The 62724-nt window shown below is 33.9% G+C and overlaps 5 protein-coding genes across 5 annotated transcripts; 2 read left to right on the forward strand and 3 right to left on the reverse strand.

The window, feature by feature from the left end:
* The first annotated feature begins 757 nt into the window (after positions 1–757).
* On the forward strand, positions 758–13876 carry LOC145583278 (uncharacterized). The gene is made up of 8 exons (XM_081640489.1): positions 758–926; positions 1883–2029; positions 2455–2560; positions 5030–5212; positions 5644–6096; positions 6316–6402; positions 6485–6559; positions 13416–13876. Exons 2-7 carry the CDS (start codon positions 1982–1984, stop codon positions 6544–6546), a joined length of 939 nt encoding a protein of 312 aa, XP_081496615.1. The 5' UTR covers positions 758–926; positions 1883–1981; the 3' UTR covers positions 6547–6559; positions 13416–13876.
* A 743-nt stretch (positions 13877–14619) lies between these two features.
* LOC145583276 (cystathionine beta-lyase, chloroplastic-like) lies at positions 14620–20739 on the reverse strand. The gene is made up of 13 exons (XM_081640488.1): positions 20544–20739; positions 20265–20418; positions 19883–19995; positions 18990–19060; positions 18772–18863; positions 18413–18500; positions 18224–18335; positions 17944–18040; positions 17752–17833; positions 16603–16720; positions 15503–15610; positions 15270–15372; positions 14620–14904 (listed from the first exon to the last, which is right to left on the reverse strand). The coding sequence occupies exons 1-13, from the start codon at positions 20604–20606 to the stop codon at positions 14729–14731; spliced, it is 1377 nt and encodes a 458-aa protein (XP_081496614.1). The 5' UTR covers positions 20607–20739; the 3' UTR covers positions 14620–14728.
* A 1280-nt stretch (positions 20740–22019) lies between these two features.
* Positions 22020–30743, reverse strand: LOC145582462 (pyruvate kinase 1, cytosolic-like). Its single transcript, XM_081639457.1, has 16 exons — positions 30399–30743; positions 28227–28323; positions 28031–28128; positions 27780–27935; positions 27274–27351; positions 27057–27188; positions 26514–26594; positions 26048–26116; positions 25821–25910; positions 24391–24535; positions 24214–24302; positions 23700–23795; positions 23428–23495; positions 23201–23300; positions 23014–23070; positions 22020–22460 (listed from the first exon to the last, which is right to left on the reverse strand). The coding sequence occupies exons 1-16, from the start codon at positions 30465–30467 to the stop codon at positions 22308–22310; spliced, it is 1578 nt and encodes a 525-aa protein (XP_081495583.1). The 5' UTR covers positions 30468–30743; the 3' UTR covers positions 22020–22307.
* A 3157-nt stretch (positions 30744–33900) lies between these two features.
* On the reverse strand, positions 33901–42907 carry LOC145582463 (condensin-1 complex subunit CAP-D2-like). Its single transcript, XM_081639458.1, has 16 exons — positions 42723–42907; positions 42275–42636; positions 40778–40938; positions 39512–40700; positions 39188–39379; positions 38125–38775; positions 37817–37993; positions 37503–37570; positions 37193–37415; positions 37021–37120; positions 36779–36894; positions 36640–36697; positions 36162–36313; positions 35881–36082; positions 34131–34394; positions 33901–34001 (listed from the first exon to the last, which is right to left on the reverse strand). Exons 1-16 carry the CDS (start codon positions 42853–42855, stop codon positions 33901–33903), a joined length of 4149 nt encoding a protein of 1382 aa, XP_081495584.1. The 5' UTR covers positions 42856–42907.
* Positions 42908–51649: 8742 nt separating this feature from the next.
* Positions 51650–53342, forward strand: LOC145582464 (uncharacterized protein At5g39865-like). Its single transcript, XM_081639459.1, has one exon. The coding sequence runs from the start codon at positions 51758–51760 to the stop codon at positions 53051–53053; it is 1296 nt and encodes a 431-aa protein (XP_081495585.1). The 5' UTR covers positions 51650–51757; the 3' UTR covers positions 53054–53342.
* The last annotated feature ends 9382 nt before the right edge of the window (positions 53343–62724 follow it).

Consider the following 62724-nt stretch of genomic DNA (forward strand, 5'->3'; position numbering starts at 1 on the left):
TATCCATGGATATCTATGCATCAAAGTCTTTATATTGCTTCATTATCATCACATGCAAGAAATCTTCTTCATCAAATGCCGAATCTCAAGATATTAACAGTTGATATAATGTCGTCTATATTCAACTTAGAATATAATAATCAATATCTCTATCCTTTATGAAACGTCACTGAAATCTTCAAATCAAATCCAATTTAGTTCAGTGTATTTGCTTTCTTAATTATAGACCCGAATATCTATTGAAACTAAGTAATTTATACACTATATGTAAAACGAGCTAGACATAAAATATTTCAACTAACTTTGAATTCAGATCATATCAAGTCAAATCCACAACATTTCAATTACCTTCAACAATTAACATGGCGTAAATTTACACGAAAACACCAATGATTTAAGAACGAGACAGGTAGAATCCAGCGAGGGTAAATACGAGCCACAAAAAACCTAGCCAGAAAACTTTAGGGCAACTCATTGAAGATCCCAAGAAAAAAACCAAAACCAACCAAAAAAAATCCCCTTTCACATCATCAATAATTCATTCATTCTATTGAATTTGACTCTCTTCTACCCCCAACTCCAAGCAAAAACAAAGCAAAGACTAGACTCCCAAGTCCCAAGTGTTATGCCCTCTTACCCCAACCCCAAAAATTAAGGGGTTGGGTCCCACACCACAGACATTTGTGGGCCCCACAAAACCACGCACAATAAAATAAGGCCTTCCACACGTTAGCGCAGCCAAAACCATCAACAACAAAAAGGCAAACACATTCTCCCCTCTCTCTCTTCTTTCTCTCTCTTCACCCATCATCATCCATCATCTTAGCATAATCAGCAGAATCTCCCTTTCTTTCTCTACTTTCTCTCTCCTCAAGTTCCTATCATCTTCGTCTCTTTCCTCGCCACTCAACGCTACCTTCTCTCAGGTTTTCCCTCTTTCTCTCTCCTCTTTTTTTTTGGATTTTTGTTGAATTCTTCCTTCTTTAAATTTCGCCGTTTTTTTTCCTGATTATTGATTTTTTTTTTGCATTTGTTTAATTGATCTGGAATTTTGCGTAGTTTCTGAAATTTATACGAATTTATGTCTATTTTGTGTTTGATTAATGATATGATGAAATTGACGATGATGATGGATTTTTGATGATTTGGATATGAAACCCTAGAGTAGAGTATAATTTGTGAAATTGTGTGATTTTTGCGGTTTAAGAGTGATAATTGAAGGGTGATCATGGTGTTTTTGTGTCAGTACAATCGCCACGGGTTGTCGTTGTCGAGTTATGATTATGATTTGGACAATTTTGTTTGTTATACGAGAAAGAAATTAATTAATGAAGTTGTACGGATTAGTAATTATTAATTTTTTTTTTACGCGAAAAAGTTTGATTATGCATTTAATCACCAAGACTTAGAAATTTTCCGTATTAATTTTTCAATCCACACTCGAGCGTATTTGAAACTAAATTTTAGTTTGTAATTGAAATATACATGAAGAATATTTTTAAGGTAAATTTTTGAATGAAAGCTGAAGATTGAATTAAATTGAATTAGGGAAAGTTTTGTGCTAGATTATGCTGAAATTCAGTTTTCTGAGCAATAGATCCCTAATGAATGTTTGTTGTCTGATGTGATTTATGCTCTTACGACTAATGATCGTTTTAAGCTGGTTCCGTTGATTTGTTTCTCAAGCATGTCGGTGCTTTCTATTGTGAAATGCTGCTATGGTGTGTGAAGCTATGTTGCATAAGCTTATTGGCACAAGTCTAGAAATTTTACTGTCGATTTCCTCAGATGAAATTGTTGCTTGAGATAAAGATTTTCTCTTCAGTAATGTCTGATTCCTTTCTGCACTGCTTTTTGTTTTTCTTTTTGTAATGATATTCAGGGAAGTTCTACAGATTTGAGTTTGTTATGTCTGCTTGTTTACAGGAGCTACAACTGTTATGCGAGTGTCTTCTGTCTGGATTTCTCAAGGCCTCTAATCATGTCAGGTGGGGACGTCAGAGGCCCCTCTGGTCAAGAATTACAATGGGTATGAACGGATGCATTATATTAAGGTTTTTGCTTCATGATCTTGTTTGTTATAATGTTGGAATTTGAGGGATATTGTTTTCAAATAAGGCAAGATCTTTGACTCGATGTCTTTAAGAGTCATTAGAATTTTCTATTTTCTATTGTTATATCATCTAATAGTTTTGAATTAACCTGTTTTAGGAAACATATCTGTTTGTATTTTTTTTTGTGCTCTTTTTTTACCATTCATCTCGAATTCTTCATAATTATAACTTTTTTTTTTTTGGAGAGGGTTTTAAACTTCCTGGCTGGGTAGCTCTGAAATTAATCATTTTCTCTTTTTCACTCTCCAACACCCCCCAGGATGTTATGTTGATTACGATCTCCTTATTGAATGCTATAGTGATAGCAATATCTAGGGTTGACCCATTTTCACAATGGCAGGTAAAAAATCTTATAGAGCGATGCATTCTACTGTACATGAGTAAGAAAGAAGCTGTGGCCACGATCACGCGTGAAGCAAATGTGATGCCTACTGTTATCGAAATTTGTAAGTTTATGTAATTATAAGACATACCCCGTTCAGCCCTTTCTGTTATATGGTACAAGTAACATGTATGCATGAGAAAGGAGGATCAACATTGCAGGAAGATATAAGTGTGTTTAATAATAGTAGCCATTACTTTTTTAGAGGAGAACATTGGAATTATATGTTGTAAGTATGAAACACTACTTAATATGAGCCCCCATAAATCTGAATAATACTTCAAAGGGGATGCAAAGAGTATATAAATATGCTTTATTTAGCAAAGTTTTAATAATGTTGGTGAAACTCTCATTAACTTGCCATCCAATTACATACAATGCTTCTCTCTCTCGTATTCTAGAGATGTAATGAGTGCACCTTGCCATTTGCTATTTCTGGAAGGTAATACTCCAGAAAATGGGAGAAATTAGTCTCTTTTCTACCCCTATTTTTCACCTGTTGCTGGGTGCTGTACACTCAAATGTAAACTATAAACATCACTAGTGAACAGTAGTTGTGTGATCTTTTGTCATTTTAGAGCCAATACTCAAGAGCCTTTTCAATTCATTTGAATTACATCAATTTTGTGGAAGTGTCTTGTCCCTTTTTCTGCAGAAATAATTTGTGCATAGGAATCTTTGGCCTTTACTAAGGATTAAAGTCGGTTAAAGGAAAACACAAGCTTGGAATTTGTTGGAGCATTCGAAAATAGGTTGTTACAGCTATATAGGTGTTTAAAGGGGATGGGTATCCTGCTTTGAATGTTGCTTCCTTTTTCACATTTCTTTTCATGTAGGACTTAAAGTTTGGAACCAGGGCTCATTTTGCTTTGCAAATGTAAATTTTGAGGTGTATCAATAATTTTTCTTATCCTAGGTCAAGATAGTGTCTCTTAGTTCTATCTTTAAGCTGCTAAGGATTTAAAGTTTGGAATTTGTTGGAGCATTCGAAAATAGGTTGTTACAGCTATATAGGTGTTTAAAGGGGATGGGTATCCTGCTTTGAATGTTGCTTCCTTTTTCACATTTCTTTTCATGTAGGACTTAAAGTTTGGAACCAGGGCTCATTTTGCTTTGCAAATGTAAATTTTGAGGTGTATCAATAATTTTTCTTATCCTAGGTCAAGATAGTGTCTCTTAGTTCTATCTTTAAGCTGCTTGAAGCAAACTTGTTAATGGTATGTAAGTACTGGCAGCGTAGTTTTTTGTCAGTGATTTCAAAAAGTGGGTATAAAATTGTGGAAATTGGGGAGTAGAAATTAGAGATTGGGAATACATTTAATAGTTTGCACTCCCTTGTTTGGTGTGTGGTAAGGAAGTGAGAATAACTTGAGAATTGTTATCTCGTTTGTTTTGGTTTAAGTATCCTTTATTACACTTTGTGATTTTTCTAGCTATATGTGATAATAAAACCGGACTAGGGGAACACAAACAAGATTGTGCTCTTAAAGAACTTTTTGTAAAAAATTCTACCAAAAATAAAAATAGAAGATGAATAAAAAATCCGAAATAATGAAATCTACCTCCCTCATTTATTCATTCACTAGGTGAGCTCCTATACGGTGCAACTGCTAACATATCCATTGGATTTAAGTACTTTAAATTCAAAAAGAGGAATAAATCCATATTACATACACATATAAAACAAAATTAAGTATAACAATATTCTAAGTTTTATTGCTAGCCTACTTACGGAAAAGGATGGTTCTTTGACATAAACATGATTAATTATTACAATAATTTATGCAAACCTTACATAAAGGAAGCTCCAAAAAACTAATACAAATTTTCAATCACATGAAATTAATTAGAGCTCCCAGGCATAACAACACTCTTTTTGTAGAGTATCATCACTTTGCACCCAAGCCAACAGTCCACACCATTGACAGCATTTTGCTTTACACCTAATGTACTCCTGCACAATTAAGATCGTTAAAACACCCACTTATTAGAGTAGCAAAACTTAGAAAGTTACTCTGGTAATTTAATAATACCATCACAGAGCTTCATTTATTGAATAAAGGAATTAGACACTTCATTGACTCAAAAAGGAATAAATTAAATTGAAGAATAAAAGGAATAATTGAATAATACCTTCACATGTCTCTCTCTCTCTCTCTTTTTTATTTTTTCATATTACCACAACCAAATATTAGGTCTCAATAGCCAGAAACAATCCACATTATTTCACAGTTTGTGACTGTACCCAATGTTTAAAACCATGGGTGGCATGGTCTTTTTTATGGTTTTTTCTGATTTTCTAAGCTCTGGCACTTTTACCTGGCCACCTGGGTAACGTAAATAGTTGAATTGAGGCCCATTTATTTTATTTTATTATTTTAATTGTTAATGTTGTGAAATCATAAACGAACACCAACTCTTTGTCATAATAATAGAGATTCCAAATTGCAATCTGGATTCCCTATTCCCACTAAAGATCAGCTGTTTTGTTTTTATGTTTGTTAAATTTACTAGTTATTATATCTTTTTGTAGTATGGAATCGACTTGAAGCAGAGAATCAAGAATTTTTTGAGGCTTATCATATTCGATTGGCATTGAAGGATCAAATACAGCGGTTTAATGAACTGTTGAAGCGGCAGGGGGAGCTGATGGGCAAGATCAAATCTCCTGGAGTTGCTTCTATGCCAGCTACTAATGGAGCGCACATGGCACAATGTAAGACTGATACTAGGGACATTTTTTATCAGGAAAAAAATATGCCTTGTGTTTTACCAGTTTTAAAAAATAAGATCTGGTCTGGTATGAATCTTTTTGGTAAAGTCTTACCTAAATTAAACAAGAATGAGTTTAAGGTGAACAAATCAGAGCCTTATATAACAGATCAGAGCCTTGTATATATATATATATATATATATATATATATACATACACATCAGTTCCTAATTGTTAAATGTTATGTTTAAATTGTTTATACAAAATACACTGCAGTTTCTGTTATAAGTCTTCTATGATTGCAAAGTTTGAGGGTTTGGGTTCCATCACTTAAGTTGTCTCAATGTGTAATTGCTTGATGTGTTTCTTATGCCTTTTTTTTATTTGTAGCCCCACTGAGTATTATATTAATATGTTTGTGCATCTCTTAACAGTCCAACAAAATGCTGGCTGCTATGGTACTGTTGATCAGACTGGACCATCTTTAACACCAGAGAGCTTACAACCTCATATTGCTCCAAGTTTACCCAATTCCTTCACTAATGGTGTATCATCCTTGCAAATTCCTTCACCTTTTCCGTCCAGAACAATTGATTATCAGCCTAACTCACTTCATATTCAGAACTCTAGTTCCTTGAGATTGATGCAAGGTTTGAATGGAGGGATTGTTAAATCAGAAAGTAGCTATCCTTCCAATTCCTCAATTTTTTATGAAGCTGATCCACATCTTGGTGAAGCGCATGGCTCCATGGAAGATCCATCTATTGCAGCTTTTGGTGGTTTGGAAGCAAGCTCACAACCGTTAAATGAGACACTGTTGGGCATCAATGGCTCTTTTGAGCAGCTGGGACCCAAATTCTATGGTCTTACCAGTTTAGTTTATCCTAGTATGTTTTTACTTTGCCTCTCTTATTGATTACTTCAGGATACTTTTGACTTCCTTGACATTCTGTAATTGGTCATAATATTTGCCAATTGTGCTTCATTTGATCACCTTATTGTCTTTATTGTACAACTAGGATGAAGTTAAAAAGTTATGTTGTCTGAAATGATGATCTAGGATTTCATTGTTCCCGTCTAAAGTTTGACTATGTTGTCTTGGACAGATGGATTAGAGAATTACACAAATTCAGCTCTTATGTCTACAGAGACGGAGAACATCCTTGCTGCCCGAGACAGGGGTGAATTAGCAGGTGAGATGCTTTCACTAATGTTCATACTTTGTTAGTTTGTTGATACTTCTGTGGGTCTCTAATATATGCTGTGGGTTAACAGAAGGAAACAAGGTGCCATTGACACAGAACTATCATAATTATGAAGATTTTGGAAGTGAGTGATTTAATTATTTTGGTAAGATGTTCCTTGATTATTGACTTAAATTGCAGCAGTCATTTTTCTGTTGAACGATATGTTTGCATTTTCATATACTTTACTCAGTTATTGTATATTTGCAAAATGGAAAGTGAGTGTGTGTATATAAGGCGAAGCACAGGTCAACCTGGCTTCTATGTTGGTTTTTGATGGTTTATGTCGATAGATCAATTGTATGATTATGTGATCAAATAGAGCATACAAAGTATTATTTTGATAAGGGAGGAATTTTATGAATACATAAATTTAGTACTGGTGGAGGACAAGTTTAAATATAGAATTACAAATTTATTTACAAATTAGCCTATTTCCATTGCATATATGCCCTATAGAATTATAGAATCGTTTTTGAAAACCCAAGCCTTGGCTTTTAAAGATGTTGTCAACAATATCACTTTATTTCTATAATGTATCACAAGAGTTAGCAATTCTTATAAAAGTTTAGTGCTTTGCCCACGATAACTTATTGTCTACTTTTCCTTTGCCCTACAAAACCCCACGAATTGAATCAATCCATCTTTTATAGAAGGGTGGGTCCTTGATATGGTTGTTAAAAGCAAACTTCATAGATTATTTGCCAACATATTTTGAAAGAAGACATGTGAGCAAAGCCTTTGTTTCCACAACATATCACTATTAAATAAGAAATTAGTGCCTAAATTATACTCCCTCCATTTTCTTATAGTTTACTCACTTTTGATTTCCTTTTTTGGATGTTTCTTTTTAATTTACACTTGTATCTTTTTATCTTTGAAATTGGGACACACCACGATTGCTCTCACAAATAATGTTTTTAAGTGTCACATTAACATTTTACTTTTTTCTGTCTCCTAAATTAAATGTAATTCTTGGTTTCTGTGAAAAGAGTTAGTTTTTAATAAAATAAACAAAAAAAAAAAAAAAAAATAAATAAAGGGAGTATATATATCAAAATTTCTAAAGGTAATTCTTAATGGTAAGTTGGTAACACTTAATTATTACTCCCTCCATTTTTAAATAGTTGCTCGATTTCTCCATGCGGGGAGTTTTAGGAGAAATTGAGAAAGTAATAAAATATGGAGGTAGTGGGGTAGGTGGGAGAATAAAAAATTGTAAAAAGCTATGTTACTTGGACTCGGGTAACATGAGTACGTGTCCAAGCGTCCGACTCGGCTATTTTGTGAAAAAATTCCATGATTTTGAACTAAAAGTGAAGTGTCCGCGTGTCATACCAATGTTCGAGTGTCGAGAGTACGACACCGGTACGTGAGGTGAAATGAAGAGTCCGAGTAACATAGGTAAAAAGCAAAAGTAGTGGAGAGAATTGGAGGAGAGAGAACATGAAATTGATAAAATATGATTAATGGTGGGTCCAATAGGTGAAAGAAATTAATTAAATATTGTAAAACCTTTTCAAATAAGGAAATGAAGCAAGTGTTTAAAAATGGCCGGAAAAGGAAAGTGGAGCAAGTATTTAAAAACGGAGGGAGTATTTATATCTTTGGTCAGCTAGAAAAATCTTAAAACTTCACAAATAGCCCTTTATTTTCAATTATAAACTAGGCATTACATTAATGATATTAATGATAAATATGTAAAATAATTAATCAAACATGGTTAATCTATTTATTTAATTTTTTTGAAAATCATCACACCATTGTTGAAACCAACCCTATCCTTTCTATATTTGAACACCATTTTTCTGAAACACCAGCTTAATATAGATAGAAAGCTGTTAGGCATGAGATGGCTATGAGCCTTGGAGTTGCTCTTGGACAACAAGCAACGATTATGGCGGATTACTCTTGAATTTGCTTGAAACTGGAAATTGTATTGTAATGTAAGTAAAAAATAAATAAATAAATGCATTTGGTGTTTAATTTTATGTGAGAGTTAGAGGTGTTAAGGAGTTGAGCCTATACCGATCAAGCTCGACATCTGTGAGCTTAGGCCTAGCTCGAGTTTGATATTTCTAGACGTCTCGTTCCTCATATGTTGTTTCTAGTCTCAAATTTTTATTTTAATCAAGTCCTCTGTTTTTTCCAACCTGCATAAACTATTAATTGGCCTTTAAAATTGTAAAATACAACTTTTTATTACACCCACAATCATAACAATTATATCAAAATTTGCATGTTAGGTTGCTTGCAACCTTGCTGACCTTGTATCATATCAATTCAGCGATTAATTAACATGAATTGTAATTTAATCTTTCCCAAAAATAAAAACATGAAAAACATGCTATTTCGTTGAAGACATTGAGTGGTGGTTAGTTCTAGGAGATACAGGGCCCGTCGACCGGTTTTCCTTTCACAGTAGGAGAGTGAAAGGCTCTGAAGAGATATGAAATAGGAAAAAGGCTAGTTTTATGTAGTTGTATTTTGTTCGTTGTAACTTTGTAAATGTTATCGGTAACAGAATAACGAATAAGGGCCAATTTGGGCAATGTCCAAATAAAACAATGACACCTAAAGCTTAATTTTTAATAGAAATTGTATTTTTGGCAACAAGTTAGCTTATAATAAAATTTTAATAAGAAAAAAATTATTTTGGGCTTGTTACTTATGAGAGGCTAGGCTTATTAACACCTCTTAGTGAGAGACTGAGAGTAGACAATTTTAGTGTATTTTGTTTAAAATTAGGGTTTATATGTTTGAGTGTGAGCGTGTGTTTTCTTTCTCGAAGGGAAGGAACAAAAAACAAGTAGGAGTTTGTTGTTTGATGGATTGAATTCAGATTTAAGATTAGGGGTTATCAATCATTTGTTCTTACATTTTTTCAAAGAGAGAGAGAAGTGGGTTTAATTATCATGAAATATATTGTTAAATAGGTATTAATATAAAGTTTCATAATATCTACATTTCTATAATTTTTACTTATAGTTAATTATATATACTTCCTCCGTTTTTTTAGTTGCTACACTTTTATTTTCACGGTCGCCTAGACAATTTTTTAAGAGGAGAGAGATAGAGAGAAAAATAAGAAGGACCCATGTGTGTAGGAGAGAGATAGAGAGAAAGATACGTCAAAAATGGAAAGTGTTGCAACTAATTTACAATTTCCAAAATAAGAAAGTGTAGCAACTAAAAAGAAACGGAAGAAGTATTTAAAGTCAAAATAGTACATTAGCATGTGTGTTATGTTTGACTATATCGATTTTTCTGGGACGGAGAGACTATCATTATAGTGTGTTATAGTACATTGCAATTTCTGTAATTTTTCGCCAATATATTACATACTCTGTCTCCAAATAAAAATCCCATTTTACCTGAAAAACTTGTCCCTAAATAAGAGTCCCATTCACCTTTATTTATTTTTTACTCATTTATCAACCAAATCCCACCATCTTATTTTTCATATTCACTTTAAATCATTCATACCCTATATTTATTTATTTATTTTTTAAAAAAAATCACCTACCTAAAACTGTCTGTTAAAGGCAATTGAAACTTTATTTGGGGCTGAGGTAGTATTACAAATTTAGATTTAATGGCATACCTTAATTACCCTTGTGTATTTTCAAAGACTTAAGTTCTAGGCTTTGCTATGGTCGTATGACTTCTCTTCTCTCAATGGTTGGGATTGCTCCATGAAATTGATAAGCCGGAGAAAGAGTGGGACATGGTGTGAAAGGAAAGCTAGAACGATGAAGTTGGTAGGGAGTGAATAAATGAAGTTGTAAAAGAGGAGGAAATGGAGGAATTCAGTGAAGAGGAAATTGCGTTAAGAGGTAAAATGATGAGAAATGACCAATAAAGTTGAGTGAAGAAGTAAATGATATCAGTTAAAGAGGAAGTAAGACAGAATTTAGTGGAATGGAAAGTGTAAGTAATGTCGTGTCAGTCTTGAGATGGATTAGGTCGGGTATTTCAGGTTATGTGACCAAATCCAGGTGGCAACATATGTGGTTTAGTGACCAAATCCAGGTACAACTTATGCTTAAAAGTTATCAGGTAGTCTTAAACACTTATTTTATAAGACATCTAATTGGAAAAAAGAGTTAATTAAATTGGTTTTTACGTTCTTAAGCACATGTAAGTTGGCATCTAGATAGCTACTTAATGGAAGATATCATTGTCCAGAACTTACTTTGGCTGTATATACTGTCAGCCAGGTTTGATTAACTGTAATTCAATGGTTATGAACCTTAATGTTGTTGCTGCTGCATGTCATATGTCATATGTAATATGTTGTGTTCTTACACCAATATCCTGGGTGTGCATTGTTCCTGGGATTTATTGTTTGGATGTGAGAAGTGTGAGAAGACTAAGAAATTCATGCACTTTATGGATATTTTAGATCTATGATATCATATGTTTGGATGATGAGTGTAGCCCGTTAGGCTGTTATTGAGTTTTTTTATTTATTTACTTTATTTATTTATTTTATTAAATGAAGAAGTGTTGGGTGATTGTTAGTAGATGTCTTCATGATATCTACTACCATGGCAACCAGACACTTATCGCACTATGCATGGATGAATTTTTGGTGTTTTTGCTTCACCTAATTTCACTTATCTATTTTATTATATTTGAACTTTTTTAGGCTTGAAGTTTACTTATTTTGAAGGCTAGTTAAAACTGAGAAGGCATTTCCTGGTCTTAAACTTATCTAAACTTATTAGCCTTGAACTAACTTATCTAAACTTATATGCACTGAACTTCACCGATCACTTTTTATTGTTTCCCCGAAGAACAAAGCCTGAACACGGTGTTCTGTGAGTATCTCATGAGGGAACCAGCTTTTATGGTTTACTTGGGGGGGAGGGGGGATGTTGATTTTTTATTTTTATTTTTATTTTTTAATTTTTTAATTTTTATAATTATAGTAATCTTCTATACATTACTAAGGACTTTTTGGGGCTGTACTTGGACTAACATATAGGGTGATGTCCATGAATTAAACTAAGGAGGCACGACCTTTGTGATAAATTGGGGCGCAAAATGGCAGTGAATGGTTGCTTACATTATTAAATCATGATGCTGCAACTCAAGTGTAGTGAACCTAAAACCAAGGATTCATGTTGGTAGGCTTGAGAGCCCTATATATTTGCTGGCTGGTCTTTGTTCCCAATTTTGATTAAATTCTGGGCACACCCTACTCAGTGGATGAGCGGCTTCCCAACTGAACTTTGCCATTGTGATGCTACTACATTATGTATGATGGAATAAGGTTTGACCTTTTAGAACTTTTTCGTTTTACTTGAGGTTCACAAAGAAGGCATGAACAAATGAGAGAGCCAAAAATGAGTGTTTCGCTTAGTGTTGTCATGAGATTTTCTTCTTATTTTTCAAGGGCTTAGGTGATCAGTGATTATCTGTCATTTGTCTGTTCATAATGTTATATATTTTCAATTTCTGGGAAGAGCTTATCTTTTTGGCTGCTCCTTTTATTCTTCCTGATTTTACAAAAGAAGAGCAAAGTGAAATACAGGTCAAGCAGGGTCAGTTGTATGACAACTTAGCTTCTGTGAAGGGTAGGCTTTGTTTGTTGTGTACTGCTCTTGTGATTCACTATTGACAGATGGCATGGGAATGCTGCAACCTTAATGGATTAAGCTGATCTTATATAATAAAAGACTGCCAACAATCTTAACATTACCATTTTGTTAATCTTTATAGGATTTGCTTATCTTTGTTTTCAGTACATTTCTCTTTTCTTTTTTTCCCTTTTTTTTTTTTTTTTTTTTTTTGGTGGGGTGGGGTGGGGGGACATGCTTACAATTGTCACTGTAAAATTTTCTGTTGGGGAGAGTGCTGAGAAATCACTGAAGTCGATGGCAAGATTCAGAGGATGTGAGAAAGAATAAATTAACGAATGCAAAACAAATAAATAACACACAGATTTAAGTGGTTTATTGATAGTGTGTTGGCTGCATCCACGAGCAAGCGAGAGGAGCTTTATTGATCTTGAGGTATACCATATTACATATTGATAATGTCAATTATCACCAGGCTAAGCTATGAATAAACCCTAACTAGACTTATATATAGCTATCCCGGATTAGGCGTAAAAAGAATTAAACACGCTAATTGCCTCAAACCGCGTGCAACTTCCAGGCTTGTTGCGTGCGACTGAGCTCTTGCTCGACCTGGTCACATCTACTGCTCGCAACTCCAAATGCTTCCTAACCTAGATTCAAGGCATATTTCAACAAGTAGCAATGGGATATGTAGGGACTAGGGAGTCGGGAAGAAACTAATAGTCAGATGATATGCATGAGATGTGAGCTCTTTGAGAGGGGGGGGGGGGGGGTCATCAAACAAGTGCATCAATACTGGGATGCATTAATACTTGGTGTGTATCCTATAAACCTAATGGATAATGGGAGGATTGTGATAATAGAGATTTATAAGAAGTGAGCAAGGTTGCCGGTTACGAAAGATATTTTGTTGTAATGAAGACATTCCATTGGGTGTTGTACAACTAGTTAAGATGCAAAATTTTCCTTGTGAGTCCTCTCTCTGTTTCGGATTGATCGCTACACTAGGTTTGGCACATAGTTTTAAAAAAAAATATAGGGTGGGGACTGGGGACCAAAGTGAGGATTTTATAATGTAAAGTATAGCTGGTTGGAATATATTTAGTCGGTAGGGAGAGAAATAATATATAAGTAATACTGAGCTCTTACCAATTAAAGAAGAATTGCAATTTAAAAACGGATGAAAAAGAAAATGTTACTAGTTGAAACAATGTGCGAGTTTTTTGTTTTTTGTTTTGTTGTTGGGGGTGGGGGAGAACTGGGGGAAAGGATTTAAGCATACCAAGTAGTTTAGTTGATTTAAGTGCTAAAGATTCTTCTGTGAATAGGATATATACTGCTGTGTATTTAACTTCTTTTTTCTTCTGTGGGCAGGTTAGTTTGTCAGTCAAGGCAACATTTATATGTACATATGATTTAGGGACAGACCGAGTCTTTGCAGAGTTAAATACTTTTTTGCAGAGGTACATAAATTGGTGTGCGTACTCCAACATTTGTTGATGCTTCCATGATGAGAAGGGTGGCAGTTCAAGTCTAGAAGACAAAGTGTTGTGGAGATGTGTAGCAACTTTTGGTTTAGTGTTTGGTTAGTCGTACAAAGTAAAATTTTAGGAAAAGCTTAATGGGCGAGTAATGAACGTCTGATTGTGACTTCTAATCTGGATTTTGTAAGATGAAATTGATAACATAGCCTTTTCTTTTTTTTGTGTTTGATTGAAAACTGGAACTTTATTCACCATGTAGGTCGTGATTTTAGGCTACAGTTCCCTTCATGCTATAATGTTTTATGATTTCAGGGGGAAGAGGAGGCGGTATACAGAATTAGGTTGTTACTCCGTATGTGGATTATGATGTTCTGCAACTACCAGAGTTTTTCATTACCCCTTAATTTCTACAGTTCTCAAATCCTAGAATCAGTTTATATTGATGCAAACTCGGATTCTCTATGTCTAATTTTTGAAGATTCATAAAGCTACAAACAAATTTTTTTTTTTTTTTCCAAAGGATGCATGGACCATGTCATTCGGATAAAAGGCCTCCTTTATTTGGGAAAAATGTAACAATCACAAAAAGGTTTACGGAGTAACTTTTTATATCGACCATACAACATTCACTATAGCTTGTAATATTTCTATTCGTTTTTCTAACTAGCAAGGAAGATATATTATCAGCTCTAAAGTTGATGTGTCTGTAATAATCTTCTTAATCTCCTGCTCTAGTTCACCCACTCTTATGGAGATGTGGATTAAATTAGTTGAATCAGGGAAGATAGCAACATTTTTCCCCTTGAGGTTTTAGCTTTTGAGAGCCAGAAGTTCAGCTGTTGCGTCTGCCTGAAGAGGAGATACAGCAAAGATAGGCTCGCTTCCTGTAAGACCTTGCTCCCATGTTCAAAGGTCTATCTTCCCTGCAAGACCTTGCTCCCATGTTCAAAGACCTCCTACATCCCCTCTCTGTCCATTTGAGCTAATAGGAGGAAGTCACTGTTTTCCTAGTATAAGCAATAATCTAGGGAGGCAGAAATGGCCCAATGGATTTTCACTGCCAGGCCAATTTTAAACTCCCAACAAACTGGGACTGAAAAATTAAAATCTTCGTATTATATTCATAATCAATGGAGAAGTTTATAACTAAATTTAAATATTCACAATTAAGATTTTTTTTTTTAAGAAAAAAAGTTTGTTTTGCTAAACAGGTCCTGTTTTAAAGGCATGATCCAGATCAGCAATTAAATCATTCACATCCTCGATGCCCACTGAAATGCGGACAAGATCTTCAGTTAAACCTCTGGCTTCACGAACTGCAGCTGGTATGGAGGCATGTGACATGAAGCACGGCAAACTTATAAGTGATTTCACACTCCCTGAAAACCAGAAAACATTCAAAGTTAAGGAACCAACATAAATTAGCTTAATCATTTTCATCTCCTCAAGCATTATTTATTCTCTACTAGGTACAAACCATGGCATATAACTCCCACTGATAGAAAACATAAATTTTTTTACACATGCAATTGGATTAAAAAATAAAATAGAAGAAAAAAAAAATAAAAGGCAAAGTGTAGTGTGGGCAAACAAACAAATGATAGATGAGCTAAAATCTATTGTGCATATACATAGTCCTCATTTATGAACATCTCAACCCAAAGATGCTTAAATACACAGAGGTATTCAAGAAGGTTAAAGCACTTTTAGAATACTTGGTGATTGTAAGAGTGAGAGTATTTACCAAAACTGACAGTAATGCTGAAATACTTGGTTGTCTCCACAATATGTTTTGAGAGAGCAACAGAACCAGTAAGGAAACTAAGCACAGATCCTGCACCTTTGGCCTGCAACAAGTATACAATCTTTCTATTTGGAGGCAGAAATATAAATTGCCGGCAAGTATTGTGTTGCCAGAAGGAAATCTTCAAAAGATATGCACATAATATAATTTAAGGAGTAATAAGTAAAAATTACCTGAGAATAATGCAAAGACCGTCCAGGATGATCAGGAAGTCCAGCATAGTTGACCTTCTTAACTCTTGGATGAGAAGATAGAAATTCAGCAATCCTCTGCGCATTATCCTGTCGCAAGTATGAAGTAGTGCATATGAGTGTAACGAGGAAAAATAATTTCTTCAAACCAACAATTCAACAAATATGCTGATCCACAAGAGCGTGAGTTGAAAGTTAACAGTTTTCATCCAAGAAAAGATTGTCACAAGCAAATACTTGCATAGGTAGGTTGTCCATCTTTCAGTCCATACACACATACAAGCTGTAAGAGATCCACAAGCAAGCAAAGATATATGCTATTCTCAATGAAAGATGATCACGAGAAGAACATGTTGATAAATCTTCTCCAACTACAAAAATAGGATATTTAGGTAACGGTGGTTTCACATAAAAGATGATTGGAGAACATAATAAGAAAATGGATCTTATCCAACTACATAATTACTATTGAGTACCAAGCAATTAGAAGGTAAAGCAATCTTGTGTGCTTAGCAAGTTAGCAGTATTTTTCATTCCATCAAACTGAAATCAAGTGTGGAAGTTTATCTTATGTTTTCTTCTATCAAACAGCATTGACGTGACCTATATGTGCAGAGTCTGCAGACTCACCAAGACTCACCAAGACTCTCCAAGGATTGGGACAGATCACTTTGTGTTAAAATCCAACTGTGACACATTGCCCATATCCAACATATTTAAAAATTTATGAACATTACTTTAACAAAATCCATGATGATAGTGAAGTAGAACACATACTAAATTCATATCAAGCCAATTTCACAGCAAACAAACCAGGATACTATGTCTCTATTAATCAGGTAATAAGAAATTAGATATGTAATGGTTCAGCTATCAAGTCCACATCATTTGTGCACATCCACCTCAAATTTCGACCTAGGAGCATCTATCATGATAACAGAATAGCAATGCTCACAAATACACAATGCTGTCAACTGCATATTCATTTTAAAAAAAGATATAGCTTGAAGAATTTTTTTTTAAAAATAAGAGTTAATTGCACATGTAACTTTTCACGCGATAATATAAATATATTGAAGCACCTGTTGCTTTTCAACACGGAGGGCCATGGTCTTGATGCCTCGCAAACAAACCCAACAGTCAAATGGAGCCAATCCAGAGCCTTCAGAATTTTGTAGGAAATACACTTCTTTTGCCAGACTGCTCCAGGAAAAAAAATGACATTTAGCTTAAGCAATTAAATACTGATTACTGAATAACTTATTATAGACAGCTAATTATCCATAAATAAATAAGCATAATGAAGCTACATGGTTTTACAATGTATGTGTCAGAAATCAAGAATTTGAGACATGAATACATAGGCAGAAGTTATGTTACAAACTGTAAAAAGGCACCATTACCCAACTTCATTTTTTACTAATAACCCAGAATGTAGCCCCTTGATAAGAGATGCATCAAAAATATGTTAAGGACAAATTTACTTCTACATGACTACATCCAAGCATCTTCAACAATACTCCCTCGGTTTTTTATTATTTGCATCATTTTGACTTGAGCACTAATCACATACTCTCTTTGACTTAATTTTTTTACTATTTTAAAATGAATAAATGTTATTATGTAATCGTACCTTCATTTTTTTTTGTTGACACGTTTTGACTTTAGCACTATTCACTCACTTCTCTTTGACCGTGTTTTGTACTTTATATATAATGAAAAATATAATCATGTGGGATCTTGTTAGATTCGTCACAATTTATATTTTCAAAATATCAAATTTTTATAATTTTTGTTTATTGGTAATCAAAGATAATAATAGTTGAAGTTGTGCATTGGTAAACGTGACTAAAGAAACATGTCAACTAAAAAGAAACGGAGGAAGTATATCATTAGATTAGTAACAATGTCTATTTTCATAATTTTTTATTTTTACTTTTTACAATATTTACTAATAGACAATAAAAGATATTAATGGTCAAAGTTACGTCTCGGCAAATGTACTAGTCAAAGTGATGCAAATAATAAAAAAAATGAAGTAATAAGATCAAATATGTAAAATGCTCAAATCATTTTACATCATCTCCCAACTAAAATCTTACAGAACTTTTATAGTGACATTGAGTGGGACACGGGGCACATTAATTGCAAAACCAGAAGGAAGTATCTTTAAGGCTTAAAAATTGGATTCAGACAACAGGGATGGTGTATAGGCTCACAGGTTAAATTACCTCTCCCCTTTCACAGCAAGAACGCCAGCCATAATATCACTGTGCCCAGCTATAAATTTAGTAGCTGAATGCATCACAATATCTGCCATCACCAAGCAAAAGTATATAGAAAAAGGTAGTAAAGAAATAGCTCTAAAAATTCTTCCTTATAGACATTATAGGAAAAGTCAACTATCATCACTTAGAGAGTACCTGCACCAAGTTCCAATGGCTGGGATAAAACCGGAGACATGATGCTGTTATCAACCAGTACAAGAGCACCATGTGCATGAGCTAACTCTGAAATTTTCTAAATTGGAGTAAAGAAGAAAAACGTTCAAATGTTTCTCAACAAAATCTGAAATATGCTCATCACAATTCTATTATCACAGTAGTATATAAACCCATCTTTAAGACAAGCATATCTCATCCCCAAACATTTCCATGATTTATAACAAAAGGAAAGAGACACTTCTAAAGCCATGTAACTTACACGAATATCACATATTTGTTGTCGAGGATTGGTTGGACTCTCAAGCCAGACAAGCTTTGTCCAAGGTCCAATTGCTGATGCTACTTCCTCTAAATCAGATGTGTTCACTCGTCTGCAAATCTTTAGACCATCAGAATGTCACATTACATTAATACACTAAACATGATAAGAACAGGAAGAATCACTAACTTCACCACAATTCCTGTTTTTGGAAGAACTTGTGATAGTAATCGATCAGATCCACCATATATATCATCCCCGGCAACAATTTCCTGGCCTAGATCAGAATAGAAAGTAAGAGTGTGGATGCATTAACACAAGTAGAATCAACCTATCACCAGGGGCAGAGTAATGAACAAACTACCAGCAGCACAGGTAATCACAAACAAACATTATTATATCACACAAATGAAGAAAATTAGAGGTCAATACAGTTTGGCTAGTAAATCCTGAGCTTCATAACAATAATAAGTAACAGTGCATACTGTACCAAGATTTCATTGCTGACAAGAAGAATATGAATCTGAAGAGGCAAAAGATAGCAATACCAGTTCCAATAAGACGAGTGACAGCAGCAAGAGCAGCCATTCCACTAGTAAAGCAAAATGCTCGATCAGCCTTATCCAGCTGTGCCAGGAGTCTGTAACATAGAAATAGTAAAAAGTGGGGGAAATGAGTGTAAAATTTCACAAAGATTATGGTTTGTACATGAAAACAATAGATACGAGCCAATGTTCAATGAAATGTTGAACTAGTGAAATATTACCTTTCTAGGACATCACGTGTAGGATTCCCACTCCGTGTATAATCATAAGGACCATTCTCTGTTGCTGATGGCTAGATATGAGAAAATTAAGCATGCAATAATATCAGATTAATGTAGCAGAAACTGATAATGACAATGGAAAAAGAATTCAGTCATCCAAGTCAGAACTTATAGGATAGCTGAGGTAGTTAATTTCATGTAGCAAGGCACAGTATATTGAAACAAATAAAAGCTACATATACATTTAAACTCCGTTTAATACAGTAGAAATGTATAGAAATGTATACATGCCCAAAATCACATACTCCAACCATTAATGCTTAGATTCTAATCCATGCATTTTCAAATTCATACTCTGTGATAAGTACACAATTATCACTGTAGTTGGAGCAAGAGCATCTCCATGGCCAGTGGGGGGCTAAAATAAGAGATTTAAAAAAAAGGGATCCCATTGGATGGGTTAGCAAAATTGAGAACTTTTTCCAACAACTCATTTTGAAAAACTTTCAGTTTTAAAATATAAATAAATAAAAACTCTGCATTGCACTGATGGATAAAAAGTAATTATATTCGAGACTCATTGATGGGTCTCACCAACGGACATACAAGTCTTTAAAGATTAAATAAAATTAGAGACCTTGACATTGGAGATTAATAAGTACGAGTAGTTACAAGTTACAAAAGGTAATGAAACCCGAAATGAGTCACGCCATTGAAGATGATCTAATATCACATTGCTTATCTACATTTGCAGAATATACTCCCATTCATCCAAAATAATTGTCATCTAATCAAAATTATAGATTATTAACATTACATACTTTCTTATACATTGACTACATCACCCTAAGACATCAAAAAGAATGAATTAATGTGAGTAATTCATAGCTTGCCTGCTTAAAAGTGGCTGTCTGATACAATGGTGTGCTCATCGAACCATAAGGATCAAAACTGCTGTCGAAATTCATCAACATTGTCGCAACACTTGGCTCCTTAACCTCCATTTCTACAGTTTATATTCAAATCCCAATTATAAAATCAAATAGATTACTTAATTAATCAAAGAATCAACAATACCAAAAACCACTCGTCGATAGGTGTTATTAATACTCGGAAAATGCTTAATGTTTCTATTTTGAAACTAAAATACTAACCATTGATACAAAAATACAACTTATTTCATGAGACGGTATAACTCGGAACAACATTTAGAGACAAAAGGGAGTACGAAATTAGCTCAAAAAAAGGAGGGAATAAAGTATAAAAGTAACTCACCATTGAAACACTCTGCAACACCATCAACCAAAGCTCCAGTTTTAACATCCATGGATTTATCTTTCATACACTTGAGCTCAAATGTGCGATTTTTGGCGCCGAAAATCGGCGAATTGAATCCGATTCTCACCGGATAAACCCCAAATGCGTATTTCTGAAACAAAAAAATTAAAAAAAAAAAAATCAATACAAAAATCCAATGAAATCAATACAATTAGAATACGAATTAATTTAATTAGGGCAAACAAAATGGAAATTGGGGAAGGAAAAAAGTCATACATGAGAATTAAAATCAGAGGAAATAGAAGGAGATGAAGGTGGGATAGAAAGAGAAGCCGCCATTTTTGAAGGTGAGGAAAAAATTTGTAGGGTTTAAAAGAGGGTTAATGAGCTCAATTAAGTAAAAATGTTGAAGAAAATTACAGTTAAAGTTGAACTGCTAGATTTTTTGAGGAGAGAGAAGGAATGTAAGCGAGAAATGCAGTCGGATTCAAGAACAACGCTGATTCTTTAATAATATCTGGTTACTATTACAGAATCTGAAAGTGGGTATCAACGTCAACTCATCAACATTACCATAAAGATTTTTACTGATGCGCATTCTAAGATTGAAAAAAGAAATGTCTAATTAGACAAAAGAATTAAAAAATTATGTACCATTAAAAAAATTCACAGGTAGATTGATTTAGCCCCTAACATTTTTATGATAGTCGTTTTAAATATTTGCAACACTTCTTTTATTTGCATTTGCAATTTTACGGCATTTACTTTTTATAAATGAGATTCTTGTACCTTATTGTTTATACAATAAAGTACTCCGTAATACAATGTGCTTTGTATTTTTACATCATTAATTCTCTTACTTATTTGTCCATTCATTTTTATGTACTAACCACAAGGCCACAATTAAGGGTTTGTTTTGATTTATTAAATTGAACTGATTGTAGCTGAATTGAACTGAACTGAATAGAGCTGTAATGAATTATTTATGAGAGAAGGAAATTAGGAGTTGAACTGAATAGAGCTGAAATGAATTGTTTATGAGAAAAGGAAATTAGGAGTTGAACTGAACTGAATTGAACTGAACTAATTAAAGCTGAGCTGAACTAAAATTAAGCTGAAGAAAACATACCCTAAAACCACTTGCAAATGCAAGAGTTGCGATTATCTAAAAACGAAAACAATTGTGATCTTGCTTTATTGCTTTCTCAATGACTTTGTGAGGCAATCATGCATCAATTTGCTTCTCTATAACAATGCATAAAAAGTACAGCTCAGAAGTCTGATCAAACTTTCACAAAAATTAACAAAAGCAATCATTCACTCCTATGATTAGCACATTTAAAAATCCCAACACAAGTCTCATTATGCATCTACACCACAAATTGTTTTATTCACATCTTACAAACGAACAAGTTCCAATTTCCTAGTCAACACCATTATTTTTACATGAAGTGCCGAGAATATGATAAAATAAACAATTCACCCCATCAATATACTAGAAAATTGGTAGATATAAGTTTTTAATCCGTAAAAATAATTTAAGAATAGCAAAAATTATTTCATTTCAATAAAATTATAAATAAGCTCCAAAAATATTAGACCAACAACACAGACCTACTAGAACAAACTGCAAAACAAAACAAACAGCAAACAGCAGCTTAAAGCAGCAAAACTATCCTAACATGATCCATTTCACTAATTTTACAAGCATCAAATTTTGTAAACAGAAGTCATAGAGCCATCTCAAGTGTATTGAGTCAAAGATACCAACTCCTTTTTATTGATTGTGAAAAGAGCACGAATATATATAAGCTAATCATTGAAAATTGTGGTAGCTTTACATTTTAAACAAACACGTTCTTTTCCTAACAATCTAAGCTTGATTATTCTTATACTTGAATGTCAAAGCACAAGCTATCAATCTTAAAATTTAAATTCAAATGCTTGGGTTGTAGTGTGTCTAATGAACAACCCAAGCAATCACAAGATGAAAACTGAAATCTAAGAACAGCGCGGCATAAGGTTATAGGCTTGTAGCTATCAGTCATCGAACTCGACAATCTCAACAACTGACGAATCCCCAATCTTCTGAAAGACAACCACTTTGTCCTTGGGTCTCAGTAGTCCCATGGTTTTGCCGTGATGAAAAACGAGCTTCATCACTGATTCTGCATTGACAACCCCTATGTTGGCCTGGAGAAAATAACATACAAAGCATATACCAATGGAAAAAAAATTAGTTAATATGTCTAATTGTCTATAAATCAACTTCGGTCGGACAAAATACTCATCGGAAAAAAAAAATGAGGTCTAACAAAATTGTTATACTGTCAAGAAATTTAGAGATGCATAACAAATAGCTTATGAGAAACAACCTATGAGCAACTATTTAAGTTTTTGAACAATTTAAAGACCAAAATTATCATAATATTCAGAAGAAGAAAAAAAAAAAAAAATCCTTGGATTCAAGTCCTATTTTTTTTACTATTTTATATGCTTCCGCACAATAAGTAGCAAGCTACAGAGTTTAATGCAGAAAAACTAGAAGAAGATTAGAATGTGATGAGATCAAAACTTCAAACTTCGATCTTATCTAGCAACTTCAGTTGCCAATCTATTTCCACAGATTATCTGAGTCCAACATAGAGTATTGATGACATCCTTTTCACAAATATACTACATTTTTTATTTTTGGGAAATGATTTTATACAATTACTTGGAAAGAGATAAGATGAAAATTTCTTACAGCTTCAGCGCTTGCTAGGAGAGGAAAAACTCCACGTACACCAAGCAACTGTCGTGCCTGAATAATAAAAAATACCATTTAGGAATCAGGAAGACAGGCAACAAACTGAAAAATAATAACCCTGATAAAAAGGCCAAAAAAGATACGGAGTAGTCTTGTGTATATGATCTATGAGAAGAAATGCTACCTGCATTGAACCAGTGACACTCCATTTTATAGTATTTGACTTCACAAGAGGAGTGACAATTGCAAAGATAGGAATAGATGGTCTATATTTAGAAATCAACCTATTCAAAGAAGAAAAAAAACGACATTAAATTGAGCTAAAAATGTATCGTCAACAGAAATTTATAACAAAATATAAAAAAAGCAAGCAACTGCAAAACTTTCAATATCATATAAATGAAAATACACCTTGCTGCTGCCCCTGATGAGGTGAACACAGCAATCATAGCTGCATGTACTTTGATAGCAACCCGTACCTATATAATGGGTAGTAGCCTCAATATGTTATTTTTTACCATGATATATTTAGAAAACTTAAGTGACCAATAGATTACTGATCAAGGAGAGAAGGTTGTAACTTCATTACTAACTACTAAGTATATTATATCCATAGCTATTGCATATGCATCTAACATACAACACAAGTGACTTGCAATAAATAGAATGGCCAGAGATAGTACCGCTGAAGAAGCAACAGATTCAGCATGAGACAGAGGTTCTCCAGCATAGTTGACAATACGCTTGAAATTTAATTCTTGGTTGTATACATATTCAGCCTGCACGAAGCAGCATCCCAAGTCAATAGCCATCATCATGGATTAGTCAGTAATTTTTCAGCTTTTTATAACAGTGGACAGAAACAATAGTAAAGCACTGTTCTCTTCACCTTATTTCTGCTAATTATTTATCGCTTAGCTTAAATTAATTATTACTGATTAAAAATTAATTATACTGATTTTCTATTATTTTTTTCTTCTTTAAAGTTACTGATTAAAACTTATTTTTTACTGAACTGAATTTTTTTACTAAATAATATTTAAATAAAGTGAAGAGAATAGAACCTAAGTAAAAATGTTGTACTTAGTAGTCATTATTTGCTTGCTTTTCATAGAGGAGTAGCTCAGTTCCTGCTTTTCGTGGACCCATGAAACAGAAACAATGAAACCTAACAGTTTTAGTTGGTAGAAAACTCACTTCAGAACAAATTTTCCTAACAGTTTTTATAGCTTCAATTGGATACAAGCCACCAAAAGTCTCTCCACCTAACAAAATGCCATCAGCACCTGTAGACAACACCCAGACAACAAAAAAATGAATCTTCTGAAGTAACTATGATCAGGAAATAGCTTTAAACAAGAAGAGTTTACAAACCATCTAACACAGCATTGGCAACATCTGTTGCTTCTGCTCGAGTTGGTCTCAGATTTCCAAACATACTATCCACTACTCTGGTGATAATAAGAGGCTTCCCAGCCATGTTACACCTATATGCAGCAGATTTTTGAAACAAGAAAACCTAGAGAAAAAAACCCAAGCATCAATTAGTATTTATCAAAGTAAACTGAGGAACAAATCCTTTCTATTACGTATGAAATCCACCCCAAAAAATATACAGTTGTACAAAAGTGACAGACACAACTAGGAAACTTAAGATGTACCATCAGCATATACTTAAATTCAACTTATTTGGCTTCCAAGGAAAGGAGAGGGAAACAAAGGAGAAATTAATGCCTGAGGCGATTGATTTTCAAACAAAGGAGAAAGAAAAACAAAGAATGGCAATTTATATACAACAGAATCGCAAGGCTCCCTCCGTCCCTTTTTGCTTGTTTCATTTATTCTAATGGGGTCTCCCAATTTATTTGCCCCATTTTCATTTTAGAAAAAACTCTCTCTACTTTATCTCTTGAGTTGGGTCCCACACTTATCCACCCATATTTTTCGCTCTACTTTTTCACTTACATAAATCTTGTGCAAATCACTACTGGGCAAGTAGACAAGGACGGCGAGAGTATATTGAAAAAACAAGAGATTTGATATTTTTGAGCAATATGTTCAAGAATGAAGGATAAAGGGAAGAATGTAATCACCCAGCAGAGGGGTGGAAAGATTATAAGAAGTAGTGGCATTTTTGTAGCTCGTTAGGCCCTTGAGTATTGTGCAAGGAAGAAGGTTTTCATGAAAGGAGAAGAATTGATCAGTAGAGGATTATTTAGAGAAGTTGTAATTGATGGAGCTTGAGACAGTGCCAACCTCTCAAAAGTTGGCTTGGCTGTTTTGGTGATTCTCACCCTGATTATTGCAATATCTTGCCGATCTCCCCAAATTAATTAGCAATTCCTTTTAATATTATCTTTATCTTTTTATATTCTTCTGTGTTAGAGTGAGTGAGGCTAAAGATCAAATTTATTCTTACCATTCTGATACATATATATGCATGATCAAGCTAATTATGCACTCATTTGTGCAGCTTACAATTCTTTTCAATCACATGTAAAAAGGAAAGTTCTCTATACTAGCTTAGATCGTTTATTCATTCTACCCTTTTCTCTATCCCAGCTAAGCAAACAAATTAGAGTTCTCATGGAAGATTTGACCACTAGGTCATGTTCTGCTCACCCTAACCTAAAAAGTCCAGATAAGTTCCAAATAAGGTTAACTCAAGTTCAATTCACAACAGCATGTTATAATAAGTTTTTATAAGTTCTAATTAGCTCAGATAAGCAAGTTTCAGGGAAAAGGTACACAAGTAAACCAGAACTTATTAAATTTTTTAATAGCACAGAGAAAAATAAGCTGACCTTCTCTGGAGGAAGGTCAACTCCTAAATTTCCCCGAGCAAGGATCACACCATCTGATTCTTTCAGGATCTCATCAAAATGCTTCAATCCCTGTAAAATATTGCACATAAGAATAATAAGTAGGGCTAAACTACTGAAGGATTAAATTTATATATTTAATCACAGACAAGATCGAAACATTATCGATCCTTCTGAATGGTCATTGCATACAGTTCATAGAAGCTCACCTCTACTGTTTCAACTTTAGCATATATTTGGGTCTCTTGAAGATTATGAGCTGCAAGGAATGCTCTGACCTAACAGAGAGACAGGCAGAAGAATATAAGGATGACGAGGACCCATTATATTGTTAACAAGGTGCTTCTAGATTACATCAGCAAAAAGAGGGGGGGGGGGGGGGGGAGATACTAAAAAAACACTTAGATCCTTACTAAATGGGATCTTAAATATAAAAAGTGTATGAGCATATCTCGGCTTATATATTTACTACATCTCCTATATATCACTATTTTTCAGTTTTTAAGACACACCTTTTATTAGTGATCTCTAACAATTAAACGTTTTTTGCTCAAGTAAATTTCTTTATACTCTTCAGCATCTCAAAATTCACCATCACTATGAAAGATGACAATATGAGACACAGGGAGAGTAATCAATAAAACACAGCAGTAGAGAACTGAAAAAGAAACAGACCTCTCGGACATCATCCGCATGGCGGGTATAGTGCAAGGAAATAATATCAACCTTATTGTGAGAGCCCCAAGTGGAAATAATCTGTTATAACAATAATATCCCAATGAATTAAAGCAATAGAAATAGCATAGTTTTAAAAAAAATGTCCACAAGAACTCATGAAGTGAAAGCAACACACAGAGTGACAGAGAGTGACATTCCAGCCAATTTAGTTTCTGACGAAAATAAAAATAGGCATCAAGCTTGATCCTTCAACTTTTCAGAAAGTGTATGCATAATTGACTCAACTTTACATAAAATGCACATTAAATATTGATCCTTGAGGATATGTCGTGTAAATAAGTTTTAGGATGAGATAGGGGCAGAATACAACATGTTACTAGGAGTAAATCCCTTCTTCAATAAAAATCATGCTTCTGTACCTCAACAAAGACAACAATGGTGGAAATGAATCCACATACGAACCTACACATTAATATTGCTAGCTCCGCAACTGGGATAAAGTTGAGCTCGATGTAAGCATTCATGAAAAGAGATGATTACCTGTTTATCGATATCAGTTAGAGTAGATGAATCGGCCTGAACACCCGAAATGTGCAAGTTGAAGTTTAATCCTGTCAATGTTGCACTATTTTTGATTTGACAGATGATGTCTGCACCCTTTGTCTCTGATACCTAGTAAAATAATAAAGATACAGAAGAAAATTACAAGGAATGCATTAGAGAAAGAATCAAAAGAATGCCTGGATGCAGTGTTCACCTCTAGCCATACAGATGAGGTTTCACTTCCCGTGAAGAGATATTGCCCAAGAAAAACAGTATCACCTTTCTTCACTTCCTGCAATCAGAGAAAAATGTTCAGAGATCGTTTAGAAACAGAAGCAGCAGCTATTGTGATAGCCTGATAGGTTTAACACATTCGTTCAGATCCATTTAGTACACAAAAGGCATCCAGTCGACAATATTCATGCAGGCACTGTAATAACCTCATCATTTTCTTAAATTAATCTTTGATACTAAAAAAAAAAATTAAAAAAAAAAAAAGCACCCTTTCAGGGGAAAAATTGTTCTTGAAAAGATATTCCAAAAGAAACAGAAGATGAGAACAGGCTGAACAGCTATATTGAAAACATAGGCAATTATGAAAGAGTAAAAAGCTTACATAGGATACAGGAGAATCTGGTAACTATTTAAATTGTTAATTACAGCAAAGGGAATTGCCTCATGGAAACTTATGCACAGCCGAGGAAATAAAAAATGTCATACCTTTGCAAATCCCACATAGTTGATTGGCAAAACTTCTGATGATGGCTCTTTAGTGGTATCTGGAGTGATCGTCACAAAATTATCAGCTTTCAGCTCAATAGGATTACCAGTTTTATTAGAAACTAGGATTTCAGGACCCACAGTATCTAGCATAACCTACAAGACATTTTTTTAGTGTCATTCCAGTACGAAAATCACTTAGCCAAGTATATCTATCCAGTATCATGAACTACAATTGAAGATTAACTTACAGCACACAGCTTATTAGCTTTTTTAGTACCAGCCCTCAAATTGTCAATGGTCTCTTGGTGGTAATCAGAGTCAAAGCAAGAGAAGTCAAATCGCGCAACTGCAGGTATAGAAAAGAAGATGGTAAGCAGAATTAACTTTACAAATATGCTCAGCTAACATGTTAGAAGCATACAGAAATACCACATCAAACTTTACCTGACATTCCTGCGTTTAGACAAGCCTCAATAGTTTCGACAGAACGTGATTTTGGTCCTAAAGTTACCATAATTTTTGTCAGCGATGGAGAAAAATCCTGCACACAAATTTATTGGAGATCATTAGATAATACATTCCTATTCATTGCTTGAGGTGAGAATAATTGAGAGAGCATCAATCATACAAGAATTAAGAAAAATAACAGAATGATGGAGCATAAACTACTGCATAAAATCTTGTTAGAAGCATATTCACCAATGTTTTATCCTCCTGTTAAGCGATCAACAATCTCACGGAATGATGGAAACTTAACAGTAGAAAAACATTAGAAACAAAAGTAATAATGTCTGCATTTATCCACCTAGGTTTACTTAAGTATACCATATACATTGATCAGCATCATTAACCATTTTTAGGCCTCCCAAATCCCTCAGGCCCGTCCCTCGTTCCCTGTGAGGCTGTGAGAATAGGGTCTGGAGAATGGAGATCAGGAAAAGTTGAAACAGACATCTAGACAATTATACAGGTTAGCTTTTGACCTCGATCAGTTGAATAACTTTTCCATGGAGACCACCAGTTGATTATGTTTTGGCACATTGTGTAAAAAATGGAGCAGGCTATTCCTAACTTATATCAGAATTAAAATTTGATAAACAAGTAAATCCAGACTATCAAAGAACTCTCCTACAAATTCGTAATTCTATTCTTAAAAAAAAAAAAAAAAAAAAAAATGCAGTAGTTACCAATGGAGCAGGCACCATTGTTCCATTCTTCATAAATAATCCAATTAAGCACTTTCCATACAAAATACATCAATCATACAAGATTGACAGGAGAATGAAAGTAAAGTGCAAATCAATATTTTATTAACACCAAAAACAACAACAGTGCAACTACAGAGTAATATCATAATTATTATGTTAGTTGTAAGACTTCTATCAAATTACAGGTCTAAATTAACTTCAACAGTTTGGTTCATCAATTCACCAAAAATGATTTGAAGAGATTACAGCCTCAGCCATTCACCCAAATAATCACATATTCTAAAATTGTAAAAACAGTCACTTTCACTAACACACTATGATTCAATTGCCAAAATTACTACACTCAAACTAAGGGACAAAAGAAATTAAAATTATTACTTATATTTCAATGAGTTTTTTTTTTTTTAACAATAAAAATGCTATTACTCTGATTATTTGCTCACAATAAAATTAATTTATTCTTTATAGGTGCAAATGAAATGAAGCTAACACTTAAAACTGTTAAAAGCTTACAACTTTTCTCTTTTCTCATCTTATGTTAGGGTTGGTGAGTGCACAGCGGAAGTGAAGATATGTTTGATTGAGAAGTATAAATTGAATTGATAATTGGCAAGATAATTAATATAAATGAACACACGATTTTATGTAATGACGAGCACTTTTATTTCACTATTTGAAAATAGGAGAGTACAAGTATTCCTTTAAGGCGTTTATATTACAATAGGACTCTCTCTATATTATTCTCTAAGGAGTATTACAAAGTAGGAATAGTGGATTTGTAAAGAAAGTAAATAGTACAAGGAGGTGTAGTATGTAGGAAGGCTTGTGTATGGTATGGCTTCTTGTGTTGTGTTTTATTCTATGATTGAATGCCCATGACCTATATTTATAGGTGTAGATGGAGCTTGGAAGAAATGGTCGGGATATTCCAGAAATTCCTCCATCATTCTTGTATCCATAACGTTCTAGAAAATTCACGAACCATGTATTATATTCTAGCTAATAGCTTCCAATGTCAATAATGCTCTAAAACATTCAAGTAGGATATTATTCTAGAGATTCCAGAAGCCTCTAGAATATCCACAATACTCCACCAAAATAACGGGCTTATAAAATTTGGGCATACCCAACATCTTACAATATTTACACATTTTCTCTTACTTTTTTTTTTTATATAAATTTATCATCTTTTTATTATATTCACCTACTTTTATCAAATTTTCATAAAAACAAGAATCTACCATAAGTGGGTAGATCAAGAAAATAGAGGGAATAATACAGATTGCAGATATTACACATCTCAACAAAAATACCCAACTCAAGTGCAGCAAATTAACCACATAATTAATTATAAATTTACATTCAATATTTATTCAAGAGTATTAAAAGATGAAATACAAAGTAGTACCGATTTAGTGGGAGTAAGAACAGAGGAGAGACGAACAGGCTCTTCAAGCATCATTTGACCACCCTGCATTTTTTCTGGGTTTTTTTTTTTTTTTTTTTTAATTCTACAGTTTTAAAAATATTCAAGAATTTTTCAAAATCTGGGTTTAAAACAAAACTAAAGTCAAAATTGTTTTGCTAAATCTGGGTTTAATCAAGAATTTTTTTTGTATAATCCGGGTTTAATTAGTTGAAATTGGGTGCTGTACTAAAAAGATTTGACTCACTCGCTAGCAGTGTGCTGCTACTTTAAATATGGAAAGTTGTCTGAAAATGAAGAAAAGGAAGAAAATAATTTCCAAATATCTAAAAATAGTGAGATCCAAATTCCAATAAATTCCAATAAAAACACATTTTTAGTAGGTGGAAAAACCAAAAAAAATTGGAAATTACGAAAATAGACCTCCTAATTTGTAGCGACTCTAGTGAGTGGTTCTACCCTTTTAGCACATGAGCAAAGCTCGTGTAAGGCAAGGGCATAAACGCATAGCATACCCACTTAAACGACAAAACCAACTACATGACCGACATGAATTTATCATTTTCTGATGATATAAGTTTGATTGATTTTACATCTTTGATTTTGATATTCGTTTGAGATAATTTATATAGGACCACAAACGTACATTGTATTGAAATATGATTGAATTTTAAGTAGTTGTGTGTTAAATCGGGTATGTATCGAATAGTTTGGCAACAGTTTAAAGATAAGTGGTATTTTGGTAATTTTCTTTTTTTTTGGTACTCTTCTCTTGTTTATTATTGAACTTGTTCGGTTTATGGTCTTTCTCTTTTGCCGTTTTGTGTGTGTCTATATAGTTGATATTGTTTACCAAACTAACCTTGGTCTAGTAGTGGAAAAAAAAAATCTTACAACTTTGAGATTAGAGGTTCAATCCTCACTGGTGACAATTTAGGGGATATAAGGGCAACAGCATTGGAAAAAACCTCTTAGAGGTTTGTTCACTTGCCACATCATCTTTACACAAACCCCTCACCCAACAAACCTATTATCAACAATAGATAAACCTATTCAAAGGTTCATGTATGGGACTCATTGTCATATGATATGTTTTTTTACCGTTGCATGGATTATCTATAAGAATTGTGAATTGTCTCATCATTTAGCTAAATGGGGCCATGCTTGTACACTTGTCAATTTTTAAAACATTTGGAAAACAAACATGACCGGTTACTATAATCAAAGCTCTACATTTGTAACTTTCATCAACAATGAAAGGTTTGTCCACAAACCTGTAAAAAGGTGAAACAACCCTTTGGAAAAACCGCTTATTACTGATGCCCTAATTTCCTTACCTTCTCCCCACACTTCTAAATTGTCTAGTCCGCTAACCCGAGTCGGGTTTATCCCGTGAGGGGTTTCGGCTTGGACCACTCGATAGGGCCCCTTCATCTTAACTTAAAAAAAATGATGGTGTTTAAATTAAATCCATAGAAAATTAACTAGATGTTGAAATGGGTTGATTCTTAAAAAAAAAAATAAAAATAAAAATAAAAATAAAAAAATTAATATGCTTCATAATCCTTTTATAAGTAGATATATATCATTCCACTATTTAAACAAAACAAAGGAGAATATTAATGTGCTTCATAATCCTTTTTTAAGAATTTGAGTGAAATGAAAGGCCAATCTTGTCATTGAATTAGTAACAACTCAACAAGCAACCGCCTATGCTTATGCAATCAAAGATGAAGCAAGCAACTCAATGGGACACTTGTAGCCAAACAACACTATGTGTACCTTCCAATGTCTTTCTCTCTACTATGTCATTTATTAGTTAACAACTACTTCGGTGAATTCAACAGTTTCAACTAACACTATAAAATGAGATTAATGACATCAAAGAACAACTTGATATTGTACTTTTTGGTTCATATTTATCCTAGTCAACATTTTAGTACAACATTCATCATAATTATATCTCACGTAATCATTATTAAGGTAATTATGATATCTAATTATGGTTTTAGTAATCGAGTTTTTAAAAGGCATTATAATAAGTTTAATGAGTTATAGGCGTATACTTTACCTTTACCATATGTAATATCTAGGGTCAAAATTCATCAAAAACCTTTGTATACACCTGGTTTACACTAATATTAGTATACATCGAGCAATATAAGGGTAACTTTTAACTAATTTTAGGGTAACTTGTTGCCTTTTTTTGGATAACTTTAAACACAATACAATTTTTATATAAATAGATAACAAGAAAAGTTTTATAAAGATAATTTAATTACATTCAATCACTAATAATTGATTTTTAGTCATTTAAAATGTGATTCTTTACTAATAAAGCATAGATAATATTTTTTTGTATTGGATTACTTTTATGCATATTGGGGTAATTTTTATTTATTTCAGGGGTAACTTTTAATCACTTTAAGCTATCTTTGTAATGGATGTATAATAATTATTGTACACCCGATTTTTTTTAAAGTTTGTGAAAACTCATTAAGATATCTCAAGTACTATTATGACATGTAATGTTAGTTAAAACAAATTTATATCTAATTGAGTAATTATAAACTTAAATTCACAGAGATATATAGAAAGGAGATTATTTTATGTATTTTTCATTTCTTTTTCCTTTCTTTTTTTATGGTCTATCATGAATTATGAAGATCATTAGATCTGTGTGCATTTTTTCTAATTTTTTTTTTTTTTTTCAAAAAAATTTTATATACATTTAAGTTTCAAATATTAGATGTGCATCATAATTTAATTTATATCTTCAACAAAAGGTAATGTTACACGAAAACACCCCATATGAACATGTTCAAAATATGAGAATTTACACAAGTAGTATTGATATTTGGATTACATTTCATTGTACATATACATAATACAAAAAATTATTTCCCCCCTTGCATTTTAGTCCCCTATTCCACCCCTTATATTGAATAATGGACTAGTGGAGGAGATCTCCAAGTCTCCAACTTCAATCAACCTAGATTGTTACAATTTACTTGCTAAATGAACTATTTACAACAAAAAAAATACAAGCCAACAGCAGCAGATAGACATATCTATGCAGGGCCTCTTCCTTCTATTAGCCAAAAGAGGTTTTCAATTAGTCGTCAGCAAGTTAGACAGTAAATCATCTGCTTCCTCACCTGCACCAACATAGGTTAAAAGTTCATTTTAAGATGCCGGTCATAAATCCTTGTGTAAGATGTAATTTGACACAATCACTAGTTTCTAAGATGAGAAAAAACAGGCAATTGGATGTGTTTCTTCAGGTTCTCATGTCATTAACTCATAAATGGTATTTTACAAATTTGATCAGCAATATTAAAGACAAAAAACAGAAAGAAATATAAAGTAATAGCAGATACTAGAAGAGGAACAGAAAATTCTTCTCAATCACTATACTTAAAACAGCATCCAACTGTTCAAGTGCAAGGCAAAAGAAACATACATCTGCATTAAGATGAATAGGTTACCTTTGCTTTGATCTTGTGCTCCTAGTCCTAACTGATGTGTTGCTTAAAACCTTCTGATCTTTTGACTTTGATTTACGAGCTCTAGAATTCGACACATCTGAACATAACAAAACTGTTAATCTTGTATGAAATACACAGTGTGACCGGCAGTTTAGAGAAAACTGTTGCTGCCAGAGGATTTAATTAATATTCAATCCTATATTCGGATATTCCTATAGAGATATACCTCTTTGATAAACTATTGGAGACAGTACTTCTTCACCACAATCCTCTGCCTCTGTTGCTTCACTGGTAATAGCGGAACAATCTTCATCTAGTCCATTAGCATCTGGTGTTACAATATCATTCAAAAGTGGTCCTGCAGAAGCCTTTGTTTCTCTTGCTTCACTGGCAGCAGAGGAACAAACTTCTTCTAGTCCATCAGTGTTTGTTGTAACATCATTAGAACAGGGCCCTGTAGAAGGGTCAATGACCTCATCATCTGTTCCATCTACAAGAAAAAAGAAATGTTAGAGAACAACACCAAGTAGGGACATGTATAAAGCAGTAAAAGCATGCAAGATAGTAAAACAAACAAAGATCAAGGTGGATGAAGTCAGGTAAATTACTAGTGATAATTACCTTTATTTGACTTTCCAGAGGAGAGGGGGGAAGTTGCGTATGTACAGATCACAAACATCAACAGACTAAAAATTCCCAACATCAAGAAGACCAACCTTAAGCTTTGCAGTTTCTAACTTACTTTAGCATTCTATAGTCAAGGACATTCCTCAACTTCCTCGAAAAGACTATTATTTGTCCTCAGTAGGATGGCATTTGAGCAAATAGTCATGTTATTGCTAGGCAGTTTAATATTGGGTTCAGGGGCTGCCAGATCTGTAGATGGAAATCATGGACTGAGGCAATCATGGTGTAAAGAGGGATGGAAAAGAGATTATACCCTCATTTTAAAGGCAATTTATCTTAGGGTGTGAGGAACTATTACAGTCAATGAATGTAATAATTGCTCCATCCATCCCTCCACCTTACAAAATCACTACCTAATCCATCTACCACCACCTACACCCATCTCCATTTTCTTTATATTGTCTCCAAAAATTCCCTTAACTCATTACGCCTAACTCAAACAAGCCCTTAGAATTAAACAATTTTCATTTCATCATCATACCATTGTTGCATCCATCTTTGGCCTCCTAAGTCCTAACACCCACCCTTGTTGACATCCAGGACCGTTGAGTTGACACCATAAATAATAATTGATACAGAGAAATAATTGGCCATGAATTTATACAGTGTCTTTTTACACAGTCTTTAGTTGTAATGGTTATAAAACATAAAGGAAAGGGGATGGGAGGGTAAAAGAGGAGGGGGAAAGGAAGTTTTCCAAAACTTTTGAACATTACTACATTACAAAGATATTATTTTACTAGGAGATAGGAAATGGAATCTACCCATCCGGCCATCCCAATTCCTTCTAACCCTTTTTTGGTATCCAATATCGATTAATGGATTTATCACCCTCCTTTCACTATCATCATTCCCCCACATATTGTTCAAAGCACATCAAAAAATTAAAGAGGTTACAGTTATAACACAACAAACCCAAGTCCAATATCCCTGTGATCTTTGCTCCTCAGAAAAGAATTAAGCATGTATTCCAATATACATAATGCCATTATGGGAACAAAAGAAAGATACACCTAAGATGGTTACAGATTTTCTGAGCCATATGGTTCTGAACAACATAAGTAAGGCATGAAACCATTGCTTATAAGTTATAACCACATAAGCATAATGTTGCATCACAGTCATCTCTTATGTTGTTGGCAACGGTAATTTAATTCTACATGGAAGCTTATGTTCATATCAACGTAAACACAGCCAAATACGTTTCACGTTGAACATAATGAGCAGCATTACAGCAGATTTCAACAGGCACAAACAGAAAAGCATGGAGTATATACCGAAACATCTACCTTCAGTTACAGAAGCATCTTCATTTTCTTGTTTGGCCTTACTAGCAACTGCAAAGCTTTCAAAGTTGTCAATCCTGTCTTTGTGGGCTTTTGCATTTCGTGCTGTGACCTCCTGCTCCTTCTTCTCTAAATGAAACTTGTTGAGCTTTTCTTCAAACTCGTCAATAGATGATTTCAATTCTGGTTTTGCAAATTTCTTCCCCTGGTTTATACATAAAATGTTACCATGACATTTGTAAAACTTAGAAACACAGAAAATAAAGTTTCAACAATGATGTTACCTTGTTAATTATGCTTCTGAAATGGCCCATAACAGAATCTTCAGATAATGCATGTTCATATGTCTTAAAGGACTCTATAAGCTTTTTCATTCCCTTATCAGTAAAGTTCAACTGAGAAAGGCAATACGCAAGGCATTCCAAGTGACTACCATCTGCCAAAAAAATAAAAATGTTTACCCAAACGATGCAAAATAATTGAAAGGAAACAAACAAATGGGATTATTTGGAAAGTGCTTTATTAAAAAGCCTTATTCAAATTTAGTAAATAATCAAGGAAGTTTTTCAATTTAGTAAGAAGCACAGAACTACAACATTAAGCTTCACCAAAAACATTTATAGCAGAAATTTTCAACTTTCTCTCAAAGCTCTAATTATAAACAACTGACGAAATGACAGTGCAACACTGCAATCTGCAAATTTTCTATAAGACTATGTAAAATAAAAATACCAAAATGAGCCAACAGTATTCACACCATACCTGTAACCCCATTAAAGCGGTTGCAAAGCTTCTCGATTAAGCCTTCCATTTGTTTATCCTAGAGAATTTGAGGAAGAATATAAAAATATGATTCAGAGAAATAATCAATATGTAAGATTCAATAAGAGGTATCATTTACCTTTTTAATGGAAGCAATCAAAAATTGCATAATATTACAGAATGATTCTGTCTTTAGATTCTGTTGGGAAAGCTTGCCAAGTATATCAGGAAGTAGATTATATATTGGATTTGATCCTGAGGATTGAAAAAAACAAAAACTCTTTCAGGCTATGTTCAGATCATGAAATTATATAGATTTTTACCTACATTTGAGCAATTTCATTAGTTTTTCCTAGTGCACATGAAATCACTTGTACGTACCTTTCTTTGCTAACTCAGTAAAGAAGAGTTTGGCCAGGTTTGCAATTCTTTCATCTTCATCCTCCAACCTCACAGCCATTTCATATATGTAGCCCTTGACCTAATTACACACTGGCCATTATCAGAATCAATTTGATATATGAAAGTAAATCAAGTAGTTGGTCGCCCATACCTTCATCATCTCGTTCAAGATAAGATGTGAAAGCACCAAAACAGCATTTTTCCTGACAGAAACTGACTGATCACGCAACCTGGCATACATGTGCTCAGTCCAAGGTTCAAGTAAATTAGGAAAACGGACAGCCAGATCTCCAAGAGCTATGGTGCAATTTGATCGAACAGTTTCTGATGATGTACTATCCACAACTGTGAACAGTAACCTGAGATTTGCTTCACTGGATTTCATTGAAATTAAAATTCACTTAGAACTGTCAACTCGGTCATAAATTACACCAAGATAAATGAGAAGGGAATATTCTCACCAAAAAGCTGCATCGACAATCATAAAACGACACAGAGCAAGCATAGCAGCTGCTTGCAACTCCGGATTCTAGAAAGAACAGTAAACCAAAACATTATGATTATGAAGATCATAAAAGGCTTAACTTAGTTTTCCTACTTCAAATCATCAGTATTTTAATTCCATGAAGAGCCAAAGAACAAAAAATGAAGAGCAACATCTTCTAGATCTAAACAAAACAATTTTGTTCAGAAATTCTTTGCTATTTGGGGTATTATTTTATTTTACTTGAAGATTTTTAGTTCTGAGAACAGACCACAAAAATAAAGAACTTGCCTTCTGCATCAAACTTAAGTTTCTGCAGAGCTTTGACAGAAAAAGTGCACAGTATCCAAGCAAGTTCTTTTCATTTGAACCACCAGATACAATTTCTCTCTCTGCCTTGTCAGCTAATGAGTCAAGTATTGCATCATCAGAGGCTGCAACACCTAATTCAGCATTTATACCACTCTCCTGTAATTTACCAGCAGAAGATTCAATAATTTGCAAGCAAATTCATTTCAAAGAACATTCAAGATGTCATCAGCTTGACATAAAGAAATGAGTTTCAAGTGTTATTTTAAATGAAAGACTAGCCAAGTCACCTTGGAAGCATCAGGTGTTAAACCGCTACCATCAACATTCTCCCTCTCCTTCTTTGCCTTCTGTTTCTGAATCTTTCTAACACAAGATTCTATAAACATTAACTGATGCATGGCAACGTGGCTTATGACAAACAAAAATCTACTGAGTTTTCCAGCTTGAACAGTGATGGGGCCATTAACAGTTCCATTTTCATTCTCTGTAACAAGCTGCGAAGGACCAGAATCACCAAAATTGAACACAAAAGTCTGAGATTTTTTCACCAGCCTGGCAGCAATAACATCTGGAGCTGGATGAAGTGTGTATATTGCACCTATTGCTTTATCAGCAGCACTGTACCAGATGTTTTCTGGAAGCCAAGAACAAGTTACTAGACTCTCTAGTGTACCAAAGATACGACCCCCGTTATTTGCCAGAAGCTTTTTCCTGTCTTCTTCAGATAACCTTTGAAGAGTATTACAAGCAATTCTTGCAAGCAAGGGATCCACCTTTGCCCATCGGCCAAATCCAATATCAACAATGTCCTGTAAGTGAGAACCTAGAATTTCGCTTGATGATTTTGCAGCCATACAGAGAACAGTTAAGGCACCACGACACTGCTCCGCAGTAGTTCTTGGTAAATTAAAACAAAAGAAGTCCCACAAAGCAGAAATCTGGAAAAACAGCTTTTGAAGTAAGTATAATTCCATTTAGGAACAGAAAACAGAGGATCAGAGATTTCACCAAATCTAGTCACAAACCAGGAGAATAAAACTAAATTTAAACATTATTGGCAAACATTTTATAGGTGCTAGAATGAATTTTGAACCAGACAGAGATAGAGGGTGAGAGAGGTAAAGTAAATTGTTGCAGAAACAATGATGGATCTTGCCATCACGTTGTCATGTTTACATGCCACATATTAAAGGAAGCATCAAGCTTTTAAGTCATCATATTATGTGCTCAAAATAGACCTCAATAGATTTTCTCCACAACAATAATTGTAATCACATAACCATCAAGTAAGCTTCAAAAGGAATCATTAGTATACAAAATTAAAAGTTTGAAGACAAAAAACTTATTTACCGTTCCAGAAGATATATCCCCTTTAAACACTAAAGCACCAATTATGGACTCCAGAGCCGCAAGATCTCCAATATTTGAATCTATCGCAAGATTTAGAAGATTCTTAGCAGTTTCCAGTGAGTTCTTTGTAATATATATAGTGATGAAAGCATTCTCTACAGCCTCACATATGGCTTTGTCCTGAGAAAAAACCTACAGAAAAAAAAAAAAAAAAAAAAAAAAAATGCAGGAGCATAGACGCTTAGTATTTTATGAGATAGATAACCTCAAAGCATAATCATACTTAAAATGTGCAGCACTAGGTGTGAAAAGACAAATCAGTACCAGAGGCAACATCTTGCGAAGGCAGGCTTCTGATCCATCAATCTGAAACTGTCTACACCTCATGAGCAAGAGTATAGTGTTCTCCACATCTGTGGCAGAGGATGAAGCCATTAGTTGAACAAGGGTTGGCATTGTAGCAGATAGACACTTCGAAAAACTCAGGCCAGCCTCAAGAGAAGCAACCAGAGCCCTGGTCTGCTCCACATTTCCAACATCAGGAACAGAATTGTCTTTCAGAACAGTCTGTTCTTCAACTTGGGACAAATAGCTATCTGTTACACTACTCGGCAGCTCATCAGACCTGGGTTCAGCGTTAACATTATCAATATCACCATCCCCACTACAGTCATCTTTATCAGATGGCGCTCCGTCAGTATCAGTTTTTTCATTCGCCTCTGGCTGAAAAGCACTTAACTTACTCTTGTATTTGTTCAGTGTTGCTTCAAAGGATGATATGCGAAGTTGAGGCCCAAATGGATTATGCTGCAGCATTACAATTAGTAAATTTAAAGCAGATTTTCTGACAATAGCACTTTTGTCTTCCAATCTCCCAGCAGCCACTATGGCCACCTCATTCCATAGACCAATTGAAACAGAATGTTCTTCACACAGTTCAGACCAAACTTGAAGCACCCTGCTTCTAGTATAGGCTGAAACATCACGACATCGCTCTAGCAAAATTTCTAGCATAGCCTGCTTAGTTCGTAACCGGACTGACTGAGAGCTCACCTCACCTTCGTCGTCTTTAAAAGCTTTAGAAACCAACTTTCCTAGCACTCCTACAAGTGCATTCCTGATCTTATAAGATTCTCCACCAAAATGCGGGACTAAAATGCCAATATTTGTTGACACCAACTTAGGCAATCTCTCAGAGAGCTCAACAAGATAGCGCCCAATATTTTCTGCACCAGCTGTATCCTTGGCAAAACTCTTTGGGTTTGCCCTACCAATTTCTCTAATAATAGAGGTAGCCAAGCTTCCATCAACATACTTCTTTTCAGCCCCTGCCACAGCATCAGCCATTGCAGTGACAACAAAATCATACTTGTGTAGCAAATGAATAATAGAGGCAGATATTTGTGCCAAGTAGTGGTACTTGGTAGCACAGCTCCCAATAATGCGACACAAAGCATCTTTAGCATCAGAATCCTTCAGCAGTAGAGGATTCTCAAACAAGAGAAATGCATTCCTAGAAAATTGAACAATGTCATCGTTTAATTAGAAATGATAATATTAAGTTCAACAAAAATTTCAACAGCAACTTACTTTGCAATGAACGAAAGGTAATTCTCATCAGGATCTGAGGATCCAAAGAGCATCGATAGGTTAATCTCAAGTGAATTGGCAATTAAAGTTAGTATCCGCCCTCGTTGTCCTTCCCACTTCCATGCATTTATTGGCAATTTCTTCCGGCTGCTAGCTGCTGTCTAAAACCACACACACAAAAAAAAAAAAAAAAATTGAAAATCATCAACATGGAATGATTAACAGATTACAAAGAAATCTATTAATGATATTGCTTTACCGGGTGAGGAGCATATATGTCTGACTTATTTTGAAAAAAATAAGAAATCAAACAAACACAGACACAAAGGAAAGCTAATTCTTGTGGCTTGGCAAATTGCTTTTGACCCACCTCCTTCACATTGTGGACTACTCACCAATCACCGTGATAGTTATGAGTGTTCTACTAACTCGATTTACTGATGATGAAGTACATACAATGAAGACTATGCTCGCTCTACCAACATCTCTTGGTAAAGTTCCTCCTATCACTCTTCTTTTCTGTTGCATTTGTTTTCCTTTCTCTTTATCTCTCACGTGAGGTTTGGTACCAAACATTTCACATATCAGATGTTTTGAATTAATTGGAGTCATGGTTACTAATTCTTGTTATGCATTTATTGCACAATTTCCCTAGCCTTAGACTTTTTAAGAATTTTCCCTCCTTCAATATACATGATAAGTCAGCAAGAAGAAACAATGTAATCCCATTGTATCATAGTAAGAATAATAACCATCGTTAAGGCTCCACCTGTTTTGGTGGAAAACATTTTCTTGGAAATTGAGTTTCCTTCAATCCCCCATATTCCTTTGTTAGTTTAGTTAAGGGTGGAAACCAATATTTCCATAGGTGGAAAGCTACATTGTAGAGACAGAAAACCATTTTCTTTTGTAAAGAAGGTACACCACGGTTTACTCCTTACTCCTCACTTTTATATTTTCTCTCCTTTGTCCTCCCCCTTTTACTTTTTCCCTAAGTTTACCTATAATCTAACAAACGAAGGAACACTGTTTTCACAAACAGCTTTCCATTGAATATTGTTTTCTTTAGAAGATGAATTTCCACGAAAAGTGTTTTCCATCAAAACAAATGGAACCTTAGATTATACACAAGCTTTCTACACAGGGGTTAGTTGTTGCATTAATATTTAATATTGACATACAATAGTGCATTAGATCTTTAGAATTTTAAAAATTAGAAACTTCGTAATTTGGAATACAATAATCAGATAATACTTGTATAAATTGGGTGAATTACTACTTCAATAAACTATATTTCAAAGTAAAGCATCAAGCAAAATTAATACATGAGCTAAAAGGGACTATCTACCCAAAAAGCGGCAAAATTCATACTAAATTTAGTATTCCCTAAATTAACCAAAATTCACACATCAAGCTAAAAGGGGGCAAACAAAGACAGCTAAATTCTGAATAAAAGTCTCGTCAAAAAAAAAAAAAAAATCTGAATAAAAGACTTACTTTGGAGGTATTACTAGAAGCATTACTCGATTCCTCGGCATGAATGATTTGAACAAGGAAGAATGTATAGATTTTGAAAGCATTTCGATGCGAAGCAATTCGATCGTGCACCACAGAACCATCCTCACCACCGCCACCACCATCTTCATCATCATTATCGTTCTGAGGAGAATGCGACACTCTAGATAGCAAATCGATATTCGGAAGAAGAACAGTGAAATTTGACCTTAGACTTTCGACGATAGTGAGCTTACACGGCGGAGTAAGAGAAGAAAAACCCTTCACCAAGGAATAAACTCGATCAAAAACATCTTGATCTTCAATACAGAACAACTCTTTATCTGATAGATCAAACGAAACGCCTGAAACAGCAAAATTGAGGGGAATTTCATGAGTGAAATGTGAAATTAGGGTTTTGAAATTGGGGGTTTTAGAGAAAGAATATTACCTTTGACGAATTCTTCGAGATCGGAAGAACGGAGTGAAGCGATGTTGGTAGGGTTTTGAACGGAGAGATGATTGTGTTCGTTTTCTTCTTCGAGGGAGTGGAGATTTGGGGGGAAGATGAAGATGGGAGCCATTGTTGAGTAGAGGAGGAGAGAGAAAATGGAGAAAAGGCTCCTGAAATTTGATTTTTTTTGTAACGTTATGTGTTTCAGTTGTGATAGGTTTGAATTCGAATTTATTTGGGGATTCAGATGGGCGGGAATTTAACGTTTATTTTACTGGATTTTTAAAGCCCTATTCTCATCAGATTAGTTCAGTTTTGCTCTAATAAGTTCAGTTCACTTTAGCTCCTAATTTCCTTCTCTTATAAAATATTCATTTTATTTCAGTTCAGCTCTAATAAGTTCAGTCCAGTTCAACTTAATTCAACTCCTAATTTTCTTCTCTCATAAAATATTCATTTCAGTTCACTTCACTTCAGTTCAACTCCTAAACTTCTCTCATAAAATATTCATTTCAGTTCAATTCAGCTCTAATAAGTTCAATTCAATTTAGTTCACCTCATTTCAGTCAATGAGAACAAGCCCTAACTCTTTGATTATTTTATCATTCATTCAAAGAATCAAAGTTGAAAGAAGAAATACATATTTGACTCTCAACATTAGGTTGATTTGCACCATAAAATCAAGTTAATTTTAATTCATTACTCGTGATATATGAGTAACAATTAACAAAGTATAAGTTAGAATTTAATGTCGAAACTTAGGGAATATGAGATTAAGTGTTAAAGAAAATGTTAAAAAAGTTACCCGTAACCTTGTCCGAGTTAAGCATAAAAGGACTTGACATTTACAATTTTTCACCTTTAAGGACCTTACACTTTTTTTTTCGCCTTTAAGGACCTGAGGTTAAAACTCAGGCCACTTAGCTCACCTTTAACCCACCTGAGCATCATTTAGACATTTAGAATGTTAGTCTCTTGGTTAGCAAATGTTAGGTCCTTGTTATTAGAATTTATTTTTATTACTAGTACTAAAAATACTCAACCAATTTCAACAATTAAAATTAAAATAAATAAAAACTGTCATATTTCTTCCAAGGCAACCATCGACGGCGGATCTCTTAATTGGTCGTGCCCTTGTTCACCAAACAACACCTCTCCAACCCAACCCAACTTGGTGCACGAAACCCACAGACGAAACCCACAAATTGTTATGCAATCCCCTAATTTTCTTTCTTGTCTTATAAGTTTTGTTGTTTCCATGTTCAATATTGTTATTATAAATTTAAAACACTTATTGTCGCCCAAAACACCACCCATTGAAATTATCAACTAATATATCCACACCTTTTGTGACCTTAATATCTTTCCCTGCATGCATCAATCTATAAATTAACTAAAATAACAACCGCTGACATATCACTTTTTCAATTGCACACATGTCAAGTTGTGGTTAAAATTTTTCCCGCCTAAATTAATTGCTGACATCATATATTTTTTTTTATTTTTTACCTTAAATTATTACAATAGTTTTTTTAAAAAAAATTATTATATTATATTATATTTCATATATTATATTATGATGAATTTTTGTTACTATTTGGCTTCAACATATAATTACCCACGGTTAAAGAGTATTTCGTAACGCATAATTTACTTATATTTATACCCTTCTTCAAAATTAGTCAGATCCAAATAGCATTGCAATTAATGGTTGTGTTTTTATAATTTATCTCATACGAGGGACATATGTAAAATAAATATTTATTTCAAAGAAATTTTTTATGTCGTGCATCGCACGAGACTTATCTAGTTATAATTCAAAATCAAGCCCAAATATTTAGATCAAATTGGGGAAAGCTATAAGTACACCAAATCCACTCAAAAGTTTTCTAAAATCAAATCACCCACAAGAAAATTTTAAGCTTATGAAATTCTCTATCTTTATCTGCATCGTCAAGGATTCTTCACATACTCAAACTCGAGAACTTTATTTATTTCCTATTTCTTGTTTTTTTTTTTTTTTTTTTGGGTGTTGTTTGAGAGTTTAATTAATTGTAGCACTATATTAGAATTTTCTACCTTATTTTCTCTTTTGATTTCTCAAATAGTAATTGAGTAAAATAACTAAAGATTTGAGAATGGTGGATGGAGGAATAGGAGTCGGCGAAGGGGAAGGGGAAGGTTGCACGGAAGAAATGGAGGGGCAATTAAAGCTCGGGAGTTTAATTTCAAGAATAAAAATTATGCAATGTCATCATTAAAATGTGTAGGCAAGGGTCCACATTTAACTATACTACTTGTGTTTAGTGTGGTTAACTTTTACTGGAAAAGTAGTTTGAGGTCCTTAAAAGCTGAAAAAAAAATGCAAGGTCATTAAAAGTGAAAAATTGTAAATGTCAAGTCCTCCTTTTATGCTTAACTCACCTTGTTCGAACTGGTTTGTAGATGAAATCATGAAATACAACTTTTAAAATTCATGGCTCTTGCAAGGCCCCAAAATAAACTACGAGTAACTACTAATAAGTCGTAGTCATGTTACTCCAGTTATAACATCATGAAGAATTCTCCCTAATTTTAAGGAGGAGTTTGAATTAATTCCATTACAACCATACCAATTGATTGAATCCTGATCTCTCGCTAATTACAACTTATCAATTTCCTACATTCACTGATGATATGCACTGTCTCCTATATGGATGTTCGAGTCATTGTACCATCAGCATGATATCAATGGCATTGCACTTCAAAACTAAGTTATATGTGGCTATCTAATACTTTAGCTATAGAATTATTAGCCAGAGTAGCTTCTAATTGTTTTCAATTCCCTAACTCCGTATCCACCTCTCAACTGTAAATGGATAAGGGATAGGTCCTATGTTTCCATTGTAAGTTTTATTGCAATGTGATTTAATTAACTTTTTGCTGATTTGTGTGCTAAAGCTTATAAATTACTCACTTTATCCTTTTAGATTTTGAAACGCATATTAAGGAATTTAATAACACAAAGTAAGAATATAATAAGAAAATGGAAGATAGTGGAGGGCTCCATAAGAAAAACATTTCTTTTTACAGTAAATATTTTATGTGGACATCCAAAAAGAGATACTAGAAGATTATTTGTAGATGAATGGAGTATATAGACAAATTCATGTGAAGTGCAATTTTATGAAGGAATTGGAAGATTTTGGTTCTCATGTTGAAGAAAGGTTAGTGAATATTCTCTTAATTTTATAGTAAATACACCGAGAAAATTAAAAAAGTTCATCATTTATTAAAAATCTAATCTTTTTTTTTTTTTTATTTTATTTTTTTATCATTGATAGCTGAATAATTATGAGAGAGGATACTATCTAACTGACTATCTCACCTACTATTAAAAAAAAATGTAGCCTTATAATCCATCGACAAGCCTATTTGAGCTCGTGGCATATCGAGCTAACTTCATTTGGAAATGACTAAACCTTTTGTTTTCAAAAGGAGGTCACGTTTGGTGGTTTTATACAGTTAATAAAAATAAAATAAAATAGTGGAAGCAATGAAAGATTTTATGTCTATCATGTAAACATTAAATTAATTTTGAAAAAAGAATATTTGTATTTGTATTTAAAGTAGGTAAATCTTTTATAAATGGGAATAATTGCATTGAGAGTATATGTATGCATGAGGAATATATGTAAAAGAAATGTAATTTTTTTTTTGTTTTTGTTTTTGAGGGAATGTAATTATTTTTATTTAGAAATAATTATAGTGTAATCATTAAAGGAGAAAAAAAATTAGAAAAATAATTAAAATGATGAAGGTGTGCTAGAGTCCTAAGAAGTGGGTACCCCCGCCGAGAGATGTGGTAAAAGTCAATTGTGATACTTCGATTGATGAATCTGATTGGGTGGGTTTAGGGGTAGTAGCAAGAGATGCTTCAAAAACTGTCCTGTTTACAGCCACGAGAAGGATCATAACTTATTAGGACCCTATTGTTGCTGAAGCAAAGACACTCACTATGGCGGTGAGGCTAGCTCGCAAGTTTCAGCACAAGAAAGTTATTATCGAATATGACAATGCTTTATTGATCTCACGACTCACAAAGGCGGCGATTTATTTATCAGAACTTGATGGCATCCTCGAAGATATATTTTCGCTTTTGTTTCTGGGGAGCTTGTTCGCCTGGTCAAACCGAGTCCTACAAAACAACGAAAGTCAACTGCCTTGGGGGTGTTCCCGAGAAAGCCCCTCCGACGGTTAAGTCAGTCAACTGTGTTTAGAGAGAAAGTTTGTAGAGAGAGAGAGAGAGTGGAGAAAATTAATTACCTCGCTAATCTGTGAAGATTAATATTTATTGGAGAGGATTAACTAACTTGATTAGGGTTAGGATTAGGATTTCTGGCCATTTTGGGCCGAATTACGCCCTATTGGGCTATGTTAGGGTTTCTCGGGATGCGTGCTGTGCATGATTCGGGAATTTTCCTATTTAGGGTTTAAGTAAGTGTAATTTGGTAATTTCCGTATTTAATGAACGTGGGCCTACAGGGAGTCCAAACAACTTTCTTGTTATTTTGAGTTAGTGCATTAGTCTCATGTTAAAAGGGATGAGAACTTTGTAACCCATCACCTTACTAGATTAATTAATCCCTTTCGATGTCAAACAAATTTGGGTCAATCATTGTCCTTGTGAGATTTCACCCTATGTTTTCTATGGACTCGTGTCCTTGACTTAATTTAAATTAAATGTTTTACGCTTCTTCTTCTTACCAAACCGTTATTGGTTAGAGTATCCTTAAATCAACTACTCCAAAGTCAACTACCCCGACAATCCAACTCAGAAGCTAACTATTCTGTCTTCCAAATCAACCACCCTTCATTCTTAAATAACTCCTTCAAATTCCATCAAAATCAAATTCAATTTCAATCAAATACTCAAACATGGCGATGCCTTGGAGTATGACGTTGTGGATATCAAAGATGGTATGGTTGGCACTTGCTGGTTGGATTTCTTCTTGTTTAATCGTTGCCGATGAAATTGCCAGCTCTATTCGTACTGGTGATATTGGTGCCTTTCATGTCGGTTGATTTCTTCCCTTTTTTAAATAACTATTTTTTGGTGAGTTTTTCAATCATACTATATATTTTCTTCATCAATTTTATGTGTTTTGACTTTTTAAATTTTGGATTTTGATGGTTATGTATTAGCAAAAATTGATGTTTTCTATTTGGGTTTTTTTTTTCAATTTGTTTGATTCAATTTTTATTGTTCAATTTGATTGGATTGTTTTGTTCTACGGCCGGTTAGAGTAGAGGGCACTTAGGGTTTATATTTGAAAGTTTGGTAAAAAAAAAAGAACTTGTAGATGCTATGGAAAGAATTTGTAACTTAGAGGGTGATGCGCATCATGCTCCCGAGTGTAGGATCTAATTGTTACTTTTCGAATCGGTTATTTGTTTCTTGTTTGGATGGGTAGCTTAAATGTACATCTGTAGGAGTAACACATAGACAAGGGATTTTTTTTTTTTTTTTTGGTCAAACTATGGTGAGATTGAAGACATGTGACCAGAAGCTAGTTGCATAAGATATAATTAGTGATTTATGCATGAAATTATGGGATTTGTATGAGGATTACACCTATACTTATAATTGGGAGATCATTTACATTGCTTAAATTTTAGGTGTGGATGTATTAAGCTTGAAGAGGCATGTTGTTGCGTTGGTTGGAGTTGGCGTGGTTGGACGAAAGATGAAGCTTCATTGTTTGGTGTAAGAGCTAGCTACAATTTAAGTCACACTTTGCAAAACCCTGACCTATGTAGTGAAGCCAAGTTGGCAAGTTATGTACCATTAGGCCTAGATCGTGTTGGTATGTTGGGATCTCTTCTTTCTCGACTATTCTGTGTTTTCTATCTATTGGGTTTGAGATTTCAATGGGATTAGCCCGTCAACTGTCAATGAATGGAGCTGTAGAAATTACAGTATAAACTGTGGTTTTTGTAGAGAACTTGTGTAGCCTGGTAAAGGGGAACTTGGGATGTAAACCTCTATATAGGAGTATTGGAGTACTTTTTTTATGATGACAGGGTTTTCATTTTTTAATCAATTATGCAGGTAATATGCTCTATTCTCAGGTAAATAGGGTGTTGGGAGTTTGTTTTTTCTTTAGTATCATGTTCTATTTAGATATTTTCATTTTATTCATTGTAGAGTCGATGGTCTTTGTTTGAGTTGGATAATATATTGTACCTTCTGTCAAACCTTGTGAGAAACTGAGAGGTTGATACTTGATTATGATAATAATTTCTGTAGGGGGTATATTCATGCTTATTATTCTGGCTATATGGTTGATACTCTGAACCTTGGACTTGCTAATTCCATACAGTATGTAAGTATTACATCTCAGCTGATGAGCTATCTTATTTGACAGAATGAAAGAGCATAGTTAGCTGCCAGAATCTGTCTTGGACTCTTGGGTGCTTGGAGGTGATCTTGTGTTATTCTGTATATTCTGTTCCTAGAACTTCGGTCCGTAGCAGCAAGAATTGTTTTGAGTACTTCTTGAGCAGTAGAATTATCTGGTACTGGGGCCATGGATCGGTGATTCCAGTGGCAGTGACATGCATCTGCTATCCTTATGTCAGATTGCTAGGATAAAGTAGCATTCCCAACTCACAAGCCCCCAATGCCCAGGCCAAGTCAAAGGCGAGCCCTGAGGTTGCTATGGCTTAGGCCAAGCAGCTCATTCTCACTGCTTCCATTTTCAGAGATGCACGTGAGCATATAGGCCTATGAAGCAATTTGGGTTAGTTTTTTTAACTGATACACGAGGTTTCTTATGAGAAGTTCAATGGGCTGCTCAGTCAACTCCGATGTTCTCAAGGCATGGTGCTGTCCTTACTTTGGATGAGATTGTTTCTCTGATATTGCTGTACGGATCATTGTGCAAATATTAGGAAAATATGGAATAAGATGTGGCTATGTTTCATGAAATTTTTGAATGAACATGTAATTTCTGTGTGATCAATGTGTCTAACTTTGTATCTGATTGAGGCATCCTGTAAATGCTGTAATGTTTCAGAACATTTTTGCAGGAAGCATCAGTCTTCCACCACATTTGTATTCCCTACAAAGAAAATGAGGATTTTGTATATATATCCGTATTAGAAGCGGAGAGGAAACATTTTCAACCACATAAAAATCACCATACACCACAAATTCAAAATGCATCGAGGGAGGAAATTTTCATTTGAAGTGATAAGCCTCAAACCGTTGCTCACTCGGAGAAGCTGGTAATACAGGGTTCGGTCACATACATGATACATTGCATACATACAGTTTAGTTGTAAATGTAACATCAACTCTATCTTGCTTCTAAATGCTGTCAAGTAAAGATCAAATTACAATACGATGTGTGGTTCAGAGACAAAGTCAACTAAGTTTTTATAAGATCAAGCTTCCTTTTCTGATGTATTCTGCCTTCTGAAAGGAGTTAAACAGGCAACAGAACATGGCATTTGTGCTTATCATTCGGATGGTCCAGCTACATGTCAGGAAACTTCGGAATCTTGGTTCTCGTCACCCAAGGCTCCAAGAGGTTGTGTAGAAATGTAAAATCACCTTAATTATTCTTCAATGACAATTAAATGAACTTATATATAGTACTCAGTGTGTATTGTATATGTAAGATCTAGTTTGATTTATCTCAACAAGTATTTCATTAAAATCAAATTTCAAATGAGTGGTAATTACTACTCATTAATGGTTGAATCACTTAGATGTGTGCATTGAATAGTGCAAAAAAGCAATTTCTCCGTACCATTTTAGGGAAACGAATGTTAGTTGTGTATGGCTTATACCAGTATGCTACTTCCTCTTTTTTTTTTATTTTTATTTTTTTTTTTTATAAAAATATTGCAACACTTCTCGTTTCACGCTTGTTGATGCATTATTTCAATCACTAATATCTTTAATTACCATGTAAAAATTTTAAACATAAATGTTAAAATAATATTAATCAAGATGAATTCAACTAAATTCTATATAACTACATTCTTACCTAGATATAAATTATCAAAACTAGTCAAAGTAGAACATATAAACAGTGTAAAAGTCAAACTGTTGCAAAAAAAAAAAAAAAAAAAAAAAGGGAGTGATCAAACTATTATGAATAGTGTAAAAGTCAATCTATGTTACAAGTGTAAATACAATGCTGTAATTGTTATCTACTCAGAAAAATTCAATTTTTTGAATTGCATATAAAATGTCATATGCTAATCCAAAAAAAACCAATTGATGGAGTATAATTAATCAATAGAGTACATTACATGTGTTTTTTCAAACTTGAAATAGTCAATTTCAAAATGATGAAATACTATTCAAATCCATTTCACTTATCTAAATCACCGTAAAAAGTCAATAATGTCGTTAATCATGTAAGAGAAGCACGGCAGTTCGTGCAATTTGTACTTTAATTAATTAACTTGTCTTGTTAGAAAACACAACCAAACTTCGAAAACAAGGAATAATTACTTAATTAGATACCTTCAATTATTACTCAATTTAATTTGACACAAGTTTCCGTTTAATTGAAGCAAAGTTCCAAATTTCTATATTCATTAATTACTCCAAACTTCCATAATAATCTCATTCATTGTATATTTCCTTTTCAAACTCTCTTTAACTTTCTCTGATACTCCCTTCTCACCTTCCTGACTAATACAAGCAATCCACCTGCCAAAATCCCCTGTCGGGCCCTGTTACAAATCGGATTTAAATTAGTCGGACTCTAATAAATTCTGAAATCCTCATTAATACAAATAGTCAAACCTACTGAAATTTCCAATCGACTCCCTATCTCCACTTGAATTCGGATTAGTTAGAGTCTAATAGACTCTAAAAAACCGAGTAAAATAATAAAGAGGACCCTTCAAACTAAAGCCACCCAAAATCCCATTTACTCGTAACAAAATACTCGTAATCTATCAAAAATAACAACTTTTTTTATAAGATACCCAGAAATCTGAAAAACTGAGAGTCAATTCAATCAATTTCAATGGGGTGTTCAGCTTCAAGACTTGATACCCTTCTAGCAAAAGCCATTGAAGATCCTTCATTTTCTCTCTCCTCTCATCACTCGTCGTTTTCTTCTTCTTCAGCAACTGCTGCTACTTCTTCTTCTTCTTCATCATCATCTTCTTCTTCTACTTCTGCAAATTCTTCTGTAATTCCAAAACCTCGTTCTCTTTCAACCCCTTTAGTTCATCATCCTGCGATTCGAAAAGGCGATACTCATCACCTTGTTTCTCTCACCTCTACTACTTATGGGTCTCTTATTGTCGTCGACAACCACGCTTCCGCCGTTGACGGCGGCGATTTCTCCGGCCAATCATCGCCGGATTCTGTGATCAACACATGGGAGCTTATGGAAGGGCTTGAGGAAGAGGCGGAAGAAGAGTTTAATCATGAATTTGGTAACGACTTTAAGCTTAAATCTTTGAATTCATGTGATTTTGATGATACCCAGAAAAAACCCACTTTGAGATTAGGCTTAAATTTTACTGATTCTGTGAAAAAATTGAGTGACTCCTATGTGTTTGTTGAAATGCCTCAACCAAAAGTTGAGGAAGGGGAGTTGGATTCTAACCTAAATTCGAAACCCTTGTGGCAACTTTTGTCTGAGGAGTCATTGTTATCTAAGATGGACCCTAATGTTGCTTCTAGCTATCAAAAGGCGCTATCGGCTAAAAATTTGGGGTGTAATACATCTATGAGGATGAATAATCCAGTGGGTTCGAGTCCATTTGCCCCTAAAATCACCAAGAGTGTGGATTCCGGTGCCGTGGTCTCGAATTTATGTGGTGATGATAATGATGTGGGTAAGGTTAAGGTGGGTGGTTGTAAGGACAAGATTGTGCTATATTTTACTAGTGTGAGAGGGATTAGGAAGACTTATGAGGATTGTAGCGTGGTCCGATTGATACTTAGAGGGTGTAGGGTGATGGTGGATGAGAAAGATATTTCTATGGATTCAACCTATAAGAAGGAATTGCAAAGTGCACTTGGTGGAAAAGCATTCAGTTTGCCCCAACTGTTTATTGGAGGGAAGCATATAGGAGGTGCTGATGAGATCAAACAGTTGCATGAAAATGGAGAGTTGGAGAGGCTATTGGATGGATTTCCTATTCAGGATTGCGGGTTTGCATGTGAGAGTTGTGGTGATGCGAGGTTTGTTCCTTGCTCGAATTGTTATGGAAGCCGGAAGGTTTTCCTAGAAGAGGAAGGACGAACAAGTAGGTGCCCTGACTGCAATGAGAACGGGTTAGTTCGTTGTCCAGGCTGTTGCTCATGAATGTACTTTTGTTTCATTCATTCATTTTACTACGAAACTTCATCGGTTTCTTGGTAGTAATTAATTCTTCCTGTATGTTTATGCCTAGGTCTGGATCAGTTTAATGTGTCCTTTATTCTTATATATCAATATCTTTTGCCATTGGATGCATCGCCAAATTGTTCATTTTTCTCTTAGGATCTTGGACAAATAAATACTGAACTTGATTGCGTGTATCCAAAATTGGTATAATGTAAAGTTGTAGTGAAGGTTGATGAATTCTCTAAGATGCTCTAATCTTTTATCTGGATCTGTCTGTTTCAATAAGTTTAAAGGTCAAATTTCCATATATTTAAGTGCTTGCTGTTGACTATATGATACCCTGAACCTTCTTGTTCTTAATTTCTTAAATACTTGTTGTTTAAGATTTGCACACAAATAAGGAGTATGCTAGCTGCTGCGCCAACATTATGAAACATCACATTAAGTATGTGAAATAGTAAGTATTTGGTAATGGAGACTGAAGGATTAAGTTAGTTTACCAGGTAAAAGGTTAATTTCTTCTCCGTAATAGGCAGGGAGAGAATAGTTTCTTCTCGTATTAATTTTGTGGTTCTAATCCTGCCTAGAGAGTAGAGATTAATGCTTGATGGGTCACTTCATACCTGCCTGTTACTCATGATTTCTTACTGTGGACTTTGGTGGTGCATACTAGCGTGGCCCGTGGCCCTTGCATTAGTTTTGGTGGTACAGCATATTTGTCAAGCTGAGCCTGTAAATTGGGTCATTAATTTTATTTACTACTATTCCTCAACTATACTTGTGCATACTTGGCTGGCTCACTGCTATTCCCCTTTTATTCGGTTTCTACTTTCTATTGTGGTTATTTGAAATGACAAGCGCCAGGCTTGATTTTTAACTGGAAGTCTTATCACACCTGCCTGAAGGCCCTGAACTGCATAATGTGCACATTGCAACAGCAAACTACATAGATTTGAAAGGCTGGCAACTCTTCCCTGATAACACGGGTTGAATTAGCCTTTATACTTCGTATTTTCTAGCATGAAGTGCACTACTATTAGTGCTTGTTAGAAATAATTCTATTTCAGAGATGGCTTAGAAAGATTTGAATCTTGGAAATCTCTTTTATTTTTCTGGTATATACAAAATTTTTGGGGGTGTGTGACTAAATAGAAGTAGTTTTGGAAGAAAATACTCTTGGATTGGATGATTTTGCCTGTATATGATATGGGGTCATTGTGACAACAGTGCTTATCATTATTAGCATTTTTTCTCTTTGGTATCAAGTTGTTGAAGCTAATTAAGTTATATCTATTGCATTTGTAAGTTGTAACTATATTTGAAAACCCGCACTTGAAGATCTGGATATCACAATGATGTTGTGATTAAGTTTGAAAGGGTCTGAGATTTTGCCATGAGGGTAGCTGGTAATTATTATGTCTTGCATAGTCATAAGCAATGGTAGGGTATTTTTCTGGGAAAAAAGGGGCTTATTGTCTACTCTTGATTTGATGGGAAGTCAGCCTGATAATGTGCTTAGAGGCATAACCTTCTCCATTTTGAATTGCGTGGTCCTATTTTTGCCTAAAGATAGATCACTTTTGCTGATGCATTATCTCATTCGCCTCGTTGAATAATCAGACAATTAACATGAGGTGAAATGTCGGTAGTTCTCATAATGGCATAATCAAAGTCTAACTGCACTTTCTCATTAAGAGAATTTATGACATTTCGCTCCTTGTTAGTTCCATAGCTTTCAAGGAAAATAGAGATTTGCTCTATGCTACAGTTGCGTAGGCCATTATGTTATATCAACCGTGATACCTGCCTGAGAGCCTGCCTGCCTGGGATGGATTATATTACCATAGCCCTTGGATAAGTCTTGGAGAAGTTTACACTGTACAGTAAGGAATTTTTTCGGTTGATGCAAATAAGAATGTAAATTTTGTCATTTACTATTCCTCAACTAGATATGCTGCATATTTAAGTGCTTTTGTCCTATATTCATCATTTTCGGTGGTTTAAATGAACTTGCCAAAGCTGTAATGCTAGGTATATATAATATGGAGTAAGAGTTAAAGCGCAAAGTTAGTTTGTAACAACTCTGAACTGCACGCTTGCAGAGCAGGCTGCAAAGGCTTGTGAGGCTAGCAGTTAAAATCCTAATTTGCTGCAAGGTTCAAATGGGTTGGGTCTATTTTATCCTGAATATTGTCAGATTGGCATATAATAATTACTTTCTCAGGGCCATATTGGACTGGAGTCACTGGACCAAATGAATGGATGAACCCTATTAGGGAGGGCACCCAAAAGTAAAACATTTGGTGTGACGCGACGACAATGCATTTAAAATAAAAACAAGGTCACTCCGCCACAAAGCTCATACAGTTCCATCATACACCTGAGTGTAATTTTTACCGTGATGCGTTCAGCTGCTCATGGGCAAGAATATAAGAGGGTGTAGCATTACATCTCGGTATAGGATTAGACATCATGCAACACCCACGCTTCTCTGAATAGCTGTAAGTTGTTTGTAGAAGCAGCTTATAGGTTAGCTTGAAAAGGTTAATAACTTTGCTCACGGGAAGAATAAATATGGTCCCTAGTTTTTTCATGCGCATGGATACTTGAGTAGTTCTTGGTGATTGTATAGATAGATGGGTGGTGGGGGCAGTAAAATTTTACAGTATGACAATACCATCATCCAATTTTACAGTGATTTAGATACCTCAAACGTGCAAATTTAAAGACAAGGTCAAAACTCAAAAAAGTGGCATAATCAACCAATTTACCACTAAAAGAAGGGGGAATTTCAAACCATGAAAAGATTATGAAAAGCACAAAACAATCATTATATGACTTCAAACTTTCATAGCTATTCAAACTCATCAATACTTCATAGATTGCAAATTGGGATTGTTTTTTGCCACATTTACATAGAAAAGAAAATTTGACATTGTATGGTATTTTTAGTTTTTTACAAAAAAGAATACTTTTGACACTTTCTTAATTTATAAAGTTGTCCTTGGTCCCTATTTAATTTACAAACTTCTTTTAAAAAGTAGCATTTACCTACTCATTTTTTTGTGCTTAAGAGGGGAAAGTCTCGATAATAAAACTAAAATAATTGAACAGCTAAACATGGTGACATTTATAATGTCCTCTTGGAGACTTAAAGAAAACGAGAAATTTTCTGCATGGGAGAGTGGAGAAACACAAGTCTTTCCTCTTAAAAAACACTTAAATAAGCTAGTTTATTAGCCACTTTATGTCTTTTATAGCAAATTCCAAACTTTCAAAGCAATTAAATTACTAGTATGAAAATGAAGAAATTTACGATTTAAAACGCGTCTTAAAAATCTTATTTGCATTTGCAAAGACAAGATCATCAAACCTAGTAAAATTTACAGTTTTCAAATGAACATTTCTGCCTATTCTAATATCATTTTTCATAACTTCAATGGACAAACTCCAACCATTATGTAACACAAGTTTTGAAGAATTTTCAAATTAATCAAGTACTAGTTAATTCACTACCGTTAATTTCATGGCAATTATGTGTTCTTAAAATTTAATCTAAGTACTTTTTTATTTATTACTGTTAATTTTCACGGTAATTATATCTTAAATACAATACAATACAATTACAAATCTCAATGAATTAACCAGTGAAACCATAACTTGTTACCATTCAAAGCTAGGAATCCATGGCACATCGTCAAAATGCCACAAACTAAGCTTAATAAGAACCTCCTTTACATTCATAAGTTACAAGCAAAAGTAGAACACCCATTTCTATCCATTGCTGGAGATTAGTAGCTGCACATATTCATTAGTTATGATGAGTACGACTTATGGAATTAGTCCAAATAATTTAATAGCTTCGACGTTACAAGCTAAAGATGTCCTTTAATTTGTAGCAGAAATTCGTGCATCATATCCCTGCATGTAGACAGTACAAAACTCGATCTCATAAATAATGTGTGAAGGATTACCGTGGACAAAACACATATCGGGTATATACCAAGAGTTATTTAGTGTACCACTCTTGTGGGCAGCTAATTTGCAGTTCGTTGTCGCCATCTAGGCTAATATCATGATGGGTGCAGTGGGCTTAAAAATCTTTACAATGAGATCGCAATACGAATAGACAATGATGTGTAATAATATTAAAAACATTTTACTTAGGTTAGTGTCATCTTTGCAACTGTAATATAGTATAATAATTTAAGGATGCTCGTGAATAGGGACGTGTTGCAAAGGCTACAATATATTTGTAGTCATGGTAACCTTCTAATGCAAGTATTTAATATTTTGTATTCAATCTAAATTATTTATTTATTAGTTGACTAATAAAAAAATAATTTTACTTTTTTAAAAAAGTACTCAAAATTATGGGTTACTTTTTTTTTAATAAAAACTAATTAGTTACTTTTTTTTTTGATTAGTTACTTATATATATCTAAAGTAATTAATCTACCATAACTTTAATTTAATATTTCATCAAGTCTTGTCAAATAAAAAAAATTTCATCAGGTCCTCAACACTTTCTTGATTTTTTCTTCCATATGATATACTTGAGAATTCTTACGGAGTAACATTCTTTCTTAATTCTTTTACTTTCCAAAAATATGTTAGACTTAGCTAGGTCATTGGATCATAATCCATACATTTTAAATGATTATTCTATCCTAAACAATCTACCATGAGATATTATTTTACTTTCCTAAAATCTAATCCATAAAATCTGTTTTACAAGCTACATAAAATGATAAAATCATGGTATCCTTTTAATCCAAGTTTTTTAATATTTTTTATTAAAATTAGTTGACCAGCAGTAAAGAATTAATTTTATTGTCTTTAAAAAAATACTCAAAATAATTGGGTTATTGTTTTTTTTTTTTTTTGAATAAAACAAAATTGGTACTTATCCAAAGTAATCTACTATAACTTTGATTTCATTAAATCTTCAACGCTTTCTTCAATTCTTCCTCCCATTGATGTATTTGATTTTCCATATGATATCCTTGATAATTCTTATGGAGTAACCTTCCTTTTTAATTCTTTTATTTTCCAAAAATATTTTAGTCTAATTTTATTTTAAAAGATGTTTTATTTATTTATTTATTTTTTTTTATTTATAAAAAAGGAATTATATCCTTAGGTCGGTAGTGCATAATGCCGCATATAAATGATTATATCCTAAACAATCTAGCATGAGATATTATTTTACTAAAATCTAATCCATAAAATCTATTTTACAACTACATAACCGTCATTACATGAACAATTTATATTTTCCTCTTGTTATAAATACTCCTTAAACTATTTACTCATTATTCACGTAGTATAAATCATACAAATTAGTGAGAAGTCTTGGAGGGAAAACAATTCCTTGATTCTTTTCATATCTTGAGGTGAAATCAACTTTTTAACACTTACGTGAAATAGCCATGGAAGAAATGACTATGAACCTAGCCGCTAGGTGGGAAGAGACGTCAAGGAAGTTTGATGGGTTAGAGGAAACATGGGAAATTCTTAGTAGTGTTTCAATGGAGCAAAGAATAGACGATGTTGTTAGTTTGGGTGAGAAGACTAGCGTTCTTGATCAAGAGATATCACGACATCATCAACGTCGTCGTCATGGAAAAGGCAAAGAGATGAAAGTTCTCCTCAACAATTTGTTGGGTGTGAAAGTGAAAGGGGTAGACAGTGTTCATCGTCAAGAGTTACCATCACAGTCATCATCATCTCCAACATTACCACAGCATGGTCGAAAAGGGTTCAAACAACCTTTGTCATCATCACCACCTAAATCTAATTCCTTGGATGACTCGTCATATTGCAACAAGTTGGAGAATACAAAGCGGAAGTTGCAAGAAGGGTACGAGAAATACGAAAATGGAAGAAAGAAAATATGTTTGATAGGTTTGAGTGATCTTCCTACACAACCTACAACAATTAGAAGCCAAAGAAAACAAAAGGGAAAGCTTAATAAAGATTTTAGAGGAGTGAAGAATATGCCTCATCAAATACTTGGTTGTTATGGTACGTCAAGATGATCGCTCATCGTTCAAGACTAGAACATACAAACAAGTGAAGAGATTAGATGAAGGTGCGGCATGCATAAGAAGTTTTATCATTGGCGAGGTTAAATTAATGGTGCAACATAATGGACGGGTAATACAATTTGTCTGCCTTTATTACTCTTAATTGATGTATCTTGTAACAGTCACAACATCGTTACTATAGTGAAAGAAATTGGATGATCGTCCCCGCCCGTGGAGTAGGTCACATTGACCGAACCACGTAAAAACTTGTGTCTCGTGTTCTTTTTTCTTATTTTTGTTCTTTAATTTCTTACTTATTATTTCACACAAATTATTCTATCAACTATATCCTAATTAAACTCACATAGAAAGCCGCTAATTAATAAGTCAGTAAATAAAAGTTTATCAACTAACCTAATTTTAAATTCATTTAGAAAGATGATCAATAAACGTAAGTCTAGTTCTACCATCTAATGATTCTCGTAAAAGATCATAATCAATTTCATAAAGTTGATAAATGTACACAAATATGATAGCATGACATATCTAAAGGTCATCTATCTAACAAATAAGTATTTTTTCCGTATAATTATAAAAGTTACTCCCTTTCATCTTCAATAATTAGAAACAAAAATTAACAATACCGTGAACAACTCTGGGGAAAGCACTTTTATTTGCTGCGTACTAAACCCAGGAGCATCCTAAAAAAATGACAATTAATAAACATTCAACCTATTGTCAAAAGGAGCCCTTAAGGCGTCACACAGTTTAATTTACAGCATTGAATGACCCATGAAGTTCGGCCAACTGACCAAAATGATTAAAAAAAAAAAAAAAAAAAAAACGTGATAGTTGACAACGACTGGGTCTATTCTCATTGATTGAACTGAGCTGAACTAAACTGAACTTATTAGAGCTGAACTGAAGTGAAATGAATATTTTATGAGAGAAGGAAATTAGGAGCTGAGCTGAACTGAACTGAAAATAATTTGATGAAAATAGGGCCTTAGTACTAGTTTAAAAATAAAACCGACGTCAAGCTAAGTGGAACATAAATTAAGTTTGCGATTGGAAAAAGGCATGTGTGTATCTCATTATCTCACTACTCTGATTCTGCAATTGACATTACCTTACTTATTTTTTGTCAATCAATATTTTCACATTTGATCTAAACATAAATTACACACAAATAAAAGAATACAAAATCACTTTTTTCTTCCTTTTCTCCATTAAACCTTTTATCTACAACAAAACATGCCAAAGACTATGTTAAATTTTCTTACAACTCTCTCTCATTCAATTTAGCCTGTCCGAAAAATTAGAATTGCTAACATTGATTCACTTTCCCTCTTTATACTTCAACTTTAAAGATACAACTAGTAGATAAAAACAAAGCAGTGAAGTGCACGCGTGTCTTCTCACAATCTCAAGCCTAATTTATGGATCACTTGACGCCGGTTATAGTAGTACAGTACGGAATATTTTTTATTACCAACAAGTTGTCGTCGAGCATCATTTTTTATATTTTTTTAGTAACATTATGGTCAATTGTGCCATGAAGTTTAGATGATTACACAAAGCATAAAATTAATTAAAACCTAAATCAAAGTATACCATTCAATTTTCGTCACTTGACTTCCGCTTCAAACCTCGACTTCCATCCGTAGCTACGGTAACTAAACAGTCTAACACCTTACAGTACAGTTCAACACATCAAATTGTCAATGCACCTACTTTCTCAAATACCAAATCAAATTTATCACAAACACACAAAAACCAACTATAATTTTAACAACACAATTGGAATTATAACAAAAAATAGTTCTAAACAATTGAAGTAGTAATAGACATTTAATAAGTTTATGAATTATAAACTAGAGCATGAATGAAATGCAATAGGCATTCAACATAAATTATGATTCAAAACAATTGAAATAAGTATCAATTCAAGTTAAAATTAGGGCAATTATCATCTCATTGTTTTTTGTTTCAACCTTTAAATTGCTTCCTCGCTTTGCATCAACAGTCAAAACGCCGATTTCATTGTTTGATGTGGATTTGGGTGAATGGGGGGTACTTCCAAGTCGCTCCCTCACCTCAACAAGCTTTGGGTTAGCCAAACAATTCAAGCTCCTAGGGTTAGAGTGTTGGACAAACAAGCTTTGGGTGAGCCAGAAAATGGAAACAAGCTCTTATCGTGGAAATGACAATGATGCCCCCCAAATAAGAAACTGGAAAAGTCACTTGACATAATTTTGTGAAATATATTTATTTCAAAATGCTACTTGTAAGTGCCTATTGATTTGTATAAGTGTCTCGCTTTGCATATCATAAAATGTATTGAGTTATGTGCAACTATTTTTTTGCCGTGAAAATAAGACACTTACGTTAATTTTTTGTCAATTCCGTGCTCAATTTGGATTCTTAAGGAATAAATGACCTGTAAAACTTTTATGTAACATTTATTGGCACGCAAATCAAAGAAAAAAATAAAATAAATTATGTGAAATTTAAAATAGATTCCGTTCAGTGGTAGTGAAATTTAAATTATGTGATTTTAGGTGGTAGCAAAATAAAATAAAGTATTTGATGGGTAGCAAAAATGAAATAGGGGTGTTTGAGTGGTAGCAAAAGTGAAATTTTCCTGTAGAGTTGGTTTTTCAACTTCATTCACAACTAGGGGTGTTCATAAATTGGCCCAAACCGAAAAAATGGACCGGACCCCTCTTCGGGTTTAGAAATTTATTTTCCCGGTCTGGTCCAAAACCCTATAAAAACCGATCTTGGACCGGACCGATTTTTTTGATTAAAAATATACATGAAACCTTAAATAATAGTTAAGATTATCCTTAATAAGCTTAGAAAACTTTAATTTTATGAGCTTTTTTGTACTAAAAACACAAAAAGAGATGTTAAAATAAAATTTTTCCTTTACTTTTTTCGAGTTTTTTTTATAAAATTATTAAAAATTTAGAATTATTTTAAAAAAAATTCTTAAATCGGTCCAAAGCAATCCGGTCCGGGTTTTAGACCGATTCTTTCGGTCCAGTACGAGTTCAAACCCAGCTTAATCGGTCCTTTCTTTGGCTCTTAAAATTCTAATTTTCGGTCTTCGATCCGATCCGGTCTTGGACCAATGAACAACCCTATTCACAACACTCTAAATTCTTTGCAATTCTAACCTTTTTTTTTTTTTTTTTTAAATAACCAATAACCACCCCTTTTTACTCATAATTACCCATATTACTCAATTAAAATCTATCCCTTTTATTTTTAAAAAAACTAACAACCACCCTTTTTACTCATAAGTACCCATATCACTCAATTAAAAAAAGTACTCCCTTCGTTCCACAATGATCTTCCTATTTGGAATCTTTGACTTTTAAAAAATTGAGAGAGAATCTTCTGAATTTCTCTCAATCTATAAAAGCAAATGTAGTCATGTGGGATTTAGTTTGATTTGTCTTGGTGAGTACATTATTAATACAGTATCCAACTTTTATAATTTTTACTAGTGTGAAATTAAAGATATTTGTGGTAAAAAATGGGTAAAAACTTGCATCAATTTATGTAAACAGGAACATCATTTTGAAACGGAGGGAGTAACCAATAAGGCAATAA

The sequence above is a fragment of the Chenopodium album genome, chromosome 15 (assembly GCF_948465745.1).
Source record: "Chenopodium album chromosome 15, dcCheAlbu1.1, whole genome shotgun sequence".
Classification (NCBI taxonomy): Eukaryota; Viridiplantae; Streptophyta; class Magnoliopsida; order Caryophyllales; family Amaranthaceae; genus Chenopodium; species Chenopodium album.

What these genes read in the sequence shown, in the direction of transcription:
- LOC145582462 (XM_081639457.1), bottom strand. Translation starts at nt 30,467, where the DNA reads ATGCAGGGTGGTCAAATGATGCTTGAAGAGCCTGTTCGTCTCTCCTCT. An exon ending in TTCTTACTCCCACTAAATCG is followed by an intron (nt 28,324 to 30,398) that starts GTACTACTTTGT and finishes ATTTGTGTGCAG; the next exon opens with GATTTTTCTCCATCGCTGAC. An exon ending in AATCTGTTGCTTCTTCAGCG is followed by an intron (nt 23,496 to 23,699) that starts GTACTATCTCTG and finishes CCCATTATATAG; the next exon opens with GTACGGGTTGCTATCAAAGT.
- LOC145583278 (XM_081640489.1), top strand. Translation starts at nt 1,982, where the DNA reads ATGTCAGGTGGGGACGTCAGAGGCCCCTCTGGTCAAGAATTACAATGG. An exon ending in CTGGTCAAGAATTACAATGG is followed by an intron (nt 2,030 to 2,454) that starts GTATGAACGGAT and finishes TCACAATGGCAG; the next exon opens with GTAAAAAATCTTATAGAGCG. An exon ending in AGACAGGGGTGAATTAGCAG is followed by an intron (nt 6,403 to 6,484) that starts GTGAGATGCTTT and finishes GTGGGTTAACAG; the next exon opens with AAGGAAACAAGGTGCCATTG.
- LOC145582463 (XM_081639458.1), bottom strand. Translation starts at nt 42,855, where the DNA reads ATGGCTCCCATCTTCATCTTCCCCCCAAATCTCCACTCCCTCGAAGAA. An exon ending in TCTCGAAGAATTCGTCAAAG is followed by an intron (nt 42,637 to 42,722) that starts GTAATATTCTTT and finishes TTGCTGTTTCAG; the next exon opens with GCGTTTCGTTTGATCTATCA. An exon ending in AGATGCTTCTGTAACTGAAG is followed by an intron (nt 34,395 to 35,880) that starts GTAGATGTTTCG and finishes TTTTTCTTGTAG; the next exon opens with ATGGAACAGATGATGAGGTC.
- LOC145582464 (XM_081639459.1), top strand. Translation starts at nt 51,758, where the DNA reads ATGGGGTGTTCAGCTTCAAGACTTGATACCCTTCTAGCAAAAGCCATT.
- LOC145583276 (XM_081640488.1), bottom strand. Translation starts at nt 20,606, where the DNA reads ATGGCGGCTTCTCTTTCTATCCCACCTTCATCTCCTTCTATTTCCTCT. An exon ending in AGACAGCCACTTTTAAGCAG is followed by an intron (nt 19,061 to 19,882) that starts GCAAGCTATGAA and finishes TCTCATATCTAG; the next exon opens with CCATCAGCAACAGAGAATGG. An exon ending in AACAAATATGTGATATTCGT is followed by an intron (nt 18,041 to 18,223) that starts GTAAGTTACATG and finishes ACTCCAATTTAG; the next exon opens with AAAATTTCAGAGTTAGCTCA.